This window comes from Nicotiana tabacum, chromosome 16 (genome assembly GCF_000715075.1).
Source record: "Nicotiana tabacum cultivar K326 chromosome 16, ASM71507v2, whole genome shotgun sequence".
Taxonomy (NCBI): domain Eukaryota; kingdom Viridiplantae; phylum Streptophyta; class Magnoliopsida; order Solanales; family Solanaceae; genus Nicotiana; species Nicotiana tabacum.
This window is the reverse complement of record NC_134095.1, coordinates 95,056,503-95,128,591: the sequence shown is the minus strand read 5'-3', so window position 1 is coordinate 95,128,591 and position 72,089 is coordinate 95,056,503. Positions and strand designations below refer to the sequence as shown.

The following is a 72,089-nucleotide window of genomic DNA, read 5'->3' as shown; positions in this document are numbered from 1 at the left end:
TAGTAAAGTTAAAAGCCTACAAGTGTAGGTCGTGGTTTTTTGATCCCCTTGTGTGGGATTTTTCTACATAAAAAATCCCTTGTCTTCTTTACTTACAATTTTATTAGCATTCTCTGCTTAACCTCATAGAGGACCAGGTACTCTACTATTTGGTGGACTCATACATTATAACAAGAAGGCACATCTTCATGAGGAACAGAGGTGTAAGTTTTCGCCATTCTTGTTAAAAGGTTTCAGAGGAGAAATGAAAATTTCGTTTCAAAAAAAGAAAACATAGGGGAGAGGTAGGAAGAACTCTTTTGAGGGATTGGTGGTGCAGTGGAAAATAAGGAGCGAAAGAAGAAGTATTTATAGAGGTCTAACACAAACGTTGGAGTAGGCCAAAGGACAGCCAATCGCTGTAATTAATTCAAAGGTTCTTAAAGGCTGTGTGGACGCGACCTTTGGACACCTCATCTTGTCATATCAATCTCTCGATAGGGCGTGGCTATCGTCGAGATAGAAGTATCGAAGGGTCAGAAATTCGAGAGCGTTTCTTATCGTTTTACTCTAAGAAACGCAGGGACTATCTGTATACGGGTGAAATTGGAAAGCCCGATTTCACGATCATTATGTCCTTTCCTTGAGGGCTCGGGAGAATAGCTCAAGTTTTCGACCTCGAGGGTTCTTTATACCCGACCTCGGTGCTGCGCGAGTTAGCGGTTATCATGGATAAACGGGAAGTTCCCTAGGCACGTGGTCCTAACTGACAACACCTGCAAGAATAGTACCAGTCTGTACCAGATTGCTAAGCAGTTGTACCAGCTACTTTACTTTGTAATAAATACACATGTACTATGTTGGGATTCCCTCCCCCTATATAAAGGGGATCTTTACTATTTTTTTTTGACACTCACGATATACTACTCATAACATTAAATACAAGAACATTCTCTGCTCTCTAACTTAAACATATTTTCTTGGTTTCACTACTTACATTTATTGCTTACATTTATAGTGTTCTATTTATTGTTCTTCATTTATTTCCCATTATTGGCCATAAGAGCCTTCATCAAAGCTCTCAAAACTGTTAATCCCTCATCGGCCATTCATAGATTAGCATCGAGCTCGACCTCGAGGCCCCATATAGTCAGGCTCGAGGCCTTGATTCTCAACTGCTCGGTTTGCCTAAACGCACCATTTTCAAGTTCTTATCTTATTTTCTAATCGCATACTTAGCATCTACTGCCTAACAACTAGCATAAAAATAGATCACGTATTTTTAGAATCACAAAATCAAATTTAATTGTAATTACCATTTTCAAGGTAAACAGAACAAGTGCCTAAGTCCAAAATTATTATATAAACCTATTGGAGTCATCAAATCACCAATCTGAGGTCGTCCATTTAAAAGTCAAACCTTGATCAACTTTTATAACTTAAGTTATCCAAAATGGAACTAAGTGTTCCAATTCACTCCCAAACCTTTCTGAAATCAAACCAACCATCCCCGAAAGTCAAAAAATTAACAAACAAGTATATGAGAAGCGTAAAATAGGGTAAAGGGGCTCAAATATACAAGATTGTCGTCCGGGTCATCACATTCTCTCTCATTTTCTCCTTAAACCCTAATCCATTTTCTTTGCAATTTTACATTTTTGCCAGTTATCATTGTTTAAGGTTATTCCAACGAATTAGTCTATAACCATAATTAGTTTGAGCATAATTAAATACATAATCCATGGATTTGAATTTAGATTTGCCTCTACCACAACATGCACCTCATGTCAGGTGGTTCCAATTTCATCAACTTGTATATCAGCATTTTTCAATGCGGCAATGCGGTCCTAATAATCCTACTACTCTTACTTGGATCATGTTAATGAAGTTGAAATCATTCATTAGTGAGCTATGATCTTGGATCATTGTCTCAAGCAAAGCTACAAGGACAAGTTCATTGTGTGTTGAACTCCTAGCAGAATCATGACCTTCTGATTGAGATAACTCTACATGGCCAGAGTGGGGATCATCACCACACCATATTGGTAAAGAGTTGTATTGGATAGAGTTTCGATATTTAGAGAGAATTTCAAGAGTGACCAGGGGGTGGGGTGTTACATCTTGCGTTTTCGTACGCTAAAAGTTTCGTCTTCAGTTAATCGTCATAGACTCGGAAATGAGATTATCTTGAGGTTAATGTATTTATGCCATTTATAACAAGCGATAAATAAGTGTCATAAAGGATAAATGGTACACGAATTAAAGAAAATAAGTTTCGTTGAAAGTGGCTAATTTGGGATAAAATACGGGTCGAGCAATAATACCCGATAATTATGGACTACTATACAAGGTACGATATGGTCGTGATAATATAATGTATAAAGTATATTAAAAATGAGTAGTATTTTTAGGTAATTTGAGATAATTCTTAATTATATGGGTAATTGGTAATTACCGGGTAATGGGACATTATCCAGTTAACTAATAAGTGGATAAAAAAATATAAATTACAAACCCAAAACATGGCAAGAAACCACAACTCTAGAAATGACTAAGTAGTCATATAGTCCTAGGTGGCTATCTAGGAATTTTTGGAATTGAATAAGAAAAATGATCTTGTTCCATTCATTTTGGACAAAAACAGAACCAAAACGTGAAAAATCCTAAACAAGAGACATACTCCTCCATTTTTCCTAGTTCAAAGGCTTCAAGGATCAAAAGCCTAATTCATTCGAAATACTTCAAAGAAACAGAAGCTTTATTTCGTTCAAAATACTTCAACAAAACAGAAGCTTCATTTCGTTCAAAATACTTCAAGGAATAGAAGCATAATTCCATCAAAATTTTGCGGTTACAAAAGAGTACGGTGCAATCTTCTCCAAAAATATTATACGGAATTTTCCCTACTACATGTATGTTAAGGTCATCCCTTATTTCTTTTGGCATGATCCAAGTTATACAGAGAAAACGAGCAAATGTACAGTTTTCATAAACGACTCTATTCATAGAAATACTAGGGGTCTCTATGTTCTTGATTCCCCATGTGACATATTATTACATCTTCTGTTCATGGGTCTCAAAATGATACGCAGTTGATAAAGTTTATCCGAAAAGAATATTGAGATTTTTAACATATTCTCATGCATTTTATTCATTTATATATGTACATTGACCCATGACCAGATGGCATTATATATGCGTATATATATGTATATTATATTTATATGGGATATGAGAAAAAGGTTACAACGTTATATATGTACCACCACTTGATCAGTTGGTATATGTTGATGATGTTGCCCATAGTGACCGAGATGATAAGATGGGATGCCTTCAGTGGCTTGGTGATATTATATACATCCATACCTATGCATGACACGACATTTATAACCACGTGCATGACATTATAAATATGTCAGAATTTACAAAATTATTCAGATTTACAGATGGATTTCTTTATTCCATGTTTCATCTATGTCTTTTATGTACTGATTTTCATGCCTTACATACTCAGTACATTTTTCGTATTGACGCCCTATTTCACGGGGCCTGAGTTTCTTGCCCGCATGTGCAGGTAGGCAAGCTGACGGCCCTGTGAGCACGTGATTTTTGCCCTATGAGAACTACTCCCAAAAATTCAAAATAAAATGGTTTTGTGTTGTTTGTAATTATCTGTATTTGTATGTGCATGTTTGTTTTCATTTTATTAAAGGAAAAATACAAAATATATGTTGCATGTACATTTAGGATTTAATTTTGCAATTAGGAATTAATTGAACCATATTTGGTTTTTAAAAGAACGAAAATCACAAAAAATATGTATTTTAGTCCAATTGTGTGATTTTGTTTGTAATTGATGTTTAATTGTGTTAATAGTTGTGATAGAAGTTAATTTGTGTTTTTAACAAGTTAATTTAAGTAAAATCCAAAGAAATTGGAACTGGTCCATTTTATTTTGACCAAAACCAGGCCCAAATTTCACCCCTTTACCCGGTCCAATCACCAGCCCAGTTTGGCCATTTTATTTTGACCAAAACCAGGCCCAAATTTCACCCCTTTACCCAGTCCAATCACCAGCCCAGTTTGCCCCCCTGATCTAATCTGGACCGTCAATCTTCATTGATCCAACAGACCACATTAATCTCACCATCTCAATATACCAAACTCCTAAACCCCTTACCCCCCATTTCCCGACCCCTCTTCTTCGTCTCCTAAACCACAGACCAAACGACCCCTCGAAACCCTAGAGCAGCCGCCCTACACCTTCGCCTGAAACCCAGCGACAACGACGCCACCGGCCACCCAAATAACATCGCTGAACCTCCATGCCTTCCTCTTTCCGAATCCATACCCCTTTAACCTCGAATCATGACAGAGCTCTTCGAATCTTAGATCAAAAAACCTAGTTGACCCAATCGCCCCCAAACTTACACCCGTTGACCACTAGACCTCCCCAGTCCCAAATCACACCCCAGTTTCGTTCGAATATCATCGGAACTATTCAAATCCCAAATCGAACAAACAAGCCCTAACACCAAACCTAGAGGCAGTCCGAGGAAAAATTGGGGGTTCTAATCGACTTTAGTCGAGTGTTCTCAGTTGAGAACACTCGATTAAAGTCTGTTTTTAACCCAAAAGGCTCAAGTTGGAGTTGTGAGCAGAGTGAGTGAGAGATAGGTCTGAGTTCGGAGGTATTTCTTCTGTTTCTCCATTTGTTTTTCATGTTTTGTTGTTTGTTTGTTTAAGATGAGTTCAAATTCGTCTTTTATCAATTACTCTTTTCTTTCTCCATCAGACCTTTTATTTGGTCCAATTTTATCATTGCTTCTATTTGTTGTCGATTGTTATATGTTATAATTTGTGTAATCGATTGAATAAGTGTCGTCGATTAGTTTGTTATGCTTGAATGTTAGATTAGCATGATAATAGTTTAATTTTTGGTTCATTCCAGTCTGTTTCCCCTCCTGTTTCGTTTCTGTTCTGAATTTTGTGTTGAAATGAGCCTGTTGGTATATTTGAACTTAGAACTGAGCCTGTTGGTATATTCAGTTCATCACATTGAATTGAATTCCTTGGGCATTTGTTATCCTGAATCTGTCAAACCCCTTAAAGCTCTTCTGGCTATTTCTTCTTTTATGTTCCAATTTAATTAAGTGTATGCTCGTCTAGTTGATTTCAGTTCATTTGTTTTTGAGCTAAATATGATTGGTTCCCCAATATAATTAGTTCAATATGTGCTGCCCTGAACCCTTAGTCTTCATTTTTGATGCCATTTGATTTGATTTTGAGTTACTGACTGATTTTGATTAAGGGAATTGGTTATAGCTGATGAGGTACAAGGGATTGGACTAGGACAGTAAATCACAGTAGTTTCAGGGGTAATTTGGGGATTGAAAACTTAAAGAAATGGGTAAGTTGAATGTTCTGTCAGTAAAGCACCTAATTAACATTAAATAATGCATTTGTTTAGTGTTAATGGGGAACAAAATATAATGGTATGGAAGGTTTAAAAGGGATTGATTAAAATATGTTGCCCATACCTGCTTGAACTTTAAGTAAAGAAAAGGGTTAATGGGGAACAAAACATACTCTAGTGGAGTGCTAAAGGTATCATGGGCAGAATTAGTTTCTTAATTCTGCCTAGTGTTCTTACAGGCTGGCAGGGTCAGTGTTTGGGTATAAGAGAAGAGAGGAGCAATCTGAAAAGGGGGGCTGGTTTTTTGGAGAAGAGAAATCAGTTTTCTTTCAGTTTTTTTAGAGAGCCTAGGCTGGATTTTTAACATTTAAGAGTTCAGTAATTTGAGAGCAAAAAAACAGGCTGGTTTTTAATCCTAAAAGGTTCAGTGTTTGAGAGCTAAGAAACTAAAAAGTGAGGTCTTTTCTTTTACTGCTGAATATCAGAACTAGTACTGTTACTGTTTCATTGGGTGTTGCTGGAATTCTGTTGGGTTTTTTTTTTTAATTTGTTACTGGGTTGTTCTGTTACTGTGTTGCTGGTTATTGTTGTTGCTGTTTGCTACTACTCTGTTGATCCTCATCTTCTTCTTCTATTGTCTATTACCAGGTACACTTTCGAATCACACTGTGATGTAGCTGTGAGATGTAAAAGTGAAATGAAAATGCTCGAGTAGTGGAGTACTTAGTGCATCTGTAATTTAGTAGAAAAATGATAAGTTGTATAGTCTATCTTTATAACTCAATGAAGAATGTGGACTGTGGAGTTTGTATCTGATAAGGACCGTATTGGACCATTAATTTGCCTTTCTTAGTTGTAAATTTAGTAGTTTAATACCAACTTCAGTAGCATAGAATTAAAAATCAAACTTCCTAGTTAACTGTGCTTTTCCCGAATAATTAAGCATGCCCATTATTGTCAAACTATTTAGTTAAATAAGTGGAATAAGATTAAGATAGCATGAGTTTGTTCTATTGAACCTGCCTGTTTAAACTTATTAGTTTCACTAGCTATGAAGGTTTTAATATTGTCAACAGTAGGTAGATAATGATTGTTGACAGCCCATTTGCTCAAAAAGTTGAAATATTGGGTTTGGCTTCATCATGTAAAGCAATTGGCAATAGCCTGTGTATGTTAAATCAGACTCAAATCCGCTTCTGTGAGTCGAACACTGAACTTGGCCCAAATAACGCATGAAATTTGGTCGTAGGAAACGGGCTCGATCATAAGACCATCCTTAAAAATCATACAATAGAGTTAAGTAACAATTGGTTGGGACCTTCATTTTGTGTTTAGAGACGAACTTAATAGAAAAAATGTAGTCACTTTAGGATCGTATTTTTAAAATAAAGGAGATGAGCCTCGCCAAGTAAAACGCACAGATTGCGGGGCCCTCATAAATGTATGTATTAATTACTTAGAACTCGGGACGGGCTATTTAGTGAATTTTATGGCCTTCCCCAAAATAATAACGCGTTAGTCTCTTTAGGCGCGTATTTTAATAACATTACCTCCCTAAACTCGGGTGCACATTTATATGACCCAAATCCAAATCTCAACGGAGTTGAGATGTGTCAACAACCACGGGTGCATTGATGTGACGTGGTTCGAGACGCGTTTTTACGACGTTGCAATTCTCTATAATAAAAAGCGGTAAACAGTTAAAATTTGCACATAGATTCAACATGTATTGAAATCAGATAAATAAGCCGAATATGACAGTTGAGCGACCGTGCTAGAACCACGGAACTCGGGAATGCCTAACACCTTCTCCCGGGTTAACAGAATTCCTTATCCGGATTTCTGGTTCGCGGACTGTAATACAGAGTCAATCCTTTCCTCGATTCGGGATTAAACTGGTGACTTAGGATACCCTAAATCTCCCAAGTGGCGACTCTGAATATTTAAATAAAATCCCGTTTCGATTGTCCTTTAATTGGAAAAGCTCCCCCCTCTACGCCCCTGCGGGCGCGGGTGAAAAAGGAGGTGTGACAGCTCTGGCGACTCTGCTGGGGAGAGAACCCAGAATCTCTGGTTCAGGGTTCAAGAATTCGAGCCTGGAATAATTGTTATTATTTGGCTTCATTTATTATTTGATCTTATTACATGTTTTGGCCTAAATGTGCAAAATGTTGCTTTTATCGCTTTGATATTATATGAACTGTATATAAACTGCTACGAAACCCTTCTCTTCTCACCTCCGGGGATGTGCTTACTGGTTGAGACTCCCTATTCTATTAGTGTCACACCCTGAAATAAGAAAGAGGCCGGACTAGTTACAAAGTCGGACGATCTCGCGGGTCCCCGGTACGTAGCCCCCTCCTCGACTCGAGTTGTCCGCTCGGGTACACAGTCTAGAACAAATACCCAGGTTACGAACCTAGAATAACTCAGCTTCATGCCGGATCCTTAGTAGGAACGTTTGTTTGCATCATGTGCATTTGACTTTGGAGGCTCAACACAGGGGCGGGGTCTGTCTAGGACAGATGTACCAAAACGACAAAAGACCATCCTGATGCATCCAACTTGCTACCTGTGCATTTGTTTGCTTCGGACTTGCATGCTGACCGGATTTTGAATACTTTGAGGAAAGAGAGATAGAGGTAGTTAATCGCCTGTTTTGAAAAAAAATCAATGTCCAAATAGCGTCGAAACTCTGTCGAATTTTTGAGAAAATGAAAAAAAAGTGTTTTGTTTATGAAAAATGGTTTTATTTGCCATTGAAAAGAGTCTTGTTTTCAAAAGAAGTTTGTGTTATCTACCCGAACTACGCTGGTTTGATTCTCATAGGGTGCGGGATACGTAGGCAACCCTCATCGTGTCCAACCTTCCCTTTACAAAATGTCAAAATTTTAATTTTCGTCATAAATAAGTCGGGTGATGCCGTTTTTGTCAAAATAGCCGAATGTTCCCAAAAAGGACGCCGGAAGGCTGAACTTTGCATAACCGGCCACTTGTAGTCATTTTTTGGATTTTTGACCGGTTGACTCACCCAGCCTCAAAATCTTCGTTCCCGAAGTGCTGAAAGGCCGTGTTCGGAACCGGATCTTTCTTTTAATCTGTGAAAAATAAAAAATAGCCAATTGGTTGAGTCAAATAAATTTTATTTTTTGCTTAATCACCTTAATAAATGTGCAGGATGAGAACGATGCAAAATGAACCTTTTTCAATAATGATTAAAATTCCTTTCAAGTTACGGCTATGGTGGGATGATTTAGGTGGTGAAGGGCAAGATGAGGTCAAGAAATATCTAAAAGTTCTTACGGGTTTATTGGAAATCCAGCCTCGGGGAAATATCATAAGAGCTTTGGTCACCTGCTGGGACCCGGCACACAATGTCTTCCACTTCTCCGATTTTGAACTCACCCCGACTTTGGAGGAAATAGCCGGGTACATCGGAAATGCTGAAGTTCCGTTGAGGCAAAAATACCTGGTTGCTCCAAGAGCTGTCACTGTGCATCGGTTTTTAGATTCGTTAAAGATACCCAGGACGGTCCATAACCCAGATTTGGCCGCATGTTTTTGTAATTCGCGCTTCATATATGACAGATACGGTCATGTCGGAGGATTCAACAACCCGGGTAACAAGTTATGCAGCAAAAGTAATCGTCAGAAATAGGACGAGCATAGACGAGTGGCTTTTATGATAACCTTTTTGGGCCTTTTGGTATTTCCAAGGAAAGACGGAAACATTGATCTGAAAATAGTCGGGGTCGTCAGTACCTTGCTCACTCAAGATGAAAGCACTCTTGCGCCTATGATAGTATCTGATATCTTCTGAGCTCTCACAACCTGCAAAGCCAGAGGGAACTTTTTTGAGGGGTGTAACTTGTTGCTACAAATATGGATGACTGAGCATCTCTGCCACCGTTCCCAGCTCTTGAGTTATGGTTCCTTGAAGAAAACTTGCATAGAAGAGTTCTACACAAGAATCAAGGGGGTCAGTCTACTCGAGGGAGTTACGGCGTGGACATCATTCTTTCGGACCCTCACCGCCATCCAAATACAGTGGACACTAGGATGGTTGCCCGTTGACGAGGTCATCCATATGCCGGCAGCTAGGACCCACTTTCTATTGATGGGGCTCAAGAGCATTCAGCCTTACGCGCCATATCGGGTTTTGAGACAACTCGGGAGATGCCAAACAGTGCCACAGGAGGAAGATCTTAGTGCTCAAGTAATTGAGATTAGCCCTGACGGACAGTTCCCTGAAGCAAGAGTCCATCAGATCTGGAGTGAATGCCAATATTTAAAAGCAGATACATGCATGCAGGATCAGGCCAAAGGCGAAGTGGTGCCAGGATACCTTGCTTGGTACATGAGAGAACTTGAGCACGAAAGGCCGGCTAAAAGACCCCATCTCCAGGAATTCGTCAAGGCATCGCAAGAACAGTGGGATTGGTTGGCTAAAGAGCACGAGTACAGAGTTACAATAGGCAAGTTGGAGAAGCAAGTTATAGATTTGATATTTGAGAAAGATTTGCATATCGCTGCAAATGAGGGAGAAAAGAGAAAACTAGCTCAGGAAAACGAGGTCCTCAAAGCTCAAATCTAGTAAATGAAAATAGCTACCAGAAACCCAAAGAGAAGCCGGACTGATGAAAGGCTCATAAACGGTCTAAAGAAGAAAGTCCTCGAGTATCAAGAAGACCTGGAAAAATCTAAAGCTGGTCTAGCGAGAATCCAGGTAAAATGGATAAAGAAGGCAGAAGAGCGAGCACGGTCTACGCAACAAATTAAGAGGGACTACGAAAGGAACATCGTTATATTGAGAGAAACAATATCCACTCTCAAAAAGCGGATCTTCAGACAAGCCCGAGATGCCAGAGTAGATAGGAAGTGCTACTATGATCTAATGGCCCGAATGGAGAAACAGATGAATGAGTTTCAGGATCAACTCCTTTACAACAATCAAATGTTGGGGACGCGGAATCAACAAATAGAGCGATTGCTTATGGAAAGGGACAGAATCAAGGGAAAAATAGACGATATCGGGCACTACATCACCATAAAGTGCCTAGCTTGTGAGGATATGTCTTGTACCACCTTCTTTGCTTAATTAATGATTTATGTCCACCAGATCATGGAAGATTTGAAATATCTGCAAAGGGGCCTTGCACCAAAGCCCAGGGCGAGGCCGAATGACGCCCCGCGGGCGCCAAAATTCAAAACTCTGAAACATTCATAGTTTGAGTCTGTATTTTCCTTGTCTTCAGAGTCTGTTGTCCGTCGGAGTTTGTATTTCCCTTTTTGGCATAAAGTCTGTAGTCTGTATCAAGTCTGTCAATTTCCTTTCAAAAATGTTTTGCCTTGTAATAAAACGTTTTGCTATAAAGGTTGAAAAATCCAAAAATGGTGTCTTTATTTTCCGCACTTGTGGCAGAACTACATGCAGTCTGATTCATGCGGGGATATGATACGTAGGCAATCCACATAAGATTCGACTACCACTAAAATAAAAAGAGAAAAGGCAAAGTGAATAAAAGAAAGGAAAAGAAAGAAATAAAAAGAGAGATAAAGAAAGTTTCAGAAACACTTAAACAAGGCACAAACAAAGTAAGCCGGAATGACGCATGTGGTCGAAGCAAAGACATGTTAGAAATGGTTAAACTGCCTAGGAACATTGCATCCCCCAACGTGAAATTGCAATATGTGTTAAACTCTAACGCTAACAAGTTTGTTGTTTCTCCAGAGATTTCGAACCAGTTAGTTTGTTAGAACGTTCTGGCAGATTACCATTACCAAACAAGATCCAAAGGGCCCATACTAAAAAGCATGACTAGTTCAGACCAAAGTGTCGAGGATGAAAGGACGGAGAATCATTTGCTGAAGGAGGAAATGGATAAGATGAGACAGGAGATGAAAGAAATGCAGCTGGCCTTAGCTAGGGTACAAAAAGTGCCTGACCCTCCCGTTACTCCCACTCTCCCACCATGACACACGCCGGAATACTCTCCCCCCAGCCCTTCGACAAGCTTCCCCAGTCACCAATACTATCAGGGAAGAAATGCCTATGATCCCCAAGCTTCACAATCCAATCAGAACCCTCCTCCACCAAATGTTCCTGTTTTCGTGGCACCCCCACCAGCCAAGCTGCAAAGATCATCCAGCAAGCCGTTGTTTCAGGCTCATGATAACCAATATTACCCCCCGGAACAAACATTCAAAGCACCCGAGCCTCATACTTATAATACTCACTTCGAGATCCCGATAGAGACTGAAAAGCCGGCTAAGAGCCCAGAGCAAGACGAAGTACTTTGAAAGTTTAAAAGCCTGGAGCAGTCCTTCAGGAATATCCATGGGTTAGGCAACCAAGTCAGTGTGGCCTACAAAGATCTGTGCCCATTCCCCGACATTCAATTGCCAGCAGGGTTCAAGATGTCAAAGTTTGATCTATACGAGGGGCACAGTGATCCAATGGCACATCTGCGAGGTTTTTACAGTAAGATGAGAGGGGCCGAGGGAAAAAACGAGCTGTTGATAGCTCATTTTGGTCAAAGTCTAAGCGGGTCTGCACTGGAATGGTACACAAGATAGGATCCTAGCAGGTGGTACACCTGGGACGATCAGGCACAAGCCTTTGCAGGCCACTTCCAGTACAACCTTGAGATTGTCCCTGACTGTCTCACATTGCTAAAACTTGAGAAGAAGCCCGGGGAAAGCTTCCGAGAATTTGGGTTCCGCTGGAGAGAGCAGGCGGCAAGAGTTGATCCTCCGATGAGAGAGGGGGAAATGGTGGACTACTTTCTTCTGACTCTTGAGCCAACTTACTTCGGTCACCTGGTGACGTCAGTTGGCAAATCTTTCAACGAAGTAGTAAAAATGGGTGGTATGATTGAAGAGGGACTTAAGTCCAACAAAATCCTGAGCTATTCGGCGATTAAAGCAACCACTCAGGCCATCCAGAGCGGCACAGGAGGTGCGCTCGGAAAGAAGAAAAGGGAAGATGTCGCAACAGTCGAGGCAGGTACTTGGTCCAGATCCAGAGGTCCCCCCCTCACTACCAACCTAGACCCCATCACTCAAATTACCCATACATTCCATACGGCCCTCCACAGCCCTACTAACCACCACAAGAGCCACATTTCTCTATCCATCACGCCCAAACTTACACCCAGCCTCCGGCTCGTCCGCAATGGCGTGCGCTGGCTCCCCAGAATACATATCCACCTCCACAAAACACATATCCATTACCAAGGGCCTACAGGAATCTTTCGGGACCAGGTTTCCGTGGGAATCAGACTTTCAGGAATGAAAGGGTGCAGAGGCAGAGAACATTCACTCTGCTGGGAGAAACCTATACTACTATGTTCCACAAATTGAGGCAGTTAGGCCTATTGAGTTCTGTGGAGCCCAAATTGACAAATCCCCTTCCCAAAAATCTGGACCACTTGGTAAGCTGTGAATATTATTCGGGGGCTCCCGGTCATGATACTGAGAAGTGTTGGAAGTTGAAGACTGTCGTACAAGATCTTATTGACACAAATAGGATCGAGGTCCAGGAGCCACAGGCACCTAACATCAATCAGAACTCGTTGTCGGCACACCATGAAGCTCACATAATCGAACTAGTGCACGAAGGAGGGAAGCTCAAGAAGCCCTCACAAATGGTAATGATGATCCGTGTCAGTCCGAAAGAAAAGTCGATCAGTGGAAAAGCGGTAGTACAATCGAAAAGGGTAGAAGGCAAGCCAGTGGTGGTGATGGGGAAGAGTTCGTCTGATGTTGCCAAGAATCCAGAGTCGGTCAAAGTAACGGTGCAAGGGATATCAAGCAAGCCAGTATCTGTGAAGATGGCATGCATAGGACCAGTTGTTATCAGGCCAATAATGCAGTTGCCGATAATCAGCGAGAAAGCTGTGCCATGGAGCTACAGTCAAGTAATGGTAATGCATAAGGGGAAGGAAGTTGTAGAGGAAATATGTGAGGCACAAGGGTTAACTCGTTCGGGCAGGTGTTTTGCTCCCGCAGAGTTAAGAAGGGCCAATCCAGTGGCAACAAAGAATCCAGTTACCGAGAAATAGGCGGAAGAATTTTTAAAGAAAATGAAGGTGCAAGATTACTCCATTGTGGAGCAGTTGAGGAAGACCCCAGCACAGATCTCATTGTTATCGTTTTTGATCCATTCAGACGAGCACCGCCGGGTATTGATGAAAATTCTGAACGAAGCCCATGTTCCGGATAAGATGTCTGTGAACCATCTAGAGAAAATAGCAAACAAGATTTTTGAGGTCAACAGGGTCACATTTTCAGACGACGAGTTGCCCGTGGAGGGTACAGAACATAATAGAGCCCTTTATTTGACCGTGAAGTGCGAAGACTCGGTAGTCACTAGAGTACTGATTGATAATGGGTCCAGTGCCAATATCTGTCCTTTGACCACATTGAACAAACTGAAGGTCGATGGTGACAGGATTCACAAAAACAACATCTATGTTCGAGGGTTTGATGGTGGTGGTACAAACATAGTGGGTGACATCATACTTGAATTAACAATTGGTCCAGTCGAGTTCACCATGGAGTTTCAAGTGTTAGACGTGGCAGTGTCATATAATCTTCTATTGGGGCGACCCTGGATCCACGCCGCCAAAGCAGTGTCTACTACATTACATCAGATGGTCAAATTCGAGTGTGATAGGCAAGAGATCGTAGTACATGGGGAAGACAATGCAAGCGCCGTAAATGATGTCATTGTACCCTTCATAGAGACTGATGATGATAAGGGATCGTGGGTTTACCGGGTTTTCGATACAATTTTAGTGGACAAAGTTCCCGAAGGTGAAAGCATCCCACTTCCCAAAATAGCAGCTACAACTATCATGGTAGCCTCGGAGATGTTGAAGAACGGGTTTGTGCCAGGCAAAGGTTTAGGGGCTGATCTTCAGGGTATTGTTCAGCCGGTTTCTTTGCCCAAAAATCTGGATACCTTTGGGTTGGGGTTCAAGCCTACAGCGGCGGATGTGAGACGGGCCCGCAAGTTGAAGAAAAGAGTCTACGTCCTTCCCAAGCCAATCCCGCACCTATCCAGATCATTTGTCAGAGCAGTTATCAGAAAGTTGTCGGTCCCGAAAGTTCTCGGACCACTAATTGGGCCAGATGGAGATTTGAATGAGGGCTTTGAAAGGCTGTTCGCTGATGTCAACATGATAGAATCTGGAGAAGGGTCCAGTAGGTTAGATGTACAGTTTGTGGGGCCTAGGGCAAATATCAACAATTGGATGGCTACTCCCCTTCCTACCCGGAGGGAGTCGTGGTAGTGGGCTCTGATTTTTCTTTCTTGTTTTTTTTGGACTATTCCAGGGTTGCAATCCAGTTTTGTTTTGTATTCGGCAAAGTGTGAAACTCTGTTATCCCGTATTTTAAAGCTTTTCTCTTCTTATTTTGTTTTAATTTTGTTTTCTTCTTTTCTCTTTCTGAATAGTTCTCTTTATATTGGTTCTAATGACATGGCATGCACAACGGATCTTCAACCTAGTCTAAAAAATCAATCTAATTCCGAACTAGTTGTACAAGAGGTCGATTATGATAAAGAATCGGAATACGATGAGGATGAAGCCTTCGAAGAGATAAACAGAAAGTTAAGCCAGTTTAAAGAGAAATCCAAGCCCAACTTAAATGACACAGAAGCCATCAATTTAGGGGATGCAGATGATATCTGGGAAACTAAAATAAGCATCCACATTGCACCGAATATCAGGATATAACTAATCAAAGCACTTATTGAGTTCAAAGATGTTTTTGCATGGTCGTATGATGACATGTCGGGGTTAAGCACGGATTTAGTGGTTCACAAATTGCCCATTAACCCGGCATGCCCTCCCGTCAAGCAAAAATTGAGGAAGTTCAAAACAGACATGAGTGTGAAGATTAAAGAGGAAGTAACCAAGCAGCTGCAAGCAAAGGTTATTCGGGTCACTCAATATCCTGATTGGTTGGCTAATGTGGTGCCAGTGCCGAAGAAAGATGGGAAGATCAGGGTGTGTGTCGTTTACCGCAATCTGAACAGGGCAAGCCCAAAGGATAACTTTCCATTACCCAACATCCATATCTTGATCGATAATTGTGCCAGACGTGAGATCGGGTCTTTTGTGGATTGCTATACTGGGTATCATCAGATTCTGATAGATGAAGAAGATGCGGAAAAGACGGTTTTCATTACGTCGTGGGAGACTTATTGCTATCGGGTAATGTCATTTGGTTTGAAGAATGTTGGGGCAACGTACATGAGAGCAATGACTACTGTGTTTCATGACATGATACACAAAGAGATTGAGGTATACGTGGACGATGTGATCATAAAATCCAAGCATCAGGAAGACCACGTAGCAGACCTAAGGAAGTTTTTCCAAAGACTTCGAAGGTACGATATTAAGCTCAACCCAGCCAAATGTGCATTTGGTGTTCCATCTGGAAAGCTGTTGGGATTCATCGTCAGTCGGCGAGGCATTGAGTTGGACCCGTCAAAGATCAAATCCATCCAAGATTTGCCACCGCCGAAGAACAAGACAGAAGTAATGAGTCTGTTGGGAAGGTTGAATTATATCAGCAGGTTTATTGCTCAACTCACAACAACTTGTGAACCCATTTTTCGGCTACTGAAGAAAGATGATGCGGTAGAATGGACGGCAGAATGTCAGGAAGTATTTGACCAAATCAAAGTATATTTATCAAATCCACCTGTGTTGGTTCCACCTGAGCCGGGAAGACCGTTAATTCTTTATCTAATGGTCCTGGAGAATTCGTTTGGCTGCGTACTGGGGAAACACGACATTACAGGAAGGAAGGAGCAAGCCATCTATTATCTCAGCAAGAAATTTACAGGCTATGAGGTTAAGTACACTCAACTCGAGAAGACATGTTGCGCCCTAACTTGGGTGGCCCAGAAATTGAAGCATTATCTGTCATCATATACTACTTATCTCATTTCACGCTTGGATCCACTGAAGTATATTTTCCAGAAGCCTATGTCCACAGGGAGATTGGCGAAATGGCAGATATTACTCACAGAATTCGACATCGTCTATGTGACGAGGACGGCCATGAAGGCCCAAGCATTGGCTGATCACTTGGCTGAGAATCCTGTTGATGAAGAATACGAGCCCTTGAGGATATATTTTCCTGATGAAGAAGTGATGCATATAGATGAGTTGGAAATGACCAAGGAACCAGGATGGAAGCTTTTTTCGATGGAGCCGCAAATGCGAAGGGAGTTGGAATAGGAACGGTACTTATTTCTGAAACAGGACATCATTATCCTGTTACGGCTCAGCTGCGGTTCTATTGTACCAACAACATGGCTGAGTATGAGGCATGCATTTTGGGTCTACGGCTAGCTGCAGACATGGATGTCCAGGACGTCTTGGTCTTGGGAGACTCGGACCTCCTGGTGCATCAGATTCAGGGTGAATGGGAAATAAGGGATTTGAAGCTCATACCATATCGACAATGTTTGCATGATCTGAGCAAGCGATTTCAATCAGTGGAGTTCAGACACATCCCAAGAGTTCATAATGTGATTGCCGATCCTTTGGCCACCTTAGCATCAATGTTGCACCACCCAGACAAAATTTATGTTGACCCGTTGCATATTCAGGTTCGTGATCAGCATGCTTATTGCAACATGTTAGAGGAAGAACTGGATGGCGAACCATGGTTCTATGATGTCAAGGAATACCTCAGGATGGGGATATACCCGGAGCAGGCCATCGGAGATCAAAAGAGAGCCATTCGGCGATTGGCAAATGGATTTTTCCTCAGTGGAGGAGTGTTGTACAAAAGAACACCATATTTGGGATTGCTGAGATGTATAGATGCTAGTCAAGCCACGACAGTTATGACAGAGGTACATGCTGGAGTTTGTGGGCCGCATATAAGCGGATATGTATTGGCGAAGAAGATTCTTCGAGCAGGGTACTATTGGCTCACTATGGAGCGTGATTGTATCAGTTTCGTGCGGAAATGCTATCAGTGTCAGATACACAGAGATCTGATTCATTCTCTGCCGATAGAATTGCATACAATGTCAGCACCATGGCCATTTGTTGCCTGGGGCATGGATGTCATTGGACCTATTGAGCTGGCAGCTACCAACGGTCATAGGTTCATTCTGGTGACCATCGATTATTTCACTAAGTGGGTTGAAGCTAAAACTTTCAAGTCGGTAACCAAGAAGGTAGTGGTAAATTTTGTTCATTCCCATATCATCTGTAGATTTAGGATCCCAAAAGTGATCATCACGGACAATGGTGCTAATTTTAACAGCGGTTTGATGAAGAAGTATGTCAACAGTTCAAGATTACACACCGTAATTCCACACCATATCGTCCCAAGGCGAATGGAGCGGTCGAGGCGGCCAACAAGAACATAAAGAAGATACTGAGGAAGATGGTAGAAGGGTCCAGACAATGGCATGAGAAGTTACCATTGACATTGTTGGGTTATCACACTACTGTTCGTACTTCAGTAGGTGCATCTCCTTATTTGTTGGTATACGGAACTGAAGCAGTGATACCGGCAGAAGTTGAAATTCCATCCCTTCGGATTGTCGCTGAGGCTGAGATTGATGATGACGAGTGGGTCAAAACCCGTTTGGAGCAGTTGAACTTGATTAATGAAAAGAGATTGGCAGCTGTGTGTCATGGCCAGTTATATCAAAAGAGAATGGCAAGAGCATACAACAAAAAGGTGCATCCCCGGAAGTTTGAAGTGGGCCAGCAAGTGCTAAAACGCATCCTCCCACATCAGGCTGAGGCAAAGGGCAAGTTCGCCCCGAATTGGCAAGGGCCATTCATTGTAACCAGAGTGTTGTCCAATGGCGCTTTATGTTTAACAGATATCGAAGGGAAATGCATCGACATGGCTATCAATTCTGATGCAGTTAAGAGATATTATGTATGATTTCTTTTAATTGTAATTGTTGTTTGTTTTGCATTTGGCATGGTATCGGAGAATGAAATGACGGAGGCAATTTGTTCTTCCATCCAAACACTTCAACCTTTGCTTCCCCTTTTGAGCCTTATTTATTCTTCAATACCCCTCTTTTGGAATCAGTAATGAAAATGAAAGAAAAAGAGAAGAGAAAAATAATGATAATAAAGACAAAAGAAAAGTCACAAGAAAAACAAAGGATTTGGGAACTACGTTTGACCTGATTCCTCAAAAAGGATATGTAGGCGCCTCACAACTCAGTCATAGTGTAACAAAAATAAAAATCCCCAAGCAAGAAACTGGGGCAGAAGTTGTGTTTGTAATTTTGGGAAGGAAGTTTGATTCCAAGAGTTGTAATGTTTTACCCATCAAAATTATTTTGAACCTTTTGATACCCCTTTTCTTTTAGCCATACACAAAAACCCATATTGATGTCCAAAAAAGACCTCCCGATCAGTATCCGAGAAGTTCCAAGTCATGCAAATGGAAGTCGGGAATAACACTCTGATCCCCAGCAGAGAAGAGGATCATAAGCTGGAAATGAATTGATAGCCGAAAGAATCCCCGGCAGAGAGAGTCATATCGGTAACACTCCAATCCCCAGCTGAAAAAATAAAATAAAATGAGAGAGTCTTATCGGTGAAAACCTCCACAGGCACCATAAGGCGACGAAAGTTGAGAGAAATAAAACGAGAGAGTCTTATCGGTGAAAACCTTCATAGGCACCATAAGGCGACGAGAATTGTGGGAAATGAGAGAGTCTTATTAGTGAAAAGCCCTCGAAGGGCACTATGAGGCGACAAGGGGTCAAAAGAGGCAAACAAGATAAGATTTACGGAAAGGATCCGTCGAGGCATCAAGCAGTGCAAAGATGTTGAGTAGACAAAAGAATTGGGCGCTTACATATCCCCAACAAAGTAAGGCCATCAGAAAGATTGATTGTTATAAATAGACTGGGTTGGTTAATCAAAAATGCACGACGTGATCATTGGGATCGGTTGTACCATTCAGATAAGTTTTTTTTTAGTTTTTTTTTTCTTTTTTTTTTCTTATCCCCAACATTTTTCAGAAAACTATTCTTCTCTTATTTTCTTGAATTCATCATTTTTTATTTTTAAAGACTTTATCTCCCCAGCAGTTTGTTTTTGAAAAGGATTTTCAGATCTTATTACCAGTTGCCAAGATGGTGCAAAAACACAATGTGGATATGATGGGCCAAAGATAATGCAATGGAATGAGAAAGACGTTCATTGCAAGACCAAATGATGGATTGGTCTAGGATTTTGGGGAGAGTATGGAGAAAAGTGGGAAGCAACAATTGGTGAATAAAGAATCGTCAAGAAACAAGAGCATCCCTGGCAGATTATCAACCAAGTTCCAAGAGGGTCGGATAACGCGGAGTAGGGAAAGAAGAGGGGGAAAACCATCCCCAACAGGAATATGATCGCCAGCAGGAATATCATCCCCAACAAATAATCTCATCCTCAGCAAGCTTTGGTAATGTAATGGAACACAAAGCTAGGAAAGGAGAAAGAGAAAACCATCCCCAGCAGGAGTGGCACGACCATTCACCGCATTTTAAACTAACAAAATTTTTTTATTTGATTTTAAGCAGGGACAGGAAATGTTATAGATGATGAAAAGACATCATGATACAAGAAAGATTGTCAAACTGGGGCAGAAAATTTTCTGGAAGTCCGGTACCCACTTGGGGAAGAAGCAAGATAACACAAGTTTGGGGAAAAATGGTATCCCCAATAGTTTTCAGAAGAAGGCCAAAAAGGTTTTAAAGGAAGCAATTTCGGAAGGAAGATAACACAAGTCTTAAGGGAAGTAGTTCCAGTGGAAGGAAAGCACCAGCTTTAAGGGAAGTAATCTTTGAAGGAGAAAAATAACATATTTTTGAATAAAACACCGGTGTTATCCCCAGCAGTTTTCAGAGGAATGAAACACCAGTTTTGAGGAAAGCAGTGCTGAAAGAAGATAATTTCAAGTTAGAAGGAAAATGGTTCAAGAGGCAGGAAGGAGCAACAGCAATAAAATGCATTTCTTAGAATTCATTGAAGGCAGGAGCCCGCCTGGAGAATGGAGGTGCTATATTTTTAAGAAGTAGTTGAAGTCAGGAGCCCGCCTGGAGAATGGAGGTAATATGTTTTGGGAAGTAGTGAAGTCAGGAGCCCGCCTGGAGAATGGAGGTATTACATTTTGAGTTGTAGCTGAAGTCAGGAGCTCGCCTGGAGAATGGAGGTTGTTGTCATTTCAAGTTGAAGTTGAAGTCAGGAACCCACCTGTAGAATGGAGGTGTTATATTTTTGAGTTGTAGTCGAAGTCATGAGCCCGCTTGAAAAATGGAGGTGTTATATTTTTTAAGCTGTAGTCGAAGTCAGGAGCCCGCCTGGAGAATAGAGGTGTTATATTTTTAAGAAGTTGTTGAAGTCAGGAGCCCGCCTGGAGAATGGAGGTGTTATGTTTTTAAGAAATTGTTGAGGTCAGGAACCCGCCTGGAGAATGGAGGTGTTATATTTTTGAGTTGTAGTCGAAGTCAGGAGCCTGCCTGAAAAATGGAGGTGTTATATTTTTTGAGTTTTAGTCAAAGTCAGGAGCCCGCCTGGAGAATGGAGGTGTTATATTTTTAAGAAGTTGTTGAAGTCAGGAGCCCGCCTGGAGAATGGAGGTGTTATGTTTTTAAGAAATTGTCGAAGTCAGAAGCCCTCCTAGAGAATAGAGGTGTTATATTTTTAAGAAGTTGTTGAAGTCAGGAGCCCGCCTGGAGAATGGAGGTGTTATGTTTTTAAGAAATTTTTGAGGTCAGGAACCTGCCTGGAGAATGGAGGTGTTATATTTTGAGTTGTAGTCGAAGTCAGGAGCCCGCCTGAAAAATGGAGGTGTTATATTTTTAGGAAGTTGTTGAAGTCAGGAGCCCGCCTGGAGAATGGAGGTGTTATGTTTTTAAGAAATTGTCGAAGTCAGGAGCCCGCCTAGAGATTAGAGGTGTTATGTTTTTAAGAAATTGTTGAAGTCAGGAGCCCACCTGGAGAATGGAGGTGTTATATTTTTAAGAAGTTGTTGAAGTCAGAAGCCCGCCTGGAGAATGGAGGTGTTATGTTTTTAAGTAATTGTTGAGGTCAGGAACCCCCGTGGAGAATGGAGGTGTTATATTTTTGAGTTGTAGTCGAAGTTCAGGAGCCTGCCTGAAGAATGGAGGTGTTATATTTTTGAGTTGTAGTCGAAGTCAGGAGCCCGCCTGGAGAATAGAGGTGTTATATTTTTAAGAAGTTGTTGAAGTCAGGAGCCCGCCTGGAGAATGGAGGTGTTATGTTTTTAAGAAATTGTTGAGGTCAGGAACCCGCCTGGAGAATGGAGGTGTTATATTTTTGAGTTGTAGTCGAAGTCAGGAGCCCGCCTGAAAAATGGAGGTGTTATATTTTTTGAGTTGTAGTCGAAGTCAGGAGCCCGCCTGGAGAATAGAGGTGTTATATTTTTAGGAAGTTGTTGAAGTCAGGAGCCCGCCTGGAGAATGGAGGTGTTATATTTTTAAGAAGTTGTTGAAGTCAGGAGCCCGCCTGGAGAATGAAGGTGTTATGTTTTTAAGAAATTGTCGAAGTCAGGAGCCCGCCTGGAGAATAGAGGTGTTATATTTTTAAGAAGTTGTTGAAGTCAGGAGCCCGCCTGGAGAATGGAGGTGTTATGTTTTTAAGAAATTGTTGAAGTCAGGAGCCCGCCTGGAGAATGGAGGTGTTATATTTTTAAGAAGTTGTTGAAGTCAGGAGCCCGCCTGGAGAATGGAGGTGTTATGTTTTTAAGAAATTGTCGAAGTCAGGAGCCCGCCTGGAGAATAGAGGTGTTATATTTTTAAGAAGTTGTTGAAGTCAGGAGCCCGCTTGGAGAATGGAGGTGTTATGTTTTTAAGAAATTGTTGAGGTCAGGAACCCGCCTGGAGAATGGAGGTGTTATATTTTTGAGTTGTAGTCGAAGTCAGGAGCCCGCCTGAAAAATGGAGGTGTTATATTTTTTGAGTTGTAGTCGAAGTCAGGAGCCCGCCTGGAGAATGGAGGTGTTATATTTTTAAGAAGTTGTTGAAGTCAGGAGCCCGCCTGGAGAATGGAGGTGTTATGTTTTTAAGAAATTGTTGAGGTCAGGAGCCCGCCCGGAGAATGAAAGTGTTATATTCTGGAGAAATAGTTGTTGTTGAAGTCAGGAGCCCGCTTGGAGAATGGAGGTTGCATTATCTTTAAATTGTTGTTGAAGTCAGGAGCCCGCTTGGAGAATGGAGGTTGTATTATCTTTTAAAGTCAAGTTGGAGTCAGGAGCCCGCCTGTAGAACAGAGGAGTACATTTCAAAACGAAGTCAGGAGCCCGCCTGTAGAACAGAGGAATAAATTTCAAGTTTGAAGTCAGGTGCCCGTTTGTAGCACAGAGGACTACACTCAATTTCAAGTCAAGAGTCAGTAAAGCGGAGGGTTACAACAAAATATCCCCAGCATAAATTCCGCTGCAGAAATCAGAAGGAAGGCTACAAGAGCAAGTTTGAAGATAGATAAGATGTTGTAATCCCAAGTTTAGTCTAGCTTCTTGTCTTCTTTTAGCACGGTGTAATAAGGAGGTCGGAAAGCAGTAGTAACTGCATGTAGTAGTAGTAACAGAAAAATTACAGCTTCATGGTAGTCCCAGCTACTGAAACTTCCCGAACTACATTGACCTGAATCCCCTTTAGCCAAGGATATGTAGGAAACCTTTGAAGCAGAGGTTCGGTCAAATCTTTCAAAAATTCTTCACACGGAGTAGCCGAACGGGCAAAAATCGCTCGTATCCGCTCACTTTATCTTTGCACGGAAACTCTTCGTGTTTCCGGACAAAGAGGGGCAGCTGTGAGCACGTGATTTTTTCCCTATGAGAACTACTCCCAAAAATTCAAAATAAAATGGTTTTGTGTTGTTTGTAATTATCTGTATTTGTCTGTGCATGTTTGTTTTCATTTTATTAAAGGAAAAATACAAAATATATGTTGCATGCACATTTAGGATTTAATTTGCAATTAGGAATTAATTGAACCATATTTGGTTTTTAAAAGAACGAAAATCACAAAAAATATGTATTTTAGTCCAATTGTGTGATTTTGTTTGTAATTGATGTTTAATTGTGTTAATAGTTGTGATAGAAGTTAATTTGTGTTTTTAACAAGTTAATTTAAGTAAAATCCAAAGAAATTGGAACTGGTCCATTTTATTTTGACCAAAACCAGGCCCAAATTTCACCCCTTTACCCGGTCCAATCACCAGCCCAGTTTGCCCCCCTGATCTAATTTGGACCGTCAATCTTCATTGATCCAACGGACCACATTAATCTCACCATCTCAATATACCAAACTCTTAAACCCCTTACCCCCCCCCCATTTCCCGACCCCTCTTCTTCGTCTCCCAAACCACAGACCAAACGACCCCTCGAAACCCTAGAGCCGCCACCCCACACCTTCGCCTGAAACCCGGCTGCAACGATGTCGCCGGCCACCCAAATAACACCGTTGAACCTCCATGCCTTCCTCTTTCCGAATCCATACCCCTTTAACCTCGAATCATGACAGAGCTCTTCGAATCTTAGATCGAAAAATCAGACCAAAAAACCTAGTTTACCCAATCGCCCCCAAACTTACACCCGTTGACCACTAGACCTCCCCAGTCCCAAATCACACCCCAGTTTCGTTCGAATCTCATCGGAACTATTCAAATCCCAAATCGAACAAACAAACCCTAACACCAAACCTAGAGGCAGTCCGAGTAAAAATTGGGGGTGCTAATCGACTTTAGTCGAGTGTTCTCAGTTGAGAACACTCGATTTAAGTCTGTTTTTACCCCAAATGGCTCGAGTCGGAGTTGCGAGCAGAGCGAGTGAGAGATAGGTCTGAGTTCGGAGGTATTTCTTCTGTTTCTCTGTTTGTTTTTCATGTTTTGTTGTTTGTTTGTTTAAGATGAGTTCAAATTCGTCTTTTATCAATTACTCTTTTCTTTCTCCATCAGACCTTTTATTTGGTCCAATTTTATCATTGCTTATGTTTGTTGTCGATGTTATATGTTATAATTTGTGTAATCGATTGAATAAGTGTCATCGATTAGTCTGTTATGTTTGAATGTTAGATTAGCATGATAATAGTTTAATTTTTGGTTCATTCCAGTCTGTTTCCCCTCCTACTTCGTTTCTGTTCTGAATTTTGTGTTGAAATGAGCCTGTTGGTATATTTGAACTTAGAACTGAGCCTGTTGGTATATTCAGTTCATCACATTGAACTGAATTCCTTGGGCATTTGTTATCCTGAATCTGTCAATCCCCTTAAAGCTCTTCTGGCTGTTTCTTCTTTTGTGTTCCAATTTAATTAAGCGTATGCTCGTCTAGTTGATTTCAGTTCATTTGTTTCTGAGCTAAATATGATTGGTTCCCCAATATAATTAGTTCAATATGTGCTGCCTTGAACCCTTAGTCTTAATTTTTTATGCCATTTGATTTGATTTTGAGTTACTGACTGATTTTGATTAAGGGAATCGGTTATAGCTGATGAGGTACAAGGGATTGGACTAGGACAGTAAATCACAATAGTTTTAGGGGTAATTTGGAGATTGAAAACTTAAAGAAATGGGTAAGTTGAATGTTCTGTCAGTAAAGCACCTAATTAACATTAAACTAATGCATTTATTTAGTATTAATGGGGAACAAAACATAATGGCATGGAAGGTTTAAAAGGGATTGATTAAAATACGTTGCCCATACCTGCTTGAACTTTAAATAAAGAAAAGGGTTAACGGGGAACAAAACATACTCTAGTGGAGTGCTAAAGGTATCATGGGCAGAATTAGTTTCTTAATTCTGCCTAGTGTTCTTACAGGCTGGCAGGGTCAGTGTTTGGGTATAAGAGAAGAGAGGAGCAATCTAAAAAGGGGGGCTGGTTTTTTGGAGAAGAGAAATCAGTTTTCTTTCAGTTTTTTCAGAGAGCCTAGGCTGGATTTTTAACATTTAAGAGTTCAGTAATTTGAGAGCAAAAAAACAGGCTGGTTTTTATCCTAAAAGGTTCAGTGTCTGAGAGCTAAGAAATTGAAAAGTGAGGTCTTTTCTTTTACTGCTGAATATCAGAACTAGTACTGTTACTGTTTCATTGGGTGTTGCTGGAATTCTGCTGGGTTTTTTTTTTAATCTGTTACTGGATTGTTATGTTACTGTGTTGCTGGTTATTGTTGTTGTTGTTTGCTACTGCTCTGTTGATCCTCCTCTTCTTCTTCTATTATCTATTACCAGGTACACTTTCGAATCACATTGTGATGTAGCTGTGAGATGTAAAAGTGAAAAGAAAATGCTCGAGTAGTGGAGTACTTCGTGCATCTGTAACTTAGTAGAAAAATGATAAGTTGTATAGTCTATCTTTATAACTCAATGAAGAATGTGGACTGTGGAGTTTGTATCTGATAAGGACTGTATTGGACCATTAATTTGCCTTTCTTAGTTGTAAATTTAGTAGTTTAATACCAACTTCATTAGCATAGAATTAAAAATCAAACTTCCAAGTTAACTGTGCTTTTCCCGAATAATTAAGCATGCCCATTATTGTCAAACTGTTTAGTTAAATAAGTGGAATAAGATGAAGATAGCATGAGTTTGTTCTATTGAACCTGCCTGTTTAAACTTGTTAGTTTCACTAGCTATGAAGGTTTTAATATTGTCAACAGTAGGTAGATAATGATTGTTGACAGCCCATTTGCTCAAAAAGTTGAAATATTGGGTTTGGCTTCATCATGTAAAACAATTGGCAATAGCCTGTGTTTGTTAAATCAGACTCGAATCTGCTTCTGTGAGTCGAACGCTGAACTTGGCCCGAATAACGCATGAAATCTAGTCATAGGAAACGGGCTCTATCACAAGACCATCCTTAAAAATCATACAATAGAGTTAACTAACAATTGGTTGGGACCTTCATTTTGTGTTTAGAGACGAACATAATAGAAAAAATGTAGTCACTTTAGGATCATCCTTTTAAAATAAACGAGATGAGCCTCACCAAGTAAAACGCACAGATTGCGGGGTCCTCATAAATGTATGTATTAATTACTTAGAACTCGGGACGGGCTATTTAGTGAATTTTACGGCCTTCCCCAAAATAATAACGCGTTAGTCTCTTTAGGCGCATATTTTAATAACATTACCTCCCTAAACTCGGGTGCACATTTATATGTCCCAAATCCAAATCTCAATGGAGTCGAGATGTGTCAACAACCACGGGTGCATTGATGTGACGTGGTTCGAGACGCGTTTTTACGACATTGCAATTCTCTATAATAAAAAGCGGTAAACAGTTAAAATTTGCACATAGGTTCAACATGTATTAAAATCAGATAAATAAGCCGAATATGACAGTTGAGCGACCGTGCTAGAACCACGGAACTCGGGAATGCCTAACACCTTTTCCCGGGTTAACAGAATTCCTTATCCGAATTTCTGGTTCGCGGACTGTAATACAGAGTCAATCCTTTCCTCGATTCGGGATTAAACTGGTGACTTGGGACACCCTAAATCTCCCAAGTGGCGACTCTGAATCTTTAAATAAAATCTCATTTCGATTGTCCTTTAATTGGAAAAGCTCCCCCCTCTGCGCCCCTGCGGGCGCGGGTGAAAAAGGAGGTGTGACATGCCCCCTTCTTAGGATCCTTGATCAGCGAGAGTTGGCGTGCTCCACTTGATCCGGAGCTGCTTTTGATTTTGGTACGATATGTTTGTATATATATATATGGGTATGACGTGGCCCAGTCCCATCTTTGTACAGTTATGTTTATATTAGAGGTCTGTAGACAGTATGTCTAGTTGGATAGTATGTGGTCTTGCCGGCTTCCAGTTTTGAGATATATAGTTGTCTATAGCAGCCTTGTCGGCTCGCCCTATGTATGTTGCACATATATGTACATATGCCTTTTGGGCAGGTTTCCTTCATGTATATTATTCTCGTAATTCAGCAGATGTTATTCAGGTTCATATCTTAGACGCATGCTTAGGGGTGGTTGACAGGTAGGATTCAGGCACCCGTCCCGGCCCATCGGTTTGGGTCGTGACAAAAGTGGTATCAGAGCAGTTCTGTCCTAGGGTTGTCTACAGACCGTATCTAGTAGAGTCTTATTTATGGGTGTGTTGTGCACCACACTTATAGACAGGAGGATACAGGACATATAGGATGTTATCCTCTCTTTTTATCTTAGATCGTGCGATATAAGAATTCATGTTACTAACGATATGTTATATTTTCAGCAAGGCCTCCAAAAACTACACCCGCCCAGAAGGGAAAGTCCATGGCAGGTGAGACTACTAGTTGAGCGCCACGAGTTACCAGGGCTCGGGGGGAGTCTCATATTGAGATTCCATCTCAGACTTCACATATACCGCCCTTTCCAAAAGAGCTCCGAGGGGTACCAGCTCCAGCGCCCGCCACTGTACATCCAGCTCCTCAGCCAGATGCACCGGGTCAGGACATAAGAGATGATATTCAGCTATTAACTCGATTAATAGCTGCACAAACTCCGTATCAGGAGTAGGTATTGGTCATACAGATAGGTCCGTCGGTACAAGGGTTTGTGACTTCATTAATTTAGACCCTCCGATATTCACTGGAGCAGATCCAAACGAGGCCCTCAAGTATTTATTGATAGAGTGCAGAGGACATTAAGGGTAATGAAGGCCATTGCGACTGAGTCAGTTGAGCTAGCTTCCTATAGACTCTGAGATGTTGCAGTTAATTGGTACGAGTCTTGGGAATTGTCCAAAGGTGAGGATGCCCCTCCATCGGTATGGCAGGAGTTTACAGAAGTTTTTCTTCGTCATTATCTTCCACTAGAGCTTAGACGGGCCAGAGTTGATAGGTTCTTGACCCTTCGGCAGGGTAACATGAGTGTTCGGGAGTACAGTCTTTAGTTTGATTTATTGGTTAGGTATGCTCCCACTATTGTATCTAAGATGGAGGATCGGGTGCACCGGTTCGTGATGGGATTAGAGCCTCACTTGCTTAACGATTGTATGTCGGTCTCACTTCAGCCAGACATGGATATTTCTCGTATTCAAGCATACGCTCAGGGTTTAGAGGAGTATAAACAGATTCAGAGGGTTGATCGTGAGCATGATAGGGCCCAGAAAAAGAGAGTGAGGTCTTCGGGTCCTTCTGGTGAGTTTCAAGGTGGTCAAAGGCAGCAATACCTGAGGTATCCAGCCCAGCGATCGATTAGCGCGCCCCCTCAGTTTGGCGGTAAGAGATTTGATCGTTCCACATATTCAGGGTCTGCTCAGAATTTCAGGGCCTCAGGTTCTCAGTATAGGGGTAAGTCAAATCAGATGAGGCCGCCCTTGTCACGATGTGCTCAATGTGGTAAGCAGCATGTTGGGCAGTGCCTTATGGGATGGGGTATTTGTTACTTAGCAAAATTTTTCGGGTCATTAAAATGCCCGATGAGAGGTGATGCAAGCATAGCTCAGCCAGTGGGATTTGTAGTTGGTTCGTCATCATCAGTAGGCCCCCCCTAGGCAAGGTCCACAAGCACCAATGAGTCGTGGTAGAGGCAGAGGCGGAGCATCTAGCTCGAGCAGTCCTTAGAACCGCATTTATGCGTTGGTAGGATGACAGGACCAGGAGTCATCACCTGATGTTGTTACAGTTATATATGCATATATAAGTATGTCCAAGGTTTTTATTATTTTTTCCATAATTTAAGGTTTTAAATTGATTTATTTTCTTCCTTTTTATCCATAAAATCCCCAATAATCATTTCTAAAATTATTGTTTTGATAATTCATCTATTGGATTTCTATATTTATGCCAAAATATGGCTAAGGTAATTCTTACATATTTTTATAATTGCATTTAGTATTTTTAAAGCTAAATTGCACATAATTGCAATATTAGCCCTTTAGAGGTTTAATTAAGTTTATATGCATAAAATTGGATCCTGTATTTTTAAATTGCTAATTATGTATTGTAAATCATTTTAGCATTTTTAAATTATTTTTAGAAATTATCTACTATTTTCTATAAATTAAATGGGGAAAATGGCTATTTAACTTATAGCCAAAATTGGCTTTCAAATCTAACCTCAAACAGACCCCCAACCCAATTAAAAAATCCACTGGACCCAAGCCCAAACCCAAGCCATACCCGACCCACCTACCCCATTCAATCTTGATCGTTGATCATTCAGATCAACGGTCCCCATTTCCCCTTCCTAAATTAAACCCAAACGACCCCCCCCCCAACCCTCTCATTCTTCATTCACTCAACTGACTCTCATCTTTTTCTCTCTCTATCTCTGGTTCTCTCTAGAACCTTCTCCTCTCCCCTCCTCTCCTATGAACTTTATCCACCATCTCCGGCCATCTCCCTGCCTGAATCCATGGTGGTCTCACCACCTACCAGCCTTATGGCTCCCTCTTGAACATGTGTCATCATTTTGAGGCCTTCAAGTGAACCAGAGGCGGTTCACTCGCCTCCCATGGTTTCCCATGCCATTTTCCGGGCATCCATGGTCGTTCGAGTAAGATTTGTGACTTTTCTGGTTAAAACCAGTAACTTTTCAAGGTTTTCTCACCTTCTCTGGGTTCCCTAAAACCCTAACCCTAAATATTTTCCGATTTTCTTTTAGATCTGTGTATATTATGAGCTTTTGATGTTTTCCTCAAAGGTTTTTTCCCAATTTTTTCAAAGTGACCCTCTATCTTCAAGATTAGGGTTTCTTAACCTCTTTTAAAAGACTTCTCCTCTGATTTTCAGTATGGACATATGATTTTACTATGTTTAAACGGTTTATGTATGTTTTTCTTCTACTTGATTCATCATGTGGAAACCCCAATTATTTTGGTTTTATCTGGGGTTCTGGAACTGTCTTTGCTTATGTGATTTGTATGTATACCTGTTTTGAATAATTTCTCTATGATTAGACTTTTATCTTTGTTTATCTTGACCGATTCTAAGTTCTTACCGCTTTTAATTCAACTTTGTTAAAAACCCTAATCTCTTAAAGGTTTTCTCCACTTGTTACTGTGAGTCTTAAAGGTTTTCTTTACTTGCTTCTGTATGTTGGTCTGACCTTCTTTACATGTTTCTATGTGTTAAATTGGTTTCTTCACTCTGGTTCTATGTGTTAGCTGTAACTACTTGACTTTGTTAAAGTTTCTGTTGACCACCATGCTTCGAATGGGTTCCTTTTTGCTACTGAGTCCCTTAGCTTACTCGTGTCCCTTCTATATGATTGTGTTCATCTAGTTTATTCCTTTTTTGCTTCCTTTTATCTATATGGCTGACCTTGCATATCTGATACGCCTGTTCATTCTTCTCTATTTATATGTCGAAGTGCAAAATCATGACTCCCTCTTGATTGATCCTGATTTCCTTAAGTTACGGTTTGATTGCAAGGTTTTCTTACAAACCCCTAAAATTTTACTCGATTGTTTAAGTTGATTGACTCCATTCCCTTATTTGTTGTGGTGCTTCATTCTTGCTGAATCCTTTCCCCAAATTAGTGTATTCTGTACTTAGACTCAATCATATGCTTTATGCTTTTACTACCCCTTATATGGTAAAAACCAATCTTTCTCAAACTGATTTATTCCTTGATTAAAGGAAGTACTTGTATTAATTGGATTCTAATTGTGATTACGTCCATAATTGTGCTAAACCTTTACTTGTTACCTTATTTTCTACCTATTTTCAAAGCTATAAATACCCAAAGTATTTCATTAATAAGACATGAGACTTGGCTTTCAAAAAAAAACCCTCCCTTACTTAAAACATTCTGTGTTATTCCACTACTATTGGCCGGCTGCAAGCCAAGGCTAATCATCTGCAAACCTTGGTTCTTTCATTTGCTTACTTCTATCCCCACTGATATGTCCTAGTTTAATTTAAAGCCTCAATAACAATATGTTTCTATCCCTATTTCAGTTTCTTTTATTTCTGACCTGCTTTTACTTGGGTTTTGTTGTGAGTTCTATATATAAGCATGCTAATATGATTTCATGTGATTCAAGCATGCCTTGTCAATCACTCACTATGTACTTACCATCTCATGAATCCCAAATCCCTTATCCCTCATGTATGTGTTTCATGACTAGTTTGTGATTATGCCAATGACCAACTATCTCTGAGCATGTCCCTACCAGTCCTAATATTCTGTTGAGGTCAGGTGTCTATAGTCAATATATATGTATCCCCTTGCCCCCATGTGTGATTACTGAATTCATTCACTTGCTATGTGTGGTCTTACCCTGAAGTGTTTGAACTCTGTCTTACTAATACAACTACTTTCAACCATCTCTGTTACTAATTGCTTAATGGACTTGTCAGTCCAATTTTAAACAAACGCCTTTCAAACATGGGCCCTGCACTTTCATTATACTCTTAGAATGCTAAGTTTTGCCTCTTTTGAGTGAGCCTTGCCTTGGGACCCTTGAGCTCCCTTTGAACTTGGACACATGAAAGCTAGCATTTCCACACTGCACTTACTCTGTCTTGGCTATGAAATCTGGGTGTGAGCACTGCCCGGGATCCCTTGAGGTCCTTAGGGAACTCTGACACACCTAGATGTGAGGAAAAGCTATGAAACAATCTTGGCACTTGAGGTGATTGATTACATAACTCAGAGAGGAAGTCCTAATCAGGCTTCCTATAGTGTAACTTCTTATTTTTATTATGTAATTCATTTCAACGTTGGTTTGTAATAACTTGTTGTAAACAAGTATTGGGGTTGACTAGTGAAAAGGGAAGGGTAAATATGCATGTTATAGTAGTTAAGGGTAGAAAACATGTTATTAGGTTTATGTTCCTAATTGCCAATAGAAACCATGTTTAGGGTTCATACATGCATTAGAAATCATGTTCTTAGGTTTCTTGTTTATTGTTTCAGCATGTGCACCCTTACAAAATCATGTGTTAAAATCTGCTAATAATTAGCACTTTACTATTATCTCCTATGCTACCAGGTGCATTTAGAAATCCTGCTCTTAGGAAATTCTACATCATGAGTTTTATACATGCATCTTAGATACTATGTTTTAGGATATCATTCGTACTTGCATTCCCACTTAGAGTAAACTGCTGATTATAAAAGAGGTAAGAACAGCTTCACTTGATTATCCTGTTTAAAATAACTGGTGATAATCTCTGCATTCGTATCAACTAGAACAGCATGCTCTTAGGGTAAAATAATTTCCACTGTTTCAATAACTCGGAATAATTGCTACACATTACTCTACGCCTAGGCAAGCCTTAGGTAATTGCTTAAATAAAAATAGAACTATCCTTATTTAACTGCCAGTATGTTAAAATCAGAAGGCAAGCCCGATTCGGACTACTTTTCTAAGTCATGTAATAAATCTAGTTCTGCTGTTATCACTTAGAAACCATGCATAGGATTTAAATTCAGACTTTAATTGTGTATGAGTCATGCTGTCTATGTGCATTATTTCTGGAGGTATACTTGAGCCTTCTGTCTGTTTTCTGTGTTTTCCCCTTTAAATGCAGTCCTATGTGTTCTTGTATGTCGCCTAGAATTTTACCTTTAAACCTGAGGGTCCACCTAGAACCCTCCCCTTTAGGATAGGAGTCCTAAATTCCTCTGGTACTGATAGGAAAGGACGGGTAACAGCATGCAATAGGGGTCAAGACCAACCTTCGCTTTAATTACCTTCACGGGGTGGGAAAGGGTAGATATGGATATGATGACTGGTGCACTAATACCACGTGTAGCCCCTCTCTGAGGAGTGGCATACTGGGTATTGCATTGATGTGATCCATTTTATAAGCAAACCTAGGACACCCCCCTTTACATTCTCAAGTATGTTTAGATTGTAACTCTTTCAAAATCTCGCTTTTCACTAATTGTTTTCAAACACTTATGTATTTAAACTTAAATCCCCTACTATTTGAGCCATACTTGTTTATTTGCTAATTGTACAATTCACAAAAACTGTTTGGCCGGGAACCACACTAGTGGATCCTGAGGGGTGCCTAACACCTTCCCCTTAGGATAATTTCAAGCCCTTACCCTATCTGTGGTTACCAAATGTAGTTATAAATGAACCCTATAGGTGTCCTAACGCACCTTAAATCGTTAGGTGGCGACTCTTCAAAAAATGTAAACCCCTTTCCCAAAAGGAATGAGTTGTCCCATACCAAAATGTCACAAACCCGATTCCGTGAGGAAGAAAAAAGGGGGCGCGACATCCTCAGAACCGCATTTATGCGTTGGCAGGACAACAGGATCAGGAGTCATCGTCTGATGTTGTACAGGTATATTATCAGTCTCCTCCTATGATGTATATGCACTGATTGACCCAGGTTCCACCTTATCATACGTTACTTCGTTGGTTGCTAGTAAGTTTGAAATAAAATCTGAATTGGTTAAACATTTTAAGGTGTCTACACCTGTTGGGGACTCAGTGATAGCTAAGCAAGTATATAGGGGGTGTATAATAGTAGTTCATGGTCAATCTACCGTAGCAGACTTAATCGAGTTAGATATGGTAGAATTTGATGTTATAATGGGTATGGATTGGTTGGCTTCTTGTCATGCCAACGTTGATTGTAGATCAAAGATAGTCTGATTTCAATTTCTAGGGGAGTCTGTTTTGGAGTGGAAAGGTAATACGGCATCGCCGAGAGGAATATTCATTTCCTATATCAAGGCAAAGAAGATAATCAGAAAGGGTTGTATTTATCACTTAGTTCAGGTTCAAGATGTGCAAGTGGAGTCACCAACCATTCAGTCCATCCCTATGGTTAATGAGTTTCCCGATGAGCTTCTGGGTCTTTTGCCAGAGCGATAAATTGAGTTTTCCATTGACCTACTACCATATACTCATCCAATATTTATTCCTCCCTATAGAATGGCCCGCGCAGAGCTGAAGGACTTAAAGGAACAACTAAGGGACTTGCTTGAAAAAGGCTTTATCAGACCTAGTACATCATCGTGGGGGGGCACCTGTGTTATTTATGAGGGAAGAAAGATTGTTCCTTATGGATGTGTATTGATTATAGGCAGTTGAATAAGGTGACGATCAAGAATAAGTACCCGCTCCCGAGGATTGACGATTTATTTGATCAGTTGCAAGGTGCCAAGTGTTTCTCAAAAATAGACTTGAGGTTCGGATACCATCAAGTAAGGCTTAAGGAGGAAAATATTCTGAAGATGGCATTCAGGACCAGATATGGGGATCTTAAGTTTCATGTTATGTCGTTCGGTTTGACCAATGTCCCAGCAGTATTCATGGATTTGATAAATCGTATGTTCAGGCCCTTTTTAGATCTGTTCATAATTGTATTTATCGACGATATATTGGTGTGTTCTCGTTCAGAGGTTGAGCATGCAGATCATCTGCGTACTGTGCTCGGTGTTCTACAAAAAGGGAAATTGTATGCAAAATTCTCTAAATGTGAATTCTGGTTGAACTCCGTAGCTTTCCTTGGGCATGTCATTTCGGGTGAAGGCATCCGGGTAGATACACAAAAGATTGAGGCAGTAAAGACTTGGCCTAGACCTACAATACTAACGGAGGTTCGTAGTTTTCTCGGTTTGCTAGGCTATTACAGGAGATTTGTAGAGGGATTTTCTTCCCTTTCAGCACCTTTGATAGAGTTGACTCAGAAGGGAGCAAAGTTTCAATGGACTTATGCTTGCGCACGGAGTTTCCAGGCATTAAAGGACAGATTAACGTCAGCACCGGTTCTAGCGCTTCCAAAAGGGACCGATGGTTACGTTATCTATTATGACGCTTCAGGCTTTGGGTTGGGTTGTGTGCTGATGCAGCATGGTAAGGTTGTGGCTTTGCTTTTAGACAACTAAGAAAGCACGAGAAGAACTATCCGACCCACGATTTAGAGTTAGCCGCGGTGATTCATGCACTCAATATGTGGAGGCACTACTTGTATGGCATTCATGTTGATATCTATACGGATCATAAGAGCCTCCAGTACATCTTCAAGCAAAAGGAATTGAATCTACATCAAAGGAGATGGTTGGATTTACTTAAAGACAATGGCGTTGATATTTTACACCATCCGGGGAAGGCGAACGTAGTAGCCGATGCCCCCAGCATAAATTCGATTCGATATGGGTGATTGTTGATAGGCTTACAAAGTCAGCCCATTTCTGCCTGTTAGGACTACATATTCCTCAGAAGATTATGCAAGGCTTTATATTAAGGAGATAGTACGACTACATGGTATCCTTGTATCTTTCTGGAGGTCCTTCCAAAAAGGATTGGGGACTCAAGTAAGTCTTAGTACAGCATTTCATCCCCAGACAGACGGACAGGTTGAGCGTACTATTCAGACACTTGAGGATATGTTACGAGCTTGTGTAATAGACTTTAAAGGTAGTTGGGATGATCATCTGCCGCTTATTGAGTTTGCATATAATAATAGCTACCATTCTAGTATTCAGATGGCTACATATGAAATTCTTTACGGACGGAAGTGTAGATCGCCTATAGGGTGGTTTGATGTTGGAAAAACTGGGTTACATGGGCCAAACCTGGTTCAGCAATCCATAGAAAAAGTAAAGCTTATTCGGGATCGAATGTTGACAGCTTAGAGTCGTCAAAAGTCATATTCTGACGTGCGGCGATGAGATTTAGAGTTCGGGGTTAATGACTGGGTATTCTTAAAGGTGTAACCTATGAAGGGTGTGATGAGGTTTGTCAAGAAAGGCAAACTTAGCCCACGATATATTGGGCCTTATAGTATCATTCGAAGAGTGGGTCAAGTAGCTTATGAGTTAGAATTTCCCTAGGAATTGGAGTTTGTCCATCCGGTTTTTCACGTACCTATGTTACGGAAGTGCGTTGGCGATCCTACCTGAGTGGTACCCACAGATGATGTACAGATTACAGAGGACTTGTCATACGAGGAATTTCCAGTTGCCATCCTAGACCGACAATCCGCAAGCTACAGAATAAGGAAGTAGCCTCCGTGAAAGTACTTTGGAGAAACAACAATGTGGAAGAAATAACTTGGGAGTCCGAGGAAGACATGAAGTCTAGATATCCCTACTTATTTCCTCCTCTAGAGAAGGATCCAACTGAGACGTCATAACCATAAGGTACGTATATAAATTCTTATGTTGATTATTTTTTGGTTGTGTGAAGCCATTGTCGTTATTGATGATTGTGGTCCTGTATGGCATTGGATTATTAAGCTTCTACATGGAGAGTTGGTAGTAGTGTTGTTACAAAGGCGACTCTGCCAAGGTTATATAGATCCCGGAGAGTTAAACATTCGAGGTCGAATGTTTCTAAGGGGGGAAGGATGTTACATCTCGCGTTTTCATATGCTAAAAGTTTCATCTTCAATTCATTTAAGTAGACTCGGGGATGAGATTATGTTGAGGTTAATGTATTTACGCTATTTATAACAAGCGAGATATAAGTGTCATTAAGGATAAAGGGTACACGAATTAAAGAAAACAAGTTACGTTAAAAGTGGCCCATTTGGGATAAAATACGGGTCGAGCAATAATACCTGATAATTATGGACTAGTACCATACAAGGTACCATATGGCCGTGATTATATGATGTATAAAGTATATTAAAAATGAGTAGTATTTTTAGATAATTTGAGATAATTTTTAATTATACGGGTAATTGATTAATTACCGGGTAACGGGACATTACCTAGTTAACTAATAAGTGGATAAAAATTTATAAATTACATACCCAAAATATGGCAAGAAGCCACAAATCTAGAAATAACTAAGTAGTCATATAGTCCTAGGTGGCTATCTAGGAATTTTTGGAATTGAATAAGAAAAATGGTCTTGTTCCATTCATTTTGGACAAAAACATAACCAAAATGTGAAAAATCCTAAACAGGAGACATACTCCTCCATTTTTTTAGTTCAAAGGCTTCAAGGATCAAAAGCCTAACTCATTCAAAATACTTCAAAGAAACAGAAGCTTCATTTCGTTCAAAATACTTCAACAAAACAGAAGCTTCTTTCCGTTCAAAATACTTCAAGGAACAGAAGTGTAATTCCATCAAAATTTTGCAGCTACAAAAGAGTACGGTGCAATCTTCGCCAAGAATATTATACGGAGTTTTTCCTACTCCAATTATGTTAAGGTCGTTCCTTCTTTCTTTTGGCATGGTCCAAGCTATATAGAGAAAACGAGCAAACGCAAAGTTTTCATAAACGACTCTATTCATAGAAATACTAGGGGTCTCTGTGTTCTTGATTCCCCATGTGATATATTATTATATCTTCTGTTCATGGGTCTCAAAATGATAGGCAGTTGATAAAGTTTATCCGAAAAGAATATTGAGATTTTTAACATATTCTCATGCATTTTATTCATTTATGCATGTACATTGACCCATGACCAGATGGCGTTATATACGCGTATTTATATGTGTATATATATGTATATGGGATATGGGAAAAAGGTTACGGCATTATATACGCACCACCACCTGATCAATTGGTATATGTTGATGATGTTGCCCACAGTGGCCAAGATGATAAGATGGGATGCCCTCAGTGGCTTGATGATATTATGTACATCCATACCTATGCATGACACGACATTTATACGCACGTGCATGACATTATAAATGTGTCAGAATTTACAAAATTATTCAGATTTATATATGAATTTCTTTATTTCATGTTTCATCTATGTCTTTTACGTACTGATTTTCATGTCTTATACTCAGTATATTTTTCATACTGACGCCCTATTTCACGGGGCCTGCGTTTCATGCCCGCAGGTGCAGGTAAGCAAGCTGACGGTCCCCTTTCTTAGGATCCCTGATCAGCGAGAGTTGGCGTGCTCCATTTGATCCGGAGCTGCTTTTGATTTTTGTACGATATGTTTGTGTGTGTGTGTGTGTGTGTGTGTATATATATATATATATATATATATATATATATATAGGTATGACGTGGCTCAGTCCCGTCTTTGTACAGTTATGTTTATATTAGAGTTCTGTAGACAGTATATCTAGTTGGATAGTACGTGGCCTTGCCGACTTCCAGTTTTGAGATACATAGTTGTCTATAGTAGCCTTGTCGGCTCGCCCTATGTATGTTGCACATATATGTACATATGCCTTTTGGGCAGGTTTCCTTCATGTATATTATTCTCGTAATTCAGCAGATGTTATTCAGGTTCATATCTTAGACGCATGCTTAGGGGTGGTTGACAAGCAGGACTCAGGCACCCGTCGCGGCCCATCGGTTTGGGTCGTGACAGGGGGTGCAGGCTAACATGAATTTTTGTTCTCAGTTTCGTTTGAAGCATTATTCTGAGGATTCTTAGGTTGTAACACTAATTTTCTTTCTATCAAGTATTCTACCTCTTCTTCCTCCTGTTGTGTCTGAGCCTACACTCGAGCTATCTGACTTGATTCCTGAGTGTGGTTCAATTCATGTTAAGGTATTACTGTTACAGTGGTGATCATCTGAATTTTTTGTTAATCTATTACCATTTGTGTTGTTTGTGCTTGATGGTTCATGTTTTGCTGAAATACTGCTGCAGGTGCTTGAGATGTCTGTGAAGAAGCATGGAACACAAGTAATCCCATCATTGGTGCTAGATTTGAAGCATTCCATTGGTACTGGTTCACAGGGTTCATTATTGGAGTGTACATTGGAAGGTGGTTGTGATAGAGGTGTGATTGATTTACAGCTGCTAGCCATGGGTTCACGGTCAGTATGTCCTCTGCCATTAGTTTCTCCTTATCCTGGATAGCTCGGCATTATGGAGAAGAGAAGCAGAGGCGGAGCTAGGATTTGAAGTTTGTGGGTTCTAAATTTGATGCCGAACCCATAGCATGTCTTAGTTACTGAGTTCACAATTATATACTAATACAGATTTAACAAATTTGCTAATAGAAATACAAGATCTATGAAAAGGCTACTGGGTTCGGCCGAACTCATAAACAATATCCTACCTCCGCCCTTGAGAGAAGTGGAAGAAGGTGCTGTATTTGGAAGATTAGAGTGTCTAAGTAGTACTTGTGATGTCTTGGGGACTTTGCTCATAAACGTTGGCTCACTTATAGCTACAGCCATTGTGAATATGTTTGTGTCTGTGTATGTATCTGTGTGCTTTCATTGAGATTGTTATCAGATGCATTAGAAGCATCCTTGCAGTAACCATGCTTGTTATCTCTACTTCATGTGATTCAACTTGAACATTAAATGCAAGTATGGAGTTTTCTTGTTTACTGAATGAATATCTCTATTGCATTTGTTAATGCATATAGTGATGATTGTGTGAGTGGCTGAACAGTTGAGTCAATGTCTAAAGTAACAGAGACTTCGTGTTGGTTAGCTAATAGAACGTTTGTTCTTTGTTAAATGAATCTGGTTAGGTTCAATATTATTGGTTGGCTTATTTGTGTTATCTGAGAATATAGAGGTATTAGTCGGAGTAATGGAGATCTTTTTGGTTCACATGTAGACGTATTAAAGCTGAAGCCTGAAAGTCTCTTTAGTAATTAGTGTAGTTGGTAACTTTTTGCCATTAATTTTGTTAATAACTTTGGTACTTGCTGCAGTCTTCTCATTCGTCTTTACAGTCTTACCCATACCTTTCTTAGCTTGAGTAGGTAACTTGCTTCATGATTATTTTCTTGCTTCTTGGATAAGAGACTAATGTCCACTCATGTTCTTTAATGCAATTAGTGGTACTTGGCCACATTATTGCGTGCAGTAGGATCGGTAGCGTAATTTTGCGAAACTTGCTCTGGCAATTCTTCAGCTTGTCTCGTGACCTCCCGCAGCATGTACACAGTATGTTTAAACCTTCATATGTTATTTTCAGGGATAATACATAATCACCCTCTTGTGGTTGTCGGACTTTACCAGATGCACCCTTATACTTTGCTGGGGTCCTATGACCCCTTGTCTTTATTTAAACTGTAATAAATATCACCTTTTGATCTGATGTGACACCTTCAAAATTTTGCACGCAATTATAGCGCATGAGAACGGAAAAACTGCCCCATATCTGATTATTTTTTTATTTTTTCATTTTTATTTTGCTTTGGCTTTTTCTTTCTTCTTTCTCTTCTTAAATTAAACCTCCACTATGCAATAATACATCAAAGAGGCTAGACCTCCATTCTCCAAATTCCTGACACAGTTAAGCAAGATCATCGATTATTTTGTTTGCTTTATCTCCTTTGTTTAATAAAAGCTAAAATAAATCTTTCAGGCGGAAGAATTTATATGAGAAAATTTAGTTGTTCTAATCGAAAGGTTACATTCAATTTGTGGAGCTTCAAGTTTGGTGTTGAATGGGTGCTTTATTGTGATTCCAAGGTTGTCTTTTACAGGGATTTCTTAATTGAGGGTTTTGAGAGAGATTGGGAGGAGACAAAGAAAGAGCATGTCGCCGGAAAAATATTTATGGCTGAAGCTCAATAAGTTCATTTACTGTTTGCTTTTCCGATAATTAATGGTTCTTTCTTCACTGATTTTATGGTATTTTATAAGGGGTTTGGAGAGATAAAAGGCAGAAAAATGGGTTAGGAAAGAGGAGGGGATCGCGGAGTGAAGCTTTTCCGGTTAGATCTGTTGATTTCCGATAGTTTTTTCTACGGTGCTTCATCGATCGCCTCTCTTTGACGATGGTGGTTTTAATGAAAGATGGGTTGTTTTCCAATGGCTGATTCCCATTATTTTCTTTCTTGGAGATGGTTGGATTTTCTTTCCTTCAATGAGATTTTTGGTTTAGTCATCGAAATCTTCAAGTTTACAGGTGAGAAATAATATTAGTTAGGGAAAAAGAAAAGAAGAAAAGTTAAATAAAAAATCTTTTGATAAAAGAAATGCTATAAAATTTGATAAAATTAATAATAAAAAGACAAAATTACATGGCAAAAGATGGTTGGTGCGTGCATTACACTACTCCTGGAACTGGTACTGATCACAAAAGGTGATATTTCGCAAAGTATAAAGGTGCATCTAGTAAAGTCGGATAACTTCAAGGGTGATTATGTATTATCCCTTATTTTCAGATAGTAATTTTAGATAAATTTCAAAAGACTGTTCATTATGCTTATCCACCGTGGGTGAGCAACGGTTTTTAACTTGAAAAGTGTTAATTATGGAACTTCGACCGATATAGAACTATTTAAGCAAAAACTAATAACAGTAAGCAAAAGTGAATGACTAAAACTACAACAAAAATAAAAAAGAAAACCTTGCCCTATGACAAGATTTTTCTGTACACGGTATAACATTTTTATAAACTGGGTTCGATCTATTCTACTAAAATACAACAGGGGCGCAGGTTCGGCTCAATTTTCTGTTTCCAGAGGGAGGCCTTGTAATAATAAGTGTACATGGTATTTTGTGAGTAACAGGGAAAGATGTGTATGGAAGGATCCTACCTCAATCCCTACCTCCATTCCTCACCCTCAAAGATTCCGGATGGTGAAGGGAAAATGGAAAAACAAAAAAAGAAGTCAATAGACCAAAATTAATATTGGTGTGAATGTCATGCCAGAACAGGGTGCTTAACCAAGTAGAAGAGACGATAATATCTCACCCATAGTTTTTGCATCACCGTCATTCTCAATTTGGGCACCAGACTCGAGTATAGCTGCATCCAATGTTAGTTTTCTCTTTGCAATTTCATATACATTCTCATCAACAGTATTCCTTGTAACCAGCCTTCATGAAAAAGGCAAAAGGGAAATGTGTAAACTACAGGAATTTCAATGTAGAAGCGAAAGAGAGAAAAAATCAAGAGGGAGTTAACACCTGTATACTGTAACTGGTTTGTTTTGGCCTATCCGGTGGCAGCGATCTTCAGCTTGCCGATCTATCTGTGGATTAAAATCCATGTCATGTATGATAACAGTATCAGCTCCTGTCAAGTTTAAACCCTGTCCTCCTGCCCTTGTGGAGAGCAAGCATGCGAATATGGAAGTGTCCTTATTGAAGGTGTCAACAATTGTCTGTCTCTCTGATACCTGAGTGCTGAAATAATGAATGAAATCAAGACACCATGTTAGGAAGATATGGTCAAAATTCCTCCGCCAACCCCAAATTACCAACACCTCTCATGACAACAAGTAACTAAGAATGATTACATGAACAGAAGCCAAAATACACTTTGCGATGACATCAAGAGCATGTCAATTGTCAAATTATTAGAAGTGTATTATAGCCTGTTTGGCCAAGCTTCTCAAGTCCCCCTCGACACCACATCATTGTAATCATCATTTTCAGTCATCAATAAAATCATCATCAGCATTCAAAACCCAATTCTCTCTCAAGCTTCCGCAATTGCCCACGACATTGGTTTTCCCGCACGGCACTGACAATCTAGTCTAGCGTGCGGCGAGGACCTCATTGGCGGACAGCAACCGCACTGACATCGGTTGCTTAGCCTTACGTTGCCCTTCCAAAGATCATCAGGAAGGCGTTGCGTAACAGTTCAAAAGCACTTTTTTTTTCCTAATTTGAGGTGTTTGGCCAAGCTTATTTGGGGAAAAAAAGTGCTTTTGGGAAGAAGCAGAAGCAGTTTCAGAGAAGCAGAAAAAAATAGCTTCTTTCCAAAAGCAGAAGCAGTTTTGGTTTTTCTTCTTACCTAAAATACCCTTAACAAAATATAGTATATACCAAAATAACCCTTAAACCTAATACTTAGGATATTAATTTATAAATATTTCTTCTTATTTTTAGTAAAACTTTCTAATATATAGTGACTTTAGGGGTGAATGCTTTTATATTTGTTGAAGGAATTTTAATATATTTAACTTATATTAAAAGAATTAAGTACTTTTTAATTTTATTTTCATATTTTACTTAAATAAAATGAATTTTTTTTAATTATTGCATGTAATAACACAATTTTGATATTATTTATTTACTTATAATATTAATTATTAAGTAAATCTATTAATGTCCTTATTTGTAATTTGACACTTAAAAGCACTTTCTAAAAAGCTTGGCCAAACACAAATTATTTCTCAAAAGTGCTTTTCAGACTGATTAGCTAAACACAAACTGCTTCTCTCCAAAAGTACTTTTTTCAAAAGCACTTTTCAAAAAAACACTTCTCAAAATAAGTTGATTTCTCCAACTTGGCCAAACAGGCTATTAAACTAGAATATAAATGTATGGTGTGCAGACCTTTATAGGAACAAGAATTCTCCATCCTAATTTTTAGAACATTAGAAAACTTCTTTTCTATCATAGAATAGTTGCATGTTATCATATCTCAACCAAAGCAATAAGTTTTTGACATGTCGAATGCTAGAAAATCTATTAAATCACGATCACTTCTATGTAAAACTTGATCAAATGAAAAAAGGAAAAACATTAACATGCTATAGTGAAGATATGATCCATAAACAGTACATTCAAGTGCATCACATTACTTAATCAATGAAAAAGTTACAGAAAAAACTGTGACCATTTTAAGTTCTTTGTTCCTGAAGATAAGCATTTAATGTCATTGAGGATGAGATGGCTGTGAAACACCATACGCTAGAAGATCAGTAGAAAAGCTTGGTAACAAAGATGGATCTGTCAAAGAGAAGTAACACGTTAATACCTTCCATCCAGGCGCCTGTATGTAACTCCAATAACATCTAGGGTCCACTCCAGGATATCAAGCATTGATGTCCACTGGCTAAAAATAAGCACTCGATGACCACGAAGCTTTAATGAAGGGAGAAGTTTGGCTAATTCCTGCCCATTAGAGCACTTGAATTATTTTGAACAAATACAGTAAACTTAAAAGTGACTACATAAAATCAGAAGGCCGTTGAAATTAACCTGGCATTTCGCTGAAACCATAACATGTTCATCTGACAGAACTCCCTTATTGTTATCGCCATAATAAAGTAAAAGCTGCAAGTAACAAAAATACAAATTCAAGTGATCAGCGAGCATAATTAAGGAATAAAGAGCTCATAAGCAGCCTGGCTCGGAAACCAGCTAATGGTAGTTGGAAGAGTTAACTGATACACTTGACTACATATTAGGCCCTAACAATCCAACTTGAGAAGAGGAAGCACCAAAATTCACCCCTATAAGAGTCTACATAAGGAGGCAAGCAAGGAGATTTAGGAGATTCATTTCTTAAAAAGGTGAAGGGACTTCAAGATGCAGTTGGGAGGCTTCCAAAAAAGGTATAATGTTCTAGCAGTGATGGTCCAAGCAAGGTTCAAGCAGTCCAAGTGAAGACCAGAGGACTTGACCGGGTTTGATCAAGGTTGACCTTTGACTAAGACAATAGTGGACTAAAGTTGGAAGTTACAGGATTGCCCACTTATTGGTCCATGACCGGGTAGTGGTTATTTGGCCATATATCCATTATTTTAGTTACTTGGATTTGGTCTTGTTATATTTTTGGTTGTACCTAATCTCCTAGGCCAAATGCTTAGTCCTACTATAGTTAGTTTTAGGTCAAGAGTTTTCCTCAGATTTTGGATGACATTGAGCATTATGAGGACTAGGTTTGCTACTTGCTTGCTTGTTACTTCATAGGGTTGCTTACAAGTGTATCACTTCAGGAATATTCCTTTTACTCTTTTATCTAAACTTTATGCAAAGGTTAATTGACTTAGTTCAATTAATTGATAATACCCATGGTTTAGGTTTAACTACCATTATTTTTCCTTATATTTCTTTGTTTTCCCTTCTCTTTTAGTTTTTGCTTCCGTTATTTGTCGTTATTTTGGTGTCAAAGTGAAGATTTAGGCTTTGTTCTTACAGAACCTAGATTTAGAGCCCGTTTGGATTTACTTATTTTAAGTGCTTTTAAGCCAAAATCGGTTTTAGGTCATTTTGTAGTGTTTGGATGAAGTAAAAAAGTGCTTTTAAGCACTTGTTTTTAAGCTAAAATGACAAAAATAAGCCAAAAGCCAAAAGTTAGAATTCCTAACTTATGGCTTTTGGCTTAAAAGTCACTTACAACAGGCTCATCCAAATGGGCTCTTAGCTTTATTTTTATCTTCGTGAAAAACTGAAATCTGAAATTTTCTTTTTTTCTACAGTCACTCGACACACTGTAGCAGTCAGTTTATGGTGCTCTGTGTCACGTCCTTAGTCTTTAACTAAGTACACGTGCGGCACTTGACAACTCGCTCACGATCTTGCACAACTTGCTCACGTTCTTGCTATACCAAGTTTACTATACTCAAGATCGCCAAGAGAATGTTAGAACAAAGGAGAATTGCCAAAGGAAGCTTTTGTATTAGAGAGAAGTTGATTATTTTGCTTGTTGAATTACAAATGAATGGCCCCCTTTATATACTAGTCTCCTAGGGACTACTAGGTAAATATTAATTGTTGCATAAGCAATTACTTACAAGTAAGTCATTTCTCTAGAATTCTCTACATAACTAGAATTTTCCAGGGACTTTCATAGTAAATCCATAGGTTTCTAGAGTCTTCTTAAGAAAACCTCTATATTTCGCTAGAACCTTCTCACAAGTGCTACTCTATTTAAGAAAACCTCTATATTTCGCTAGAACCTACTCACAAGTGCTACTCTATTTCATATGGAAGCTTCTACATGGCATTAATATAGTAAAAATAGCACGGTATAGCCAGTTTTCGGACTGGACATTCAAAAATAGCCAGCGTTTACGAAGTCAATGAAAAATAACCACTATTTTGCTGCAACAGAGACCGGTCCAGCATAATATACTGGAGTTCAGTGCACCTGTGTATGAACTCCAGCATATTATGTTGGACCAGTATACTTTGCTGACTTCAGTATAATATACTGGAGACTGGAGCACCGGTGCTCCAAACTCCAGTATATTATACTGGACAATTATATTTGTTGGAACTCCAGTATATTATGATGGAGTTCTAGTATACTTATATTGGAACTCCACCATATTATGCTGGAGTTCCAGCATACTTATCCTGGAACTCCAGTATAATTTGCATGCTTGAACTCCAGTATAATATACTGGCGTATTTTTCTGGTTTTGAACAGTGTTTTCGCTCAGATTTATCTTTACATGAAAAGTGGCTAAATTTCGATAACTTTTGAAACAAGGCTATTTTTGAACGACCAATCGTAAATCTGGCTATTTTTGAATTTCTCTCATTAATATATGCCAAATGCCACCTACGTGGCATGATGATGTGGCGGGTCATGACACTCTCCCCCACCCAATTTTGTGTCGCCCTCGGCACAAAGCATCGACACGTACGCGCGCACCTTGCCTTAGCGTCGTCGGAGATCTTTGTCCATTAGCCATGATGCTCTATGGAGCGGTTCGCCTTCCCATTTCACAAGGTACTGGTCACCTTTCTTCTTACACCGTTTGTACTTTGGACGGCTAGCAATGATGGCCTCGATCCTCCGCCCATCAGATGCCTCTCCTTGCTCTTGGCCTGAATCTCCCCATGACTCAACCAAGTCTAGCAGCTTCTCAAGCATCGAGTCTATGCTTGCACTCCCTATTTGGCTGCCCTCCGTGGTCACAGCCTTACTAGAAAACTTGACCACTCTATTTGGTGCATCGTCTAAGTCCGATAATATGCCATCACTTTGTAACTCACCATTCTTTTCTACTATGTCTGCCCAATTTTCTTGCTGCCACCATGCTCCATTTGCATGGCGCCAAGATAGGCTTTGGAATCCCCTACTTTCGACTTAGATTTCAAGCGCATCCCTCCAATGCAAGCGGTCCCTCCTGTGTCACCCTTGTGTCCCTGAGCAAAATTCTCGATCATTGTTGCAAGCTTCCCCAACTCTAGGCATTCACTTGCCCGATGTGATCCTTCACAGCAGTAGCACCCTCCTTTTGGCACGTACTCGCTACCGTTTTACGGCTCCTTGTCGTTTCTCTTGGACCCCTGTCCGTTATGGGATGGCCCCTTGCCATTACCCTTGTATACCTCGGCTATGTCTTTCCCGTTGTCCTCATCATGATCTCCCTCATCCCTCTCGGCGTTGCCTTCTTTGGACCTGACAGGCTCTATCTTGAAGTCAACAAGTGACTCGGCTACCCCTATGGCCTCGTTCATGTTGGCTACTTGATGTCTTCTTAACTCCTGCTTTGCCTAATTTTGTAACCCATCCATGAAGTAGAAGAGGGAATCTTCCTCGGACAACGGGATTTGCAGCATTAAGGTAGTGAACTCGTGCACATACCCCGAATTGTGGTCGTCTGCCGGAGCTCCCTTAGCTTCCGCCTGCCTCATACACCACATTCATCGGGTAGAATTGCTTCTTCAACCCCTTTTTGAACTGCTCCCACATCTCAATCTTGCATAGCCCTTTCTCAATGTTGGCACACTTCCGACGCCACCCCAGCACGACAGCCTCAGTCAAGTACCTTGAGGCGTTGCGTACCTTCGTCACCCTCCTTGACTACCTCAAAGTACTTGTCCATCCTCCAAAGTAAGTCCGCCACCTCGCGTGTGCCCCGTGCACCGCCATACTGCTTTCGCTTAGGGACCTTCACGTTGATCCCTTCTGCAAGTACCAAGCCCTTGGTAATTCCGACCATGGTTCCCTACAAAACTTCCTTCTAGCAATCTCTTGTATTCTTTCTAACATTCCTTAGTCATAACCTTGCTCTGATACCAAGATGTCAAGTCCTTAGTCTTTAACTAAGTACACGTGCGGTACTTGACAACTCGCTTACGATCTTGCACAACTTGCTCACGTTCTTGCTATGCCAAGTCAGTCGTACTATACTCAAGATCGCCAAGAGAATGTTAGAACAAAGGAGAACTGCCAAAGGAACCGTTTGTACTAGAGAGAAGTTGATTATTTTGCTTGTTGAATTACAAATGAATGGCCCTTTTATATACTAGTTGCCTAGAGGCTAGTATGTAAATATTAATTGTTGCATAAGTCCCTTATTATTTACAAGTAAGTCCTTTCTCTAGAATTCTCTACATAACTAGATCTTCCCGGGACTTTCCTAGCAAATCCATAGGTTTCTAGAGTCTTTCTAGGAAAACCTTTATATTTTGCTAGAACATTCTCACAAGTGCTACTCTATTTCATATGTAAGCTTCTACATGATATTAATATATGTCAAACGGCACCTACGTGGTATGATGATGTGGCGGGTCATGACATCTGGCTAAGAATTTCAGATTGCTTCTTGTTGGGTATCATCGGGTAATGTTCAAAATTGATTGGAGTGGTGTTGAGATCCTTGCTTAATTGGAAGAAAAGTTGTAGTGAATGCTACTCATGGCATCCGATCGGGGATGTTGACTCGACCGCAAAGCCTGTCTGACTTTAATGCCATATGAATCTGACATGAACCCGACCTGGGGTATCAGCTCGATCGGTTGAGCCGTCTCACCATGAACTTGTATGAATCTGACATGAAAATTGCTACAAACATATGCGTCTGTCATACCTATTTCCCTCGACGTCTTGATAATCGAGTAGAGTCACATTTTACTTTAATCCATTCAGATGTTTGGGGTCCTAATCGGATCAATTCTGCCTTGAGATTCCGCTACTTTTGCCAGTTTCATTGATGATTATTCCAGGTGCACTTGAATATTCTTGATGATAAATCGATCTGAGTTGTTTTCTATTTTCCAGACCTTCCACGCTAAAATCGAAATCAATTTAGGGTTTCTATCCGCATATTTCGTAGTGATAATGCCCTAGAGTATTTGTCTTCCCCATTTCAACAGTTTTTGAACTCTCATGGGTTTATTCATCAAACAACTTGTCTGTACACATCCCAACAAAATGGGATAGTTGAAAGGAAAAATAAACATCTTATTGAAACTGCTCATACCCTGCTTATACAATCTCATGTTCCGTTGCATTTTTGGGGGATGCAGTTCTTACATCTTGCTATCTTATTAATCGTATGGCATCTTCAGCTATCCAGAATCAAGCTCCATTCTCTATCTTGTCTCCCACTTACCTTTGTTCTCTCTTCCACCCCGTGTCCACACTTAATCCTAATCCCCATTATGTCGTTTAAGTTATCATCGTTTGTCATCACCCCATTGTGCATTTGTATCATCTTTGGCCTCTGTTTCCATCCCTAAGTCTACAGGTGAAGCACTGTCCCATCCAGGGTGGCGACAGGCTATGATTGACGAGATGTCTGCTTTACATACGAGTGGTACTTGGGAGTTTGTTCATCTTCCTTCGGGTAAATCAATTGTTGGTTGTCATTAGGTGTATGCAGTCAAAGTTGATACAGATAGCCAAGTTGATCGACTTAAGGCTCGTCTTGTTGCCAAAGGGTATACTCAGATATTTGGGCTCGATTATAGTGAAACTTTCTCTCCCGTAGCTAAAATAGCTTCAGTCCGCCTTTTTTTATCCATGGTTGTTGTTCGCCATTGGCCTCTCTATCATTAAGACATTAAGAATGTTTTTCTTCACGATAACCTTGAGGATGAGGTATATATGGAGCAACCACCTGATTTTGTTGCTCGAGAGGAGTCTAGTGGCCTTGTATATCGGTTGCACCGACCTCTCTATGATCTAAAGCGGTCTCCTCGAGCCTGGTTTGGTAAGTTCAGCACAGTTAGGAGTTTGGCATGACTCGTAGTAAAGCTGATCACTCTGTGTTTGTCGGCATTCTGCTACAAATCTCAATATTCATCTGTTAGTTTATGTTGATGATATAGTTATTACCGGTAATGATCAGGATGGTACTATTAAGTTGAAGCAACATCTCTTTCAGCACTTCCAGACTAAGGATCTAGGCAGATTAAAGTATTTTTTAGGTATTGAAGTCGCTCAGTCTAGCTCAGGTATTGTAATCTCACAACGGAAGTATGCCTTAGACATTTTGGAGGAGACAGAAAAGAAAGGTTGTAGACCTGGTGACACTCCTATGGATCTGAATTCTAAACTTCTACCAAAACAAGGGAGCCGCTTAGCGATCCTGCAAGATATAGATGGCTAGTTGGTAAATTAAATTACCTTAGAGTGACTAGACCTGACATTTCCTTCCTAAGTCAACTCCTGGATTCTCCCTATGATAGTCATTGGGATGCAGTTGTTCGCATTCTTCGATATATAAAATCAGCTTCGGCCAAAGGATTATTGTTTGAAGATCGTGGCCATGAGCAAATTGTTGGGTACTCAGATGGTGACTAGGTAGGATCACATTATGTTTTAGTAGGCGGTAATTTGGTGTCTTGGAAGAGCAAGAAACAGAATGTGATTTCTCGGTCTAGTGCAGAAGCAGAGTATCGAGCAATGGTTGTGGCAACATGTGAGCTAGTTTGGATCAAACATTTGCTTAATAAGTTGAAATTTGGTGAGATCAGCAAGATGGAACTTGTGCGTGATAATCAAGGTGCCCTTCATATTGCGTCAAATCTGGTGTTCCATGAGAGAATAAACACATTGAAATTGACTGTCACTTCGTCAAAGAAAAAATACTCTTAGGAGATATTGCTACAAAGTTTGTGAAGTCGAATGATCAGCTTACAGATATTTTCACCAAGTCCTTTAGTGATCCTCGTATTAGTTACATATGTAACAAGCTCGGTATATATGATTTGTATGCACCGACTTGAGGGGGAGTGCTAGATAGTAATGTAAATAATATGAATTAGTTCTAGTCTCACATAGAATAGGAGTATGATACGTTAGTGTTATCAAAGGCGAAGAGCGCAAAAAAGCTCTAAGGTCTGTTGGGGCTTTAAGCGCAAAGAGCAAATAAAGCGTGGGCTTTAACGAAAATAGGCGCAACCGAAGAAAAAGTAAAAATATGTATATGTAGTCCAAGACTAATAATTATAAGCATGAATAACAAATATATGGACAAAGAAATTGAAACTTTTTTACGATAAAGTGAAATATCAATTGGTTAATGTCGCCTTTTCAGGATTACACTCATTGGCAAGGAAAAGTATGTCTTAGAGCCTTGATGCGACACTAAAGCGCCCACAAAGCGAGGTGAAGCGCTTAACATGTATTGAACCTTGCTTCAGGGCTTAAGCGCGCCTTTGACAACACTGTGATACGTATTGTATAAATAGGGCGCATTGTTTTATAATTAAACAGAATATCAATAATAGATTTTTCCCCGTGCATTCTCACACTCCTCAAGCAATAAATTACTCCAACTCCACCATCTTGGAATCTACTACTACGAACACCAGAAAATAAATGGACACCACCTCAAGATCCACATCAAGTTCCTCCATTACAACAAGTGCCGCCACCACCTCCACCCAAACAAGAAAGGAGGCCAATGTATTAATCTCCACCATCATTACCTTAAGATAACTACCATGATGATGAGTCGGAGTATGAACTTCAATTTATGAGGTATCATGGGGGACATGACTAGTTGGAGGGGGGGTAGCAGGGAACACCCCAAAGGTGTGGCCTAGTGGTCAATGAAGTCAGTTGAGAACTTGAGGTCTTAGGTTCAAATCCAAGACAAAAGTACTAGGTGATTTCTTCCCATTTGTCCAAGTCTTGGTGGATAGAGTTACCTGGTACTTGTTGTTGATGGGAGGTAGCAGGTATCCCGTGGAATTAGTCGAGGTGCGCACGAGCTGGCCAGGACACCACGGTTATTAAAAAAAAGAACAAGGGGAGTTTTGGTGAAAGGAGAAATCATGATGAAGAGGTCAATAGAGGATTAAACAACATCAAGGTGACTATTCCTTCCTTCAAAGGAACTAGTGATCTAGACAAGTATTTAGAATGGGTCATTAAGATTGAAAGGATTTTTTTATTTGAATAATGTTCTCGATGCAAGGAGGGTGAAATATGTGGTAATCGAATTTGTTGGGTTGTATCAACATCACCTATTGGTTGATGAGTTGTCATGTGACATGCTATGAAGATAAATATTTAGAAATCTCAATATAGGATTGCATAAAAGCATGATAGATAACCACTTTGCGGTAACCCAAATAGAGGAGAAGTTTTATTTTGTGTCTCATACAACTTACACTAGTTGTATGAGGCTCTTTTTGTCTCACAAATTTGTGGACCCCAATCTTACACTTCTGGGTCCACAAAAATTTAGGTCCACAAAACTGTGAGACAAAAAAGTTGCCTCATACAACTAGTGTCAGTTGTATGAGACACAAAATAAAATTTTCCGAACTAAGAGTGTAGAAGATTACTATGATGAACTGGAAAAGAATGAAGACTAATGTTGATGATAACGATCACCTTGTGGTTACAAGGTTCCTAGTAGGCTTAAACAAAGAAATTGCCAATCCATTGGAGTTTCTTTCATCTGAAGACTTAGATGAGGCATATCAAAAGGGCAAGAACAAGACTTCTATTTTTTTTATACACGTAATGCAGATGATACTCTTAGTTTTTGTGATGTTGAGAGGGAGCAACTGACGTACCTAAGGGTGATCCTCATAATCTTTTAAGCTATTTCAGGTCTACATATTAATTGGATAAAGAGTCTATTGTATCCTGTGAATGAGGTGGAAGGGATCCAAAGCTTAGCAGAAATTCTGAGTGGTGAAGTTGGAACTCTATCAACAACATATCTTGGAATGCCACTTGGAGCTAAAAGTAAATCAAAAGACATCTGTAATGGGAACTGGAGACATGTGAGAAGAAATTAACAAGGTGGAACAATCAACATATGTCTTTAGGTGGAAAACTTGCACGGATAAACAGTGTATTGGATGCACTACCAACTTATATGATATTTTTATTTCCTATTCTTGTTAGTGTTGAAAAGAGAAATGATGGACTCTGAAAAGGCAATTCCTATGGCAAGGTAACAAAGACATAAAAGGGTTCCATCTTATCAAATGGAAAACTTCATTAAACAGTAGAAAGGAAGGAGGGCTAGGGATCAAGAACCTGAGAAAGCAGAATCATAGCTTATGAAATGATTATGAAGAAACTCAGAGGAAGGCCAATCACTATGGAAGTAACAATAACAACAACAACAAACCCAGTGTAATCCCATAAGTGGATTATGGAAGTAAGTCATTCAGGAAAAAATATGGCAATGAAGATCCATAAATAACAAAATCTGTCACTTCTCCTTATGGGGTATCTGTGTGGAAGTCTATCAGAAACAAGTGAGCTAGCCTCAAAGCAAGAGTTAATATAAAAGTTGGGAATGGGATGAAGACTCTTTTGGGGAGACAACTGGCTAGGAAACAGTGCTCTGAAGCAGTTATATTCAGATATTTTCATGCTAAAGAATCAACAAGAGGCAACCATAGGTGAAGTTTGGTAAAATCAAGGCTGGGGGCTTATTTTCAGAAGAATGATGAATGATTGTGAAATAGACAGACTATTGATAGTTACTATCCCCAACAATTCAATGGGACCAGTAACTCTGAAGATAGATTGTGGTGCCAGGGGCAGGGTAATGGAAAATTCATTGTTAAGACAGCATATTTGAATTTGCACCAACCAAACAATCAGATCAGTCACTGGCACCAACCAAACAATCAGATCAGTCACTGGCCCTGGAAACATATATGGAAAATAAAGGTTCCATAGAAGGTAGCATGCTTCATCTGGCTTGTAGCAAAGGAAGCAGTTTTAACTCGGGATAATTCAATGAAAAAGGGCTTTCAACTATGTTCCAGATGTCATCTATGTGGGAAGGAAGTAGAGACATTCAACCATCTTTTTTTGCACCGTCAAATGACTGCCCAGCAACTGTGGGCATTCATTAATCTGAGGGGAATCAGCTGGATCATGCCAAGGAAGATTACTGAAGTCTTAGCATGCTGGAGCAGTGCAGGAAGACAGCAGAAGGGGAGATAGAAACTATCCCTGCTGCTATATGGTGGACAATCTGGAAAGAGAGGAACTCAAGATGTTTTGAAAATTGATGCAGCCACACTCAGGAAATCAAGATGAAATGCTTCTTTTTATATTACTTTTGGTGTAAACAGGAATCCCTAGAGGATATAGAATCACTTTTTGATGTCCCATTAGGATGTTTTCTTTTGTTTCACACTCCGTAATTAGGACTGTTGCACAGGTTGTGTACAGCTGTTGAATATATATACACTATGTTACGATCTCCAAAAAATAAAATAAAGGACTTCTACCAATACTTGGAGAAGAAACAAAGAGGGAAGGAGAGGGAAGTAAGCCGGGGGATTGGGTGCATGTACACTTCTGAAATGAGAACTTTCCAAGCCTATGTTGCTCGGACTCAGGTACAGGTATCCGAACCGTGTGCGGATCTAGATGTCGGATCCTTCATAATCTAAATTTGAAGATTCGTGGTTATGGATCCAGGTACGGATACGGGTATGGGAATTCGGCTAAAAGCACTTCAAATTCTAAAATAGATCTATAAAATTCTGTACAATAGACCCTTGTGGTCCCGTCCTTCCCCGGACCCCACGCATAGCTGGAGTTAAGTGTACCGGGCAGCCCTTTTTTAGATCTATAAAAATCTCTTAAATTATGATATATTCGGTGGAAAACTTACTTGTAAGTTGTGGAGTGCAGTTAATAATTCAATCTTTCATTTTGAGAATTTCTCAAGTTGTAGGAACTAGCAGGCATCAGCTAAAATTCAATCTTTCATTTTATTTCCTCAAATTTGTCCATGGATTGTAGTCAAAGTACCCGATCTCGATTGACCACACCCGGTACGAATCTCACACCCTTACTAGTACCAGTGTCGTGTCGACATGGGTGCGGCGGCTAAAATAAAGAGTCGGCTCAACATAGTTCCAGACAAGAGAAAGAACAAATTGCTTCCAAGAGAACTGGGCCCTTTCCAAGTTCTTGAGAAGATAAAGAAAATGCATACAAGATGGATATGCCTGAAGAGTTTCAAGTGCATAACTCTTTTAATGTTAGTGACTTATCTAATTTTGTTATAGGTGACTTGAATTCGAGAACACATTCTCTTCAAGAGGAGGAGATGACGACAAATTAGGTTCCAAGATCCTACTCAAGAGGAGGAAGCACCACAATTTACCCCTATGACAAGGAGGCAAGACAAGGAGATCAAGAATTCATTTATTCCTTAAAAAGGTGAAGGAACATCAAGAGGCACTAGGGAGGCTCCCCAAAGAGTATAATTTGCTCACGATGATGACCAAGGAAGAGGATCAAAGTTCAAGTAGTCCAAGTGAAGAGTGGGAGGATTTAAACAAGTTTGACCTTGATTATTGGCTAAACCCCGAATGGACTAAAGTTGGAAGTTACGGAAGTGCCCACTTATTGGTCCATGACCATGTAGTGGTTATTTGGCTATATGTCAATCTTTAACTTCTTTTAGTTAGTTAGACTTAGTCTTGTTGTATTTTTTTGGTTTTACGTAATGGATTTGGCCGCCCATAGTGCTACTATAATCATAAGTAAAAATAGGTTAAGAGTCTTGCTTAGATTTTAGATGAGATTGAACATTATGAGGACTATGTTTGCTCGTGCTTGCTTGGATACTTCATAGGATTACTTACAAGATCTCTTGATTGCATTTGGGTCTAAACTTTATGCATTAATGGAAGGCTAATTGACTTTGTTCAATTGGTTGTCCATTATCAAGTGTAGGTTCTTTACACTTCTTTTTTTATAAGGAAAGGATATATATAAAGGTTCTTTACACTTCTTAAATACCATCTTTTTTCTTTTTTTCTTTGTTTTCCTTCCTCTTTTAGTTTTGCTTCCATTGTATATTGTCGTCAGTAGTGGAGTAAGTTAATCATGTTACTCCAACAACCAGATTCTAACTTAAAGATGTCATTTCAGAGTTTAAAGGCTGCAGTATCAGAACATGCGAATTGGTTTTCGTTTTTATTAACACCCCATTGTCAATACCTTTCTGCATATTCTAACTCTGCGATCAACACCTAATTGTTAATACCTCCCCTACATATTCTAACTTGGCAGCTTCTGCGAAATACAAATCAATTAGTGACAATATGAGAACAAGTAATGAGAAAATTAATTAAAACAAGGTTAATGGGTTCTACGGACGGAAAAAGGTCTGAGGTTAAATTAAACTCAGTACCATTCCTTCACCACCTCTCCTCTAACCAACCCCCCCCCCCCCAAAAAAAATAAGGGAAAAAGGAAAAGCAAGAAAGGCAGGAAACAAAAAGATATTGATTAAAAATGAAATCACTTAGTCGAACATGAAGCCAAGTAATGGTGAAGGTTGACGAAAAGTTAGTCCAACATGAAGTCATTCGCCATCCAGCTTTTATTAAGATAAATGTAAAACTCAACTTAGGGAGAATACATAATTTCCCCCTCTAACTTGTTCCCTTTTTTCAACTGAACACTTAAAGTTTGCTGAGGTCCTATAACCCCCCTAAACATATTTCAGATGAAATTATTACCACCCCGAAAGCAAATTTCCACATCCAAATTAGGCAATGTAATTCACACACTGCCACCTATTTTCCATGTCATATTCTCTTCTTTTTTTTCAAAAAGTAAATTTTAGTTTCTTTCTCTTTTTCATGTTATCTTCTCCACATTCTTTTGTTTGATATGATAACAAAACCAGTCAAACGACAGCTTTCGGCTAAAATACATCCAAGGGTCTCTCCAAATCCCACAAGCTTCTCTTCACCATGGAAGCAAATCGATCAGAGAACAAAATACCCACCTCAAATTGCTCAACAATAAAACCGCAAAACAGATAACCCACTTAGTCAAAATATAAGAAGAAACAACAGCATATTGTATCCACCTCAAATGTATCACAAAAACAAAAAGGAAATGAAAAATAGATAAAACCAACCCCGATTAATCAAAATAAAAAGAAGAAAATGGAATAAAAATGATGGGTAAAAGGATAAGAATTTGCTAATGTGGAAGTGAAACAACGAGAAAAAGCATAAATTTAAGAGGAAACAGTGAAATCTGCCTTTCCATAAATACCCAAAAAGAAGTTGATTTAGCATTTTTTGTATTTTCCTTGTTATTATTGTTTGAAACAAATAAATTCATCTGGTTACAATGAAAATCGAAAAGAACCAGAACTAAGAGAATTGTATGTGAACAATTATATGAGGAAATACGAAAGAAGACGGAGAAGATCAAGTAGATAAATGAAAGAATGGTGTTTGGCTGTTTGCGCAACTTTCAATTCTCAAGCTATGGTTTTTTATCGTTAACTACGGTGTTTGGTCAGAGAATATGAAGTTTACCGGCTATAACTTGTATTTATTGCCTTATTTTTTACTTGTCATGCGCGTTAAGTCGAGTTAATACATTCTCTATGCCACATCAGCAAATAAGGATGTAATAATTCGCCTCCAAATAAGCTCAGGGGGGTCATAGGACCCCTACAAACCTTAAGCGTTCAGTTGAAAAAAGGAAATAAGTTGGAGGGGGTACTTATGTATTCTCCCTTCAACTTATGATGTCGTTTGATTGACATGTAAATTCATATATATACAACTATACCTATGGTTGCCTATCACAATTGATATCTAAACCGATTCTTACCTATCACCAGATTATCCCCTCGAAAATTTCTTCATATCATCAGGTCCTTTCTTAAACTTCTCGCTAAACCCGGCTAACACAGATCATCTGCACAATTGTTCACTGGTAATTCCCTTTGTTCCTTCTTTAGTCTTCCTTTCCTTTCTGCTTATTGGCCCTTTCTTTCCCTTGGAAGACATAACAATTCAAGGCCTCTAAATTGGTTAAGAGAAATAGATCACTCCCCAATGTGGACGAAACAGAGTCTTCAAGCTCTTGGAGAATGCAATTAAGCTGCTGGTTCATTTTCTTTCCTTTTTCTTTTTTTCATTTGTTGTTTTCCTTTTGGCTATGTTTTCCTAAGTCAATTACATGCCACCAAATATAACTATTTAAGAGTGGAATCAAAACACAGTACAACTGGAATACAGGTATTTCTATAGCTTCGAATATTGATTGTAGCCGGTTCAAAACCCCCCAAGAGGAGAGAGAAGATCTTGTAAGCTTGTAGATAAGTGTATGTCGTTTCACTTTCTTCTAAGCTTTTATTTGCTGCTTGGCACTCTGCCACTAGCATCTCACTATCAGAAAGAAGTTAGATTGACTACAACGATTATCAGAGGTTGACAATATAAGCAGCCAGAGAATACCAAACAACTCAAAACACATATGTCAAATGGCAGAATTTCATGATTAACCCAATGCATGCGAACCAGATAGTTTGTAGAAGAAAAATGAGTGAGGTAAAAGAAAGTATACCTTGTGGATGGAGAAGTCATTATAGCTCCTCAGCTCCTCAATCACTCTTTCAACTGTACATTCAAAACCAAAGACACCTTTGGGATGCATAACTCTAGCAATTCGAACAATATCATCATCTGTATAAATACGCCTGACAAGCAGAGGATGGTTTGCAATCTGAAGAAACCATAGCATTATTTGTCAAAAATCTGGAGTTCGGACAATAAATATTCAGGTAGATCAAGAAGCTTCAGAACCTTGCGGAATTCAAGAAAATAATTGGAAATTTGTCGTCTAGAAAAGACAACAGCAGCACTATTGGTACTAATTTCATGTTGCTTTGAAACACGAGCTAGAGATGCAGCACGATAGCTTTCAATCGCTTCTTTATATGCATCTTCTTGATCTTTCTCCATGCCAACATAACGAACCTGCAGTAGAAATTCTTCTGTCATATACTAAGTCTAACATGTAAAAGCTGTGAGCGATTCTAGGCAAGCCCATGAATAGCAGAGTCTAAACATCAATAGACCAAAGAAGGAAATAACTATAGTGAAGAAAATGAAAAACAAGAAATACAAACAGAACAAAATACATACCATCTGTATTTTTGGTACCAGTTGTGTCATCACGTCCGATTTTAATCTTCTCAAAATGAAAGGTCCAAGAATGGACTTTATTCGAGCAATTAACTCCTTATCTTCTGCATTCAATAGTTTTTTCAGGTCAACATCTCCTGTTTCAAATAGATCAGGCATCATAAACTCCAGAATTGACCAAAGTTCCTGCAATAGAAAACCACTAACTGAACAAAGCAAAATCAAGCGTACAGATGAGCACTAATCATGAAAACAGTGGCCAAAGAAGCAGAGATCACACACAAAATTACAAAAAAATAATCAAGAAAACATATACGCAACTCACTAAGAAATGTACAGCAAATAGCATCTGCTCAGGAAATCAAGTGTAAGAGAGCTATGAATGTCTCGCATACTTAAATATTGACAAAGTTTTTCATCACAGCCAAACATGGCGAAAAGAGGGGGGGAAATTGAACCAAAAAAAGTAGTTGAGAGCATTCCCCCTGGAGCAAGGCAAGTTATAGAATCTGTTGAATTATTACATCTGGTATAGCTCGTAAGTGCTCAATCCAGGGTAAAGAACCCCAAAACTGACCTTGCAAGGATTGGCTATACATTGCAAGAAGTTCTGACACCAGAGTCGCTGACATCAACAGACAATGAGCAAGCTGCTTTAAGAATAGACGTTTCTCTACACTATCATCCAGGGTTATTGAGGTCAAAAGACGTCAAAATTTATTCAGGAATATGAGAGACAGCTTTTTATTACTCCTCGTGGAAATAATAAATATCTTTGCATTTCATTACCAATTTGTTCTGCTAGTATAAGTTATGCAACCAAGATTGGGATTGGACAATTTTAATTGTCTGCTTTGAAGTGCCATTTTAGCTTTTTCACCTTGAAATTTACTTGGTAAATAACCTGTAAGAAATAAAAAATATTTTTTATTTTTTTAGCAAAGTAAAGTCATAAAATTAACACTCAAGAATGTCCCTAATAGACATTTGTCCTGACATATAACATACATAGAAGATGTACAAACGCACTATATGCGAAAAAACTTTAGCAGCTTAAGACAAAACAGTTGACGGCTATCATACATGCAAATCATTCTGTAGTGGCGTGCCAGTGAGCATTAGTCGCTGGTTGGCATTACGTGCCACAGACATTAAATTTTTCCACCTATAGCTACTTTTATCCTTCAAAGCATGAGCCTCATCCATTAGCACACAGCTCCAACGCCAACGCTTCAGAATTTTGCGATCGTCTTTCTGCTGAGCACTGCAAAAAATAAGGCACCGGTATAAGACTCAATGACAAAGATTAGTACCAACTAGCTAGGCTTGTTTAAAACATGAAAGTTTAAAGATCCTTTTCTTTTTTGAATAAACATGAAAGTTTAAAGACTTCTTTTCCATACGTAGATGCAAGTTTAAAGAGTTGATTAATAAGTATCTAAAACCAAATTGAAGATTACATTTCGTCCACCATACTAGGAGAAACATATCTCTATCATATCCCCTAGTATAGTATATATATCTCGAAAGTATTCAGTAAGACTTATTTTCCTAATAAAGCTCATGTGCAAGAGAATTGTTTAGGTACTCTGGCAGTTCTAGCAAATAGCTTGAAATTTATTTTCTATTCTCTACATGTACACCCCTATGTCTTCAAAAAATACATCTTCTGCATCTCAGCATTCTTCTGCTTTCCTATAAATTAAGAGATCTTTCTCAAGTTGGGACCATTTAGAAAAGAAAATTCCATCTTCTGCGGTAAAGATCATACTAACATAAACTAGAAAAGAAAAAATCAAAAAATTAAATAAAAAAATTTTGTATAGATTAACAGCTCAATCACGACTAAGTACATAAACAGAAACTGAAAAGTGAGCTCCTATGCACTAAGAAATACGATGAAATTGTCATCTTTAGCATTGTGAAAATTCGACATGAAATTTTTTTCAAATGTTTACTAGATAGAAGACAGGGGACTTTCACATAGGCAAATAGGATTCCCCTTTGCAACAATATTATTCTTCCATAAAACCGTAGGATAAGAATTTCTCCAAGAAGTAGCAATGACTTGCTTTTTCCCATTGCCTCAACTTTCACCAAAGGTCGATGAAATTAAAATCTGAGAGTTTTACAATGGAAAGAGCAGCAGTAGAGCATATTCAGGAATAGAACAATGAAATTTAATTTTCAACAACAATGAAACTGAGGATCTTAACAATGGATTTTCTTGTAGCCTTCACTAAGAAAAGTAGACCAGTATTTGAGCTAGCCTTTGCAAAATAAATCTAATTTTCAGTCACTTCATCAAAAAATCTATAGTAAGCAAACTATCTGGGGCTACTTGAATGCACTTGTTCTGGCAGTTCTTTCAAAGCATATACCAGAGGCTTCATTCTGAAGCAGAACTATGAAATCTAAAACACCTCATAGCTATAAATGATTAGAAAATACATAACCACAAGCAGTTAGATGGTATACTCCCACTTCAATGCAAACTTAAGGTCTTAAAATAATATGCAAACCTGTGTCGTTCAAACAGTGAGTAGCACACTAGGATAACGTTAAATGGAGGTGGCAGTCCAGTCCTAGCCAGAGAACTCAAGTTTTTTGAGTAAGTTGATCGTGCAGCACCATGATACTGGATCACAGTAAATTTTGGACACCACCTTTTTAGCTCTCTTTCCCAGTTCTCCAAAACAGAGGCAGGACAAACGATTAAATGTGGACCAGGATCATCTTTCAAATGTTTCAGCACCGTTAAGTATGTGATTGCCTAATAAGATGAATAAATGCAGTGTTACCTATCACTTAAAGTCGAGATAAAAGAAAATATCTGCATCAATCAGAGAAAATAAAAAGTTAAAACTGTGGCATACCTGAATTGTCTTACCAAGACCCATTTCATCAGCCAGTATAGCTGCATAAAACCAGCCCCAAAAATTTTATGTTTAGGCATAGGACCCAAAATTGGGATGCATGTATGTACACTTGTCAAGTATAATATGGTAGCAATGCATATCTTAGTCAGAAACATTAGGCTTTCTTTCTATCTGTACAGAAAAAAGAAATGCTGGTAGTGGTTAATTGCTATACGCTACAATCAAGTCCATGCGGGATAAAGGATATTTAGGTGATCTGAGTTTCATTTGTGAACCTAACTGGGAAAAGAGTAGTGTGCCTGCAAATGCTTTGGAAACTAAAAAAGTTTAATGCATCTAAACATATCAGACTCACTATATAAAACATATATGGAGCAGCAACAGTCTTGTCATTTTATATGAATAACTTAAAAACTGAATGGAATAAGGTACTTTAAGCTTTTTCTGACTACTTAAATATTGAGAAACACTTGCAGATCGTCTGGTTCACTGACCAATTATACAGATATTACAATTTAGGGATCATTTATGCGGCAAATAATGTTGTGAGGATTGTTATGACGTGAATAATAATGTAGGGACTGTTATACATTGAGCAATAATACAAAGATTGTCGTGCAGAGATTGCCTACTTTTTGGTTTTTTTTATAATAACAGAAATTGCCAAGGGCCAAAACTCGATGGATAGTGAGCCCACCCCACTATCCTTCTCCACTTAAATACCAAGCTTTTGTTCGCGGCAGGGTTCAACTCACGGTGTGCGCCAAACTCGCACATCACGTGTTGCTCGTTTACCACTAGACCAAAACCATGGAGGCTGCAGAAATTGCCTGCTTCAAGGGATTTATTTGTCTTTAACTATTCTTATGCATGTACTTCTAATACACTTACTCTGTATTCTATTCCGCATAAAATAGCATGTATTCGAGTATAACCTATGCACGCGTTACCACCATGGAGTTTAATAGCACCAACCAAATGTTGCATTAGTTATGCGGAGTTTAATACCATCAACCAAACACTGCATATTATGCAACTCACCAAATACTGCATTACTTACGCGGAATTCTATTCTGAGATTGTTTTGTTTATGCAGCCAATCAAACAACCCCTTATATGTATTTTGTTCATAAGAATGTTGGTTCAATTATTTGGAGGTTGAAAGCAGAATGTGCCAGTTTCCATTATTTCAGGGAATCAAGACAAAAATTTATTCTTAATCTAGCATCAAAAGACACAATGATCATATGCCAAGTTAGAAAAACTCTTAATAATTTAACCACATCAGCTCCTAAAAACTTAACTTCACAAGGAAATCATCACAACTCAGACAACAGGTCCATGCTACAAAATAATAAGATATAAATTTTTAAAAACAAAGTACAATAAAGAAGTACCTCCCCCGATTTTCTTTCTATACAGCAAAAGGAGGAAATTGACTCCGACAAGTTGGTAAGGTTTCAGTATTCGCTTAAATTCCAAATCTCCTTCTCCGCATGCCATGTCTATATCATCCTTAAGTGAAAAACGTTTCAATCACAGACAAAAATACAGCATTTTACAACAGCTAAAGCTCAAACTTAATGTACTAGTTCAATAGCATACTACCTGAGTCACGATTCTCAGTGATGAAGCCTCCTCCACTTGAGCGTAGGAATCAAACTTTGCAGCTGCAGTACCAAAAAGCTCTCTCTTAAGCTCCGTAGATATTTTCCCACATTTTTGCAGTGCTTTCCCTACAACATCATCATCCTCTTCACTCTCCTCGAAAGCATCAATCTCCTCGAAAACCTCAATATCCTGCTCGTCTTCATTCGAGTTCAATCCTTCATCTTCATCTTCATCTTCATCATCCACCACGAATCTCCGGCGGCCACGGCTGGTCGTCTTCTGGTTCACTGTGGACACAATCTCAGCATCATCGTCCTCCAAATTCTCCGTCACATTTCCGACTCCAATTTCCTCCGACGAGCTATCCACCAGTTCAACGAAATTGGAGGGTTTTGAGGTGTCGTGATTGTTGCTCTTGGAGTACGCGAAGGACTCAATAGGAGGAGGTAGAGAAGAAGGCTTGTTGAGTTTTAGGACGCGAGAAGGATTGAAGGAATTGTCTTCCGGCCATTCGTCGTCGGAAATCTCGTAATAGTCACGCTTCATCGGGAAAGGAAACCCTAGAAGAAGCGGAAACGTGAGGACTTGGAGGAGGGAATTTTGAAATTTCACTCAGCAAATTGAATTGCAGAGAGTATTTAGGGGAATGAAATCTACAGTTGCGCGAGACGGCGAGAGAGCTCTAAAAGATTTATTTATTTATTTTGGAGCTCTAAAAGAATTTACTACTATCCATTAACATGTGTTAAAATCATGTTAATGGATCTTTAAAACTAACAAGTGTTAAAATCCCTGCGATCCGCGCATAATCTGACAGATAAATCCGAAGTGGGGGGATAAAATCTCGCTTTATACCCGTTTAAGTCCAAATAATTTACCCTTTAATATTTAAATTTAAACTTTTTAGTTTTTTTAACTTTGCCGTTCAAACTATTTATCCGACCCACTCATTAGCTATTTGCCTTCTCATTTAAAGTACAGAATATTAAAAACATTTGGCTTCATTTTTGCAAGCTTACCTGGTAGTGGACTTGAATGAATCTAATTGTTTTCTGCCAAATCGATCTTCATTAAAAGGGTCAACCCAAGCTATTGTTTTACCTCCTTTCCTTATAATTTTTATGTGTGTATGTAGACCTACCATTGTTGAGCTCGAAGACCCACCATTGTTGAGCTTGAAGCTCCTGAATTTGACTTTGCTTTTTGAAGATTATTGTTTGATTCGATGTGGATGCTATAAAAAATTGCTTATTAACCTTCGAATAAGCTTTCCAAATCTGAATTTTTATGTGTATTTGAATATCCACCATTGTTGGCTTGAAACTCTAAAAAAAATTGAAAATTTTCTTGTTTGATTAAAAATTAGTGTTATTAAATATTGCTTATAAGTTCATATTGAAATTTGATCACATTTGAAGTTGACTTGAGGTGACTGAGATCGAATCTTTCAGCTGAAAATCGAAGAAGAACACAGTTACCTAATAGCATACTGCTACGGTATATAATCTGTTATAGGAGTATATAGCTATATTGCAACAATATACTATTACTGCAACGGTATACGATAATAATCGAAGAAGAACACAGTTACCTAACAGTATAACATTACGGTATACAATACACTGTAGGAGTATATAGCTATAATGCAACTATATACTATTATTTATAGTATATAATATACTGTAACGGTATATTGTAATAATGTGCAATATACTGCAACAGTATGTTGTAATAATATATTATAGGCAAAATACATATTTTACCCATCGACTTTGTACTCAAATCTCTCTTACACACTTGTTAAACACGGAGATAATATTACACACCAAAACTTTTAAAAGTGTGTCAATTACACACCTCTTTTGCCATGTGTCATACTCGTGTATTACACATAAACGAGGCGCGTGAAAACTAAAAAATTCACCTGAAATTAAATTTTTTTATTATTTTTCCCTTTTTTAAACTATTTCCTTTCCAAATTAAAGAAAAAAAATATAACCTATGTCTTCTTCCCCAACCCCAAACCCCAACATTTCATCCCCCTCCTCCCCCTCTCCCCTCCCCGTTCCGTCTTCTTCCCCAACCCCCATCCTAGTTTTATCTACTCCTCATGTTTTGTCTATCCAACCCCCATGACTAAGAAGGAAAAAAAATATAGGGGCTATTGGATCTTGTAAAAATCGTCATTATTGACTTTTTAAAAAAGCTTGAAAATTTAATCGGGTCTTGTTGATTTTGGTATTCCATGACCTAGAAAATTAGTTTAAATTCGTGATTATTGTTGAGTTTAGGTAATTAATATTGATAAAATTTTAAAAAACACCATTAACAAGTTTGAAGCTTTAGGTTTGAGCTTGAATTTGAATTTTGTATAAGGATTTGTGATGGATATTGTTAAAACTTATTAAAAATCGGCAAAGAATTGGAATCTATAATTAGGGGAGAAGTTTCTTGTGGTGGATGGGTTGGTGGTGGTGGAGAAGATGATGGGGTTGGGGAGATGAGGAGGGGGAGGAGGGTTCTTTTCTGTATTTTTTTTTTCTTTGGGAATAGGGGTTTTTTGTGGGGTGGGGGAGGGGGGCAGAGGTTTTTTTTTTCAGTTTTTTTTTTCTCGATTTAACATGTGTTAGATGTTGATTGGCGCGTGTAAGAGCAATCCCTAAGCAAATGTGGTCAAACACCGAAGTGGTGTGTAATTGACACACCTTTAAAAGTTTTGGTGTGTAATATTATTCCCGTATTTAAAAGATGCGTATGAGGGATTTGGGGACAAGTCGATGGGTAAACTATGTATTTTGCCTAGATATACTGTAATAGTATACCATTGTAATGTAATAGTATAATGTTGGATGAAGAACATAAAATATCATTTTCATATATTGTATGCTATTTTGGTATATAATATATAATTCAATAGTATATAGTTTATTACAATAATATATTGTTATAATATTTAAATATGATGTTATAATCGGGTCATTTTTTTATTTTAAAATTTTTTAACTGGATCTTTTTAAAATATTTTAACAAAGTTCTCATATTTTTTACATATTTTTTTCTTAAAAGAGGTGTTAGATAGAATTCCATGGAGATGTTACTTATTGTATTAGAAGTATATGCTGAAAATAATAATTATTTCTCTCTTATCGATATTTAACTTTTATGGACAGCCTACGATTTCATCTCTTGTTGGCTTTCTCGGGTTCTTGTTTCCCTCCTCCTTGTGTAATGTGTCAAGAGTAGATTATGGGCATAATGTAATCTCACGATTTAACAATAGGCTCCTATGACTTTTCATTTAAATTTATGAAAGCATAACCACAATCACTATTCCCCTATCTCCTTTCACTAATAATATCACCTGCAAAAGTTGCAATGGTTAGGAAAGATAATTCATTTGGTGGGTAGAAAAACTAATGGGTAGGTAGAGGTAATTAGTTTAGTTTAGTTTTTGTGGGTATAGCTATAAAACTCCCTTATATCTATTTTTCCTATTTACACATTAGTTTTTGTTCTACAATATTTTAATTTTTTTTCATTTAGGGTTTATCTATAATACCAATATTATTTTTTTTTTAAATAGATGGTGTTGAGTTAGTTCAAATGTTAAACAGAAAAATTCTTTTATTATATGTCATTGTAGGCATATATATTTTATCGAAATTAAATCCAATGACATAATTTGATCTATATGTTAAATATATTAGTTCAGATAAATATTATAGACTAATATAATTGAATTAATTATATGAGTCCAATATATATGAATAAATCCAAATCTATTGGGCTAGCCCATGTTATTGGGTTAAAGTGATGAACTCACTTCATTAAGCCCAAGACGTCATCTTCCTAGAGGCCCAATTTGGTGTCATGTGTCAAATGATGTGGCACACTAAGTCAAACAGAAGAGCTAATAGGATCCTGCCACGTGTCAAACCAGCAAAGCATGCTAAGTCAAATTAAATGGCCAATGAAACTGTCACGACCCAAATTCCCAATCTTAGGGCCGTGATGGCGCCTCATACCACACTTGTTAGGCAAGCCAATGTTAGAAATTGATTAGCCATTTCTCTTTGAATAATTATTAAAACACAATAAGAAAATTTAAAAATAACTAATTCTGATAGTTTCCATAAATAACTTCATGAATAAAATAATAAACCAAGCCACGAACTAAATATATAACTCTAAGACTACCCCAGGGTCTGGTGTCACAACTCACGAACTTCTAAGAATACTACATATAATGGGCTGAAAGAAATAATGTATCTGTTTTAAGTAAAATGAACAGTCTCTATAAAACTAAGAGAAGACTCCAGGAATTCTGCGGATGCCAGCAGATCTACCTCGTGTCTCCGAGTGATAATGGCAGCTACTAAAGTCTCTAAAGCTGGACGGTACCTGGATCTGCACAAAAGAGTGCAGAGTGCAGTATCAGTACAACCGACCTAATGTACTGAGTAAGTGCCGAGCCTAACCTCGACGAAGTAGTGACGAGGCTTCGACGGGGCAATTATAATATAACATGTAACAACATATAAATAATAAAGCAAGAAAGAAACTCTAAACAAAACAAAAACAATAAACTATAGTAATAAATGAAGTAACTCAGCCACCTCTTGCTAGGTCTCAGCTATAACCACATTCTCACATAAGCTTCCACATTTCAAATTTCGCTTTCAAAGTAATCGTAGGTGTCAAATATGAGATAAACAGTAGAGCAAAATAGAGAGATTTTCATTCCTTGTATTTAAAAATCAATAAATAATAAATATTCTCCCTTATCGCTCCTTGTTGCGGCGTGCAACCCGCTCCCACCTGTCCACCCTTATTCCTCCTCCCTATATACAAATATCACCCTTATTTCTCCTGTTGCGACGTGCAACCCAATCCCACCTGTCCACCCTTATCACTCCTTGTTGCGGCATGCAACTCGTTCCCACCAGACAATCATATCACTTTCATTTATAAAGATTTCACACATTTCAAATCAATGCCTTTCACAATATTTTTGCCTCAACAATTGTAAACAGTAAACCGTACCACTCATAACTTCATCATTTATCATTTTACAAATAAACCAACCGTAACATATATTAAAACACTGTCAACTAGCTCACCCTTTTATTATCACAATAAAGCCAATGTAACAACCAACACTTCCAAAATACTTGAAACAATACTTAACGGCAATTTAACGAAACCAAGTAAGCATATAGACATCAATGATCATAAAACAATTAAGTCATGGATCAATTAAATTGGAAACGGGGAAGGGATCATGTTTAACAGATAATTTGGTGGTGCATAGATACTCGTCACCTTACCTATACACCACGCACATGCAAATTCACATAGCAATTAGGTTAGGGATTCCTATTCCCCCAAGTCAAGGTTAAACCAACACTTACCTCAAATTCACAGGCCACTCACTGCTCATTTATAGCTTTTCCTTTTGAATTCACCTCCAATACACCTGAATCTAATCATAATTAACTTAATATAATTAATTAATGCTAAAGGAACTAACTTTTCTGAAAATTTATGATTTTCCTACGTTTTCTCGAAAAAAAATTTTAAAAACCGATCTCGGACCCGCTTGGTCCAAACTCGGGGTTTGGACCAAATTTCGTCTATCAATTCACCCCCGAGCCCGAGTATGCAATTAGTTTCGAAATCCGTCCACAATTCAAGGTCAAAATTTGATTTTTACAAAATTCTCTAAAAATTCTACCCAAACCCCCAATTTTGCCATGACAATTCTTGATTTTTGATTGAAAAGTGATGGAAAATATTGGGTAATCGAAAGAGAAGAGTTTAGAATTGTTTACCAACACTTTGGGGATGAACATGTATGAAGAAAATCGCCTCTAGTTCTTTTTAGTTCGAAAATATGAAAAAAATGGTTGCTGTCGAGTTGGATTCTGTGATTTTTCTTTTTTTTTTTTGAAGAAAAAGCGTGGAGCACCAGTGCACCAGAAACTGTTATGACAGCAGATTTCTTTTTACAAGTTAAAAACATCCCGAAGCCTACCAGAAACTCACCCGAGCCCTCGGGGCTCCAAATCAAACATGCACGCAAGTCTAAAAATATCGTATGGACTTGCTCATGCGATCAAATCATGAAAATAACATCTAAAACAATGAATTTAACCTCAAAACTCATGATTTTTCTCAAGAACACTTAAATTTCACTATTTCTCAACCGGACGTCCGAATCACGTCAAATTAACTCCGATTCTTACCAAATTTCACAGATAAGGCTTAAATATCATAACAAACCTGTATCGAGCTCCAGAACCAAAATACAGGCCCGGTATCAAAAGTTTCAACCATTAATTCTTTTCTTTATTTCATTAATAATTCATCAAAACAATATCTTTCAAAAATTGATTTCTAATGCTTGGTACCTCGGAATTAAATTCCGGGAACACGCGCAAGTCCCATATTTTACTGCGGACCTTTCGGGATTGTCGGAACATTGATCCGAGTCCATTTACTCAAAATATTGACCAAAGTCAACTAAAACCAAACTTAAATTATAAAAATCATTATTTCTTACATTTTCACATAAAAGCTTTCTGGTTTCACGCCCGGACTGTGCACGCAAATTGAGGTATTTAAAATTAGTCTTTTTATGGCTAATAAACCTAGAACGGAGTCTTAATTCATAAAATGACCCCTTGGGTCATCACAATCTCCACCTCTAAAACAAACGTTCATCCTCGAATAGACATACAAAATTACCTGAATTGGAAAACAAGTGTGGATATCTACTCTGCATGTCCGACTCGGACTCTCAAGTAGCTGCCTTAACGGGCTGACCTTTCCACTACACTCTATCACACCTCCTTTTTCCTACCCCCCGAAAAGGGTATAGTAGAGTTTTTTTCAATTTAAGTGATAATCGAAACAGGATTATTAAGATCAGAGTCGCCACTTGGGATAATTTATGGTGTCCCAAGTCACCGGTTCAAAATCCCGAATCGAGAAAAGTTTGACTCTATTTACGGTTCGCAAACACATAAATCTGGGTAAGGAATTTTGTTAACTCGGGAGAAGGTGTTAGGCATTCCCGAATTCCGTGGTTCTAGCACGGTCGCTTTGATCATACTTGGCTTAATTAAATTGTTTGATTACTGATTTTAGAACCTATGTGCATTCGCTTTTTAATTAGGAAATTATCTTGAAACGAGTCACGCGTACGTGTACCCGTTTGTTTGGTGCGTTAAAAATTATGTCACGTGAACGTGTCCACAATTAATAATGCTTTACTATTATTAAGAAAGTTTGGCCGAAATTACGCGAACACATACTCCGGTTTTGTCTTTTAGAAATCACGATCATGTCACGCGAACGTGTCCACAATCACAATGATATATTAAACGGGCCTAAAGCAACTACGAACATTTGTCATTTTTATAACTAGGTTATGAAATTAATTCGAGGGTCATGTATGATTAAAATGGATGGCACACCTCGGGCTATATGAACTAAATTTAATTAGTAGCCTATTAAAACAAATTTATTATTGAGAAAATTTGATCGAAGTTATGCGGACGCATACTCCGAATTGGTTTTTAGAGTCGTAATTATGTCACGCAAACGTGTACACAATCACAATTGTATTTTAAACGCACCTAAAGGTTTTTCTACAGATATTTTTTCTTAATGCATAGTTATAACATGTGAGGGCCATAAATTAATTTTGATGGCACACCTCAATCTAATTACAAGGGTCATATTTAACTAGGCCTAAAGACACTTGCATTTGCAGTGGTTTGAACTTAAAAGGATCATTAGTTGTGAACAAATGGGGCAGTGGTTTATTTCAAGGAAGCGGGTCGGCGCACAAATCCCCTGGACGTCGAAATCGGATGGCCAAATTACTAAAAAAAATGACAAAAGAGGCCTGAGACGCACGAGCCTGATTTAGGCCAGGCAATCTTGGGCCATTTAATGGGCCTAGCTGTTTCAGGGATATGGTTCAGCATTTCCAACATCTGTTACACTTTAAGTAACCCAAACATTAATCTACATTAGACTAAACTGATTTCATCAAATCAAATAAGAAATATTCACCATCTAATTTAAATCCAAATTGCAGGGCATTCGAACACTATATACTCAACGAACACTCAAGCCACATGCATTTAAAAATCAAAACTACTACTAATTGATGTTGAATTCATACACATAGTGATTCTAACGGTATAATACCTCAAACATTGAAACTAAGTGTTATAATGGCAACCATGGATTCTAAACTCATTCAGGTATTTAAACCAAAAGTTAAACAACGAAATCTTAATATAAATCTAGTCATGGACTAAACATCATTACTAACCGAAGCAAATTTAAACAAATTCCAACAAGAGATGTCCCCACACCCTTACTACAACAGCCCAGGCATTATATCTTCAACAAGGAGTGTTTTTAGCCAAACAAATATTAACATGGTAAGTTAAAGTCCAAGTACAACCCTAACATGGAAGGTATTATCAGCAGCATGAACGAATGCAAGGACAAATATTGAAATGCATAAA

General features: G+C 38.9%; 1 protein-coding gene across 1 annotated transcript; it reads right to left on the bottom strand.

The window, feature by feature from the left end:
• Positions 1-41,516: 41,516 nt before the first annotated feature.
• On the bottom strand, positions 41,517-64,285 carry LOC107792093 (protein CHROMATIN REMODELING 19). The gene is made up of 12 exons (XM_075233066.1): positions 63,541-64,285; positions 63,330-63,447; positions 61,930-61,970; positions 61,576-61,826; positions 60,137-60,317; positions 59,054-59,239; positions 58,712-58,885; positions 58,473-58,631; positions 44,162-44,236; positions 43,938-44,074; positions 42,137-42,355; positions 41,517-42,046 (listed from the first exon to the last, which is right to left on the bottom strand). Exons 1-12 carry the CDS (start codon positions 64,087-64,089, stop codon positions 41,890-41,892), a joined length of 2,247 nt encoding a protein of 748 aa, XP_075089167.1. The 5' UTR covers positions 64,090-64,285; the 3' UTR covers positions 41,517-41,889.
• Positions 64,286-72,089: the final 7,804 nt, after the last annotated feature.

Bases quoted from the DNA above. Each gene is read 5' to 3' on its own strand.
- LOC107792093 (XM_075233066.1), bottom strand. From the start codon at position 64,089: ATGAAGCGTGACTATTACGAGATTTCCGACGACGAATGGCCGGAAGAC. The intron at 63,448-63,540 runs GTAGTATGCTAT...TTTTCACTTAAG, and splicing joins CACTGAGAATCGTGACTCAG to GATGATATAGACATGGCATG. The intron at 42,356-43,937 runs GTATTAACGTGT...TCATTATTTCAG, and splicing joins TACAGGCGCCTGGATGGAAG to CACTCAGGTATCAGAGAGAC.